Source organism: Colossoma macropomum, unplaced genomic scaffold (assembly GCF_904425465.1).
Source record: "Colossoma macropomum unplaced genomic scaffold, Colossoma_macropomum, whole genome shotgun sequence".
Lineage (NCBI taxonomy): Eukaryota > Metazoa > Chordata > Actinopteri > Characiformes > Serrasalmidae > Colossoma > Colossoma macropomum.
In genome coordinates, this window is record NW_023495818.1 from 1,042,411 (window position 1) to 1,114,499 (window position 72,089).

Consider the following 72,089-nt stretch of genomic DNA (forward strand, 5'->3'; position numbering starts at 1 on the left):
CCACAGCCGGCAAAAAAGCAAAAATAGAAAAGACGGTGGATGTAACAAGACAATGATCCACATTGCATCAAAATTAACATAGAACTACTTCAAAAAAAGAAAGATTAAGGTTTTTAATTCAACTTCATCATCCCAGGACTCGAATACTCTGCTTTGGTAAATCTCAAACATGATGCGCGTGCAGGATGGCCTATGAATATTTTTGAACTAGAAATGTTCTACATGGAAAAGTAGGGAAATAAATCTTAAATCAGGAATAAAAAGACTGAAAATAAATAATCATTTTGCATTAAAATGTGCATTAAAATATGATACAAAAGATTGTTTTATGCAGATAACTTTTTTAAAACAGCAAAATATGTAATTTTCCAGGGTAGGCAGTTTTTCCTTTTTGGTTCCACTCAGAGGTTCTTCCTCATGCTCTTAGGAAGTTTTTTCCTTTTGATTTTTGGTTCCTATCATTGTTTCCTCCTTAAGAGCTAATGAAGTTTTTCCTACTGAGTCTTGACTCTTCTACCTGTTTCGTCATGATGCCCTTAGGGAGTTTTTCCTATTGAGTCTTGATTCTTCTGAGTGGCTCTTCATTGATGCTCTTAAGGAATTTTGCTTAATAAGTCTTGGTTCCTCCGAGTAGTTCTTCATGATATTCTTTCCTTTGGAGTTTTGGTTCCTCCCAGTGTTTTGCCTTCATTTTCTCAAGGAGTTTTACTTTTTAACCCTTAGCTCTTCCCGGTGTTTTGTCCTCATGATCTCAGTGAGTTTTCCCTTTTGAATCTTTGTTTCTGTCAGTGTTTCGTCTTCATGTTCTAAGGGAGTTTTCCTTTGGGATTTGGTTCCTCTCAGTGTTCTGTCTTCTTATTCTCAACAGGTTTTATTTTTGAGTATTGGTTCTTCCCAGTGTTCTTTACTTGATTTTGGACAATATGCAGGGAGTATCTGCCTTTGTCACTGTTTAGCTTTGAAGTATTAACATGCTGGTGTCACGTATGAAGACACAGTGCTACAAAGACAGAACAGTTAATGCCGTCTGACAGAATGTCCTTCATGGCACTTGCAATTCCATGTCTGAAGCCCAGAGATAGGCAGTGTTCCTTCTGAAACATGTGTCTTTTCCCCCTCCCTTTGTTTCTTTCACAGCAGGGATGATCTGTTTTTGTTGTTTACAGGCTTTTTTTAATCACCTTGTGTGCTTGAAGTCTGTTTCTTGCATTTATATCTTTTACACACTACACACAAAGTGAAGCCAAAGTGACACCCCCTTATGCATACTGTACAATGAGAGCTCAAAAATGAAACTGAATGTGCACATGAACTAACATGCACTGACCAGCTCAATAAACCCACAGACAGACACACATCCAACACTAGAACCATTTTATAAACACGCTGCCCTATTTTTTGAAGAGTTCTGCTAAAATCTATACTTAAAGAAAGGCTGATTGAATATTCGCATACAGCCAAGCCTCCCTTATTCTTTCCTCCACAATGAGCTCTAATGATACGTTAAAACTCAATGCTGGTGAGGGAGTGCTATGACTTTTTTCAAAAACGTGAATCACTGTCATCTTTATCAGATGAGTTTTTTTTTCCTCACTGAACCATGGCTACACTCAGGCTTTGGCAGCATGTAAGAGGATAAGAAAAAGGCTTTTATGTTGGAAATCAGGTCATCCATACCAAGAGGCCGTGCGTGCTGTAAGAGTGCGAAGGGCTACATCCCCCCGTCCCCGATAAAATATAAAATCCGTACAGAAAATACTGACACTGAGGATGAATCGTGGCCTGCTGATTCTATCTGGGCTATCTGCAATTGGCCTCAAACAGATGTGGCTAGGGGATGTGACTCATGTCCCCCCTTTCCCTTCTCTTTACCACTCTTTTCTAAAACCTCTTCTGTATCCTGCTTTTATCCTCTGGCCCTATCTGTTTTCGCAGCAGCGAAAGCTGCCTCCCCGCTCGTCCTTGCCTCCTTTCTGTCCTATGAAGGTTTGGTAACTCACAGTTCACCTACTTCCTGCACTTCAGGCATCTTATTCAACACTGGTCTTACTATCAAAAAGAATTTTTTTGTATAACTTGCATACTTCTAAGGATTTAGAAGGCTGTGCAGTGAATTCATGGGTGTCCTCTCCCAGCTCTTTATCCCTTTTCTTACTGCTTTTCCAGTGCCTCTCGCTTTCTTGTGTGCTCTTCATTCCATCTGACTTGTCCACTCTACTTCTCTCTCGCTCTTGTTCACAGTCATCTCACCCCTCTTGGCATCCTCAGCTCTCCTAGATAAAGGAAGTTTGCTCTGTCAGAACTCTGCCCAGTAGACTACTGTCAATGGCATTCAGGTGGTTGAGGGGATGCAGTCTGGTTACATAAACGCTGCCCTTCCTGACCAATCAAAAAGCCCTAGTGCTGCATTTCATTACCCTTGCTGAGCCGAGGGTGGTCACGCAGGAGCTCAGTCGACTTCAGCAGTGTGGACACAGCCTATGGGCTGCCCTTGGGCAAATTTACTTCACCGGCCTTTCTCTGCTTGCCAGTAAACAAGAAACAGACACCTTGACCGCTAATTGCATGCACATTACTGGATCCTGCCTTCCGATGTAAAGCACTGATATGGGAAAGCTTTTTCCAGCATGGCAAGTTCAGTGAATAGGTACACTACCAGTCAAAAGTTTGGTGACTCCAAGCTCTTCATGCAAATGAGTACATCTTATTTGTAAGTTTACAATTATTGAACATACGCAAGTCTGAAAGTCAGGGTTATTTGGAGGAGAACTATGACGTGTGAAACTAAGATCTGTGGTAGTTTCTTGGGAATAATGCCATACATAACACATTTTATCCCCTTGTCAGCACTCATCACTTGAACCCAGACCCAGATCATCCCATGGGTTTTATGGGCACAAGCCACCAGGGGGCCCCTGTGAACAATTATGGCAAAATCGAAACAGTTTCCTGTTCAGCAAAGAACATGAACTCTCAATCAAAATCCTGAGATTCTCTACATCATTCCTCAATGTCCAGATCATTTTTCTCTTCAATCAATGCTTAGCAACCCACTATCCACCATAACTTCAAGCCTTCAGTTTTTTTAGCTGTAAGCCAGCAGTCCTGTGAATGTATTTTGAATTTGAAGCTTCAGATGTTCAGAAACTGGACGTCCATTCTTAAAAATGCCACAAAGGCTTCACTGTAGAAACATTTGAAATACAGATTTATAAAGGTAACACAGGTTCTTTGCCACTTCAATGGTGCTTCCTTCCTTTTGCATTATGTAGAGCTTCTTTAAGCTTTAAAAAGGTCTGTTACACATACGCACCTCATTTACAATACTAGTTCTCTAAAGGGGCATCCATTGAAACACTTACAGGGACCAAAAATTGGTTCTTCTGTGGCAGTGTTCCTAACCCTGGTCCTGGAGGTGCACTGTCCTGCACAATTTAGTGCTTTCCCTCCTTTAATACACCCATTTCGACACAGTAAGGGCTTGTTAATGAGCTGATTAGTTGGATCAGGTGTGTTGGGAGCAGGGAAAGCACTAAAATTAGCCATGCAATGTGCCTCCAGGACCAGGGTTGGGAAACACTGTTCTATGGCATCACACAAATGTGCTCGTCACGAGCAGACACATGCTTTACAGGCTTTATAGGTGCTGCAAAAAAGAGACAGTAGATAAAAAGCAGTGTTTTTATAGGTATTTAACTAAAAACAGCCCAAAAAGATATTTAACCCTAGTCAGTGATCAGTTTGTCGCTACATCTATTAATGCAAGACACTACTATGCAAAGCCACATTTAAACAGCATCCAGAAATGCTGCTGACTCCTCTTAGCTAGAGTTCATCTGAGATGGACTGATGCAAAGTGGAAACACATGCTGTGGTCTGACAAGTCCACTTATTAAATTGTTCTTGGAAATAATGGACGTTGTGTTCTCCAGGCTTAAGAGGAAAAAGAACATCCCGATTGTAACCAAGGCAAAGTTCAAAAACCAGCATCTGTCATGGTATAGGGGTGTATTAGCACCACAGGAATGAGTAACTTGCACCATTAATGCTGAGGGGTACATATACATTTTGGATCAACATATGCTGCCATATGTAGACAACATCTTTTTCAGGGGCGACCTTGCTTGTTCCAGCAAGACAATGCCCAGCCGCATTCTGCATGTATTACAACAGCTAGCCTGCCGTCCAGACCTGTCTCCCATTGAAAATGTGTGGCACTTTATGAAGCGCTATATATGACAAAGGAGACCCCGGACTGTTGAGCAGCAAAAGTGTTATATCAAGCAAGAATGGGAAAAAATTCCACTTTCACAACAACAATTGCTTTCATCAGTTCCCAAAAGATCACTGAACACTGTTAAAAGGAAAGGTGATGTAACACAGTGGTAAACATTCCCCTGTCCTAACTTTTTTGGAACATGTTGCAGGCACCAAATTTAGGTGTGTAAGACAGCATATCAAATGTTGAAACTGAGAAATTCTATTGTTTTTTGAAAAATATACGCCCATTTTGAATTTGATGCTGACAACACGTTCCAAAATAGTTGGGACAGGGGCATGTTTACCACTGTGTTTCATCAGCTGTTCTTTTAACAACACTCTGTAAGCGTTTTGGAACTAAAGAAGACCAACTGCTGTAGTTTTGAAAGTGAAATGCTTGCCCATTCTTGTTCGATATAGGCTTTCAGCTTCTCAACATTTCTGGATCTCCTTTGTCATAGTTTTCATTAGGTTTTCTGAGCCCATGCAGTGAATCATGTCTGTTTTTAATGCGGTGCCACCTGAGAGCCCAAAGATCATGGCCAGCAAATTCTAGTTTTTGGCCTTGTCCCTTGCATACAGAGATTTCTCCAGGTTCTCTGAATCCTTTTATTGTTATTATGTACTGCAGATGATGAAAAGAAAAAGTTCTTTGCTGTTTTACATTTTTTGTTTTACAATTTCTTGAATTGTTGCACTGTTTGATCATGCAGTCTTTCACAGAGTGGTGAACCCCTCCCCATCTTTACTGCTGAAAGGCTCAGCCTCTCTGGGATGCTTTTTTTATACCCAGACATGTTACTGACCTGTTGCCAATCAACCACCAGGTGTTTTTTCTTTTACACAATTACGCATTACACAACTTTACCAGCTTTTTGTTGCTCCTGTCCCAACTTTTTTGGAACGGGTTCTTGACAACAAATTCTAAATGGGCATATATTTTTTCAAAAAAAACAAATTTTCTCAGTTTCAACATTTGATATGTTGTCTTTGTACTATTTTCAATTAAATATAGGGTTTAAATGATTTACACATCATTGCATTTTGTTTTTATTTACCTTTTGCACAGCGTCCCAACTTTTTGAAAATGGGACTGTACATTTTCCCTACTGTCCTAACTGTTTTGGAAATGGGTTTGCACATAATCTTGCTATTGTTTTGTTTTATATGACTATAGAGTAGTGGAATACATAGGATAATGACTGTGCTGCTGTAAGCAATAGGCTATAACATCATAACATTGCAGGAGCAGGACATGGTGCATTTGGAAAATGTATTGTCTAGTAACTTGCTATTGTCTTTATGCAACCAGGGCAGGACAACACAGTCCTTTCTGGACTAATAACTGCATTAATAATGCCTTAACAGACTTCTTTTAAGCTGTTTAGAATGATTTTAATTTCTGTATTTATTAGCTAGTGTAGTTTAACACAGTTTAAACATTGTTTTAAATAGATGAACAATAATTTAATGTTACATTAGCCTGTCATTTTATTAAAGAGGCTTGTTCAGAACCATTTAGATTCTTCCTTGAATGAAAGACTCACAGAAAGACTGACTGACTAAATGTGCCATTATGATATCTTGCTGCAGTTGTGGTGCTCTTGTAACCTGCTGTGATATAAGAAAAAATACTGTTAGGGGTCCACCAAACACTTGTTCCCAGGAGCGTATAACTTGATGATTTAGGCCTTCTCAAACCATTCAGATGTTTAAAAAACGTTGGGCCCAAATGATTTTCAATACTTTTGACAACAGGTCAATAGCTCTATATAGCATTCATTATTTAGGCAAACCCTATTCTCCACACCAAAGAACATATCTGAACAACTTTTATATGCCAGAAAACTTCTACAAGTATTTTTATCTTACTTAAATAATAATTAAAATCAAACATTACTCAATTTTTAAAAGAAACAAAGCCATCCCCCAACATTTGATGGATGGTATGTAAAGACATTAAAGTCCAATAGTAGCTGTAACAATTTAAGTGAGATTTGGTCTCATAGTGAGGGGCGGCGGTGGTTAAACATGCTGTAGGTTAGTAGTGCCTCCACACATTGATGTGTGTGATTCATCAGTTATTCACATCATGGTGTTACTGCTGGTATTACTTTCGCTAAAATAGGTCAGTGATCAAAACAATGTGTCATTCACTTCGCACATTTACTCATCACATTTATGGATCGGGGTGGAAATAAACAAGGCGACAAGAATGTGCGATCATTTTGGCATTGTTCTAGGGCCTCACCCACGCTCTGGCTTAATTTGTCACACCACCTGCTAGGTCTCCTCCTCTCTTTGTTCCGTACAAGCATACAAACACATGTACATGCATGCCAGACATACATAAGTGGCTACTGATTATAACAAGTCTTCTTGTTCCTTTAGTGTGTTACATGTTTAATCCAAGTAACACATAAATTCACTTTATTGTTCAGCCACGTAATACTTGTTTATAAACACAGTTACAGCCAAGTGCTATTGTTCATTTCAAGTTCTTCAAATGGAGACAAGATATTATGTCCTCCATCCATATAAGCAAACATGTATAAACACACAAGCACACAAGACTCTCTCATGCTTTAAACCCCCGGCCTGATAGCCTTCCTGCGCTAAGCCTCTAAACGACATGTAAAAAGGCCCCAGGGTGGAAGTCATGTAGAAAAGAACAAGCCTTCCGGATTCCCTGCTCGTCTTTAAGGATGAAAGGTCCGCGGCCTACACGGAGAAGAGAGAAGAGGACGCCGGTGGAAATCTCTTTCATCCCTGAGGGGTTTTGCAGAAAGAAAAGAACTGGGGTTCGAGCTCTCTGCTGTGTCGGACGCCGCTGAAAGAAGACGCTAACCCTGGCATGGGGGAGGCGAACGCGGGTAAAATCTGAAAGACGCCTGGCCCCTCAGATCTCTTTTATTGGATTACGTCGCATGGAGCGGACTTAAAAACGTCTGGCATTTTAATAAACCTCTCTAGTGTTGCTACACTGCCATTTACACAAAAACAAACAGGAATTCAAAAATAAAAATCAACAAATACAAAGCCGTAAAAATGAAATGAAAAGCTTGATTGTGTGACAGCTGCCAGTAATCAGGAATTTACACAGGCCCTGAACAAAGCATCATCATCATCACCACCGTTAAATATAGAACTAATCAATTTACTGGCTCTAATTTGATGAAGGAAAAAAACACAAACATCAAAAACCATCAATAAGGCCTAATGGCTTGACTGGGTCTAATTGAGCAGAATAATCAAAATCAGTTTGGGTGCTGTTCAAGCCATCAACACTAAAAGTGTTTAACGAACGTGCTGAGATCCAGCGCCGCGATTGGCTCAATGAGCCGCACCAATGAGATTAAGCCTGAATGCAATTAAATGACCTGTAAAACCGTCAAAGCGTCAGACCTTCCAAACTTTGCATCTCATGAAAGAGTAAAAGCTTTTTTCTTCACCATAAGTCACTGATTATGTGATTGTGTGATCGTATGAATAAACTGGACTAAGTAACCTTAGTCATTCATTCCCTCCTTTTAAGACCTGCCATGTCAAATGGCATGTTTGACTGAGTACGTTAAGGAGCATTAGAGAGTCTCTAATTGTAGGCAGGCAGGCCGAAGAGCTCTGGCCTGAAGTCCTCCATGCTGTCCAGCAACAGCGTGGCCTCCAGGGTCAGGCTGCGATCCAGGTTCTGGTCAGGGATCATGACGACTTGCATGCCAGCTGCCAGGCCTGCCTTCACCCCATTGGGCGCGTCCTCAAACACCAGACACTGTGGAGGAAGAACCAAATATTCATCATTAACTGAACTGCTTTTATTTGAATGCATTGGGTTGGTATAAACAGAACTGAATTCAGTGCAGTGACTGTGGAGCAGAGATGGCCCGACACTAGAAGTGGGCAATGGAATGTTTAACATTTTTGTGACAACTTACACCACAGTGTGCTTTTCTAAGCATATCATAGATATCGTCAGTACTTAAAGAACTAGGTTGTTCTCATAAACATGGCAAATATTGGGACCCAATTTACAAAAATTAAAACCACTAAAATCTTTTTCTTGGAATATACAAACAATGATGCCTAGTTGAATAATAAAAAGTAAACTTCAATGATTAAAATGAATTTAAATAGATTTTTTTTTTAACATTTTCTAATTTAAGTCACTAAATTGATTAATCTGTAAATGTATATTTCACAACTTTTCATTTCACAATGTGTACACTATGTATTTTAAAGCTAATTATTAAATATATTATTAAATAAATTATATATTTTGCAATTATATAGTGTTCTGCAATTTTATCTCATAGCCATAACAGTAAAAAATACGAAGAAAAAAATATATAAAATATAATATAAAATATAACGTAAAAAATAAATATTGAAAAACAATAATGTGAAACATACACTGCGGTATTGAAAAAAATGGTAAAATAGAGAGGTCTTCTATTTTAGAGGGATCTTCTATTTTCTATTTTAAAGGGTCTTTAAAATAGAAAAATGAACTGCACAAACTTCTTCCTGTACCATAGAGAATCTGATCTACAAAATTATATGAATATTGTTTATGTGCATGATGCTTGTGACACTCATTTATGGACATATTTTGAGGTGGTGTCATGTGAACGACCCAAAGAGAGCTTATATAGTCCTGTTCAACGGGATTTAGTGCAGTGCAGTATGTGAAACACTGAATTATTGTACACTGCAGTTTTTGATAGTTCTTGAGAGCATGTGGCCTAAATATCATGACAGATATAGTGCATCACATACTCCAATCCAGTACTGCTTTTTTTTAAATTTCCGACACTGAAATTTTACGTTTTAAAATCTTTAATTGAAGCACTCAAGAGGGCTATGTAAGACTATGTAACACTTTACATTACAGTTTCGTGAACTGCCTACCTTAACAACAGCTGGCTGCTTTGCGTCTTTAGTTATCCAGTGAGTTCTAGGCTAGTTCTGAAAAAGGTCTAATATTCTTTTTAAAAATGTGAACTAGAGTAAAAATGTCTTTCTAAATTTTCCTCCATTTCAGTGTGTAGTCTGAATGTGGATATGACCCGTGATATATTGAACCATGGCACATTTTAAGTAGCTGATTGGCTTGTCATTTGCATGAAGTACATAAAATCTTTATATCGCTGTTTGCTTCACTCCACTGCAGTTTCCATAAAACCCTAACACACAACTGCCACCTGACTCCATACAAATAAATGAATTGTGTAATGAAAATTGCCTAAATTCACTGTAATGTAAAGACAGCTTGACAGTACCATGCTGAAACAAACACTCTACCAATCTACAGGAAGAAATACAGAAACAAGAGAAACATCAATGTGAAGATGTGCGCAACACACATTTGCAATACACATATACAATACATATTGTTTTTATATTAGCATTAAGCTACACGTGGTTGCTGTTATTTTGACCTACATTACTTTGTTTTACCTCATGTTGAGGTACAAGCTATTCTGAGACATTTTAGGCCAGATTTGTAACTGATCAGATCTTGTTTTTTACTTCTCATATCTGATACAGCATTTTCTGCTGCTCTGTTGGTTTTGGCATGATACCAATAATGTGTATCTGATCAATTCCATCTCTATAGTGGAGGAAATGGTTGCAACAGCTAGATGGATATCCCAACCGAGTCTACAGGGCCCCGTAGGCACCACACTTTTGCCCTCTTTCTGCTCTCAGCACACCTGTAGACTCAGGGAGAACGAACGTGGTGCCCAGGGGTCCCCAAGGACTGAGTTTGAAAATACTGTCCTAAGAATAAAATAAAAGGTTAGACAGAAGTCTGTAGGTGAAGGTGTACTATAGGGTGATAAAGAAGGTTATGGATTACGAGCGAATGGCATACACTTATAGAAAAAGGCCCTTCATTCATAATTTCCAAGTTGAAAAGAAGCAGCCTTCAAATGCCTCAGTAAAGCAGAATGTACATGGGAGCGCTGAGCAGCGCATCTGAATATAGCCCTACTTTCTGCCGTCTTATTCATCCACTACCACTTCCTGCTTTATCCCTCGCCTTCTTTACGTATGGAGGAATAAGAGACTTCCAGCTGTGTGCTTCGTACAGAGTTCCTCTTCAAGTCACCATAATGCAGTCTATGTTGCAGGAGCCCCACTGAGTGGGTTCAATATGTGCTGCAAGTTGTATCTTACTTAGCCTCCTGACAAGTGGTCCTGCTGTGAACTCTTCAGCTGACTCCATACAAAAAAAAAATCAGCCTTGAAGGACTATGTTAACTTAAACAGCATCTGCAAAACATTTGTTGGCACAAACACACACGAACTACAATTCTCTAAGCGTTTTTTGCAGTATTTTTGTTTAGTCGGACGACAGAAAGCAGCTTGTATGCAAAAACTAGTTGTAATCACACTGAGAAAGAAAGTCCTTGCATTCCTCCCCATTCTGCTTTCTGTACACAAAGAACAAAAAACGAACCCACTTGACTTCACCATGAATGGACCTAATTGACTTCTGTGATGTCACTAAGCCCCTCGCATGGCGGACTGGAAGCGTCACGCACAAAAGGCCGGCGGAAATACGGCGCACTTTGGAGAGGAAGGCTTAGCTAATTCCCTTGTGTCGAGGGCCGCAATTAAAACTCTTAATTACGCAAAAGAGCCCCGCAAATGACCCGTAATCAGAGACTCTTGCATTGTGAGAACGGAAGAAGGGGAGGGTGGATAGGGGGCCGGAACACAAAAGCATAGCGTCACATATTGTAGCGGCTAATATTGGCTTTGTCGCTGTCAGCCATTTGAAGTGGAGCGGCATCACTCTCGTCGGATTAGGGACGGTCTGGGACGCCTCATGCCAAAGAGAGTTGGTAATTAGTCATGGCTTCTGTACGAGGCAGCCGCCGAATGCATGTCAATCACCCTGGCAGCTGAGAAGGGAAGAGACAGGGACGTTCACACAAACACCGCTAATTAAGACAGTGAGTCTGTGATTTGAGAGATGCCTTAGACCAAGACAGTGAGTGAGTGCTTTTGGAGACAACAAGGTGCTTCTTTATAGCCTTAAGAAAAAAAAACTCTGATAGTGGTGATTTGATTAAATATTATACGTGAAATAATAATATATAGTCACATGGTTCCGCGCTCAGTTCTGGTCCTGGTGATTTCCCTGAACAGATATGCCTGATTCAACTTTTATCTGTGCACATTTAATATAACATTTTTGTGCCAAATTTCTCCCCTTTGCCAATTCCATCAGCTAGCTAGAGGCCATCTGTTTACACTGGAAAGATCCCACCCTTTAATAAAAAGAGCCAATCGGCTTGTTGGTTTAATCTGGAAGCAGAGATATGTGCATAAGCAGTACCCACAACAAGCTGAAATAAGCTGTTTTTTGTGTTATTCAGAAAATATGTGTCTTTTTGTCATAACAGTTTTATTGTGGTTGCTGAATAATTCTCCTAATGGATAGTAAGCCTTAAAAGGATGATCCAGTGTTTTTCAACCTAATCTCCATCTCCTGCATCTGTAACATACAGCCAATTACCACATTTTCAAGGTAGAAGAGAAAACCTGCTGACTCAAAACACACTTATAATAGAAGCCAGTGGGCAGGTGTGCCTGCCCATTGGTTTCTATTATAAGAGTTTCAAGTCAAAAGGTTTTCTGTTCTTTCACTAGTTAAAGAGAAACTTGTCAAAATTGTCTACATGCTGCAAATGCGTCAGACAAAAACTGAGCTGGAATATTCCTTTATGGTTAATAAGAGAATAATAAAACTGAGTTTAATGGGTTGTTTGTTTAAGCCTGATATAAACTGTAGCTGACCGGCAAAGCTTTTTGTGCCACTGTCGCCAACAGGCGCAGTTCCACAGTTCTTAGTTTCCACAATCCTATGTTTATACCACAACAAACCAAATGTGAACTGGATGTTTTTGTCCATTTAATAAAAGAATAAAAGAAAAAAAATTTCATGAAGGGTCTCACAAAAAAGTCCCACTTCTAGTTTTGTATTATAACACCTTCAGAGGTTAATAGCAAGTAATGTTTGTTTTTTTGAGCTTGAGACGTTCCTTTCGGAGCAACTAAGCAGGGACGCACTGATATGGGAATTGTCTGTTACTATATACCTGCTAAGTTTCAGCAGCTAAGGACTAGGATTGCTAATCAGCCAATCCGGCCACTTAGGCTCGTCCTTTTACAAAAAGACAAATTGTTTATAGTAATTATTTACATGGCAATCATCAGCTAAAATTTCATGACAGTGACAGGCCTAGTCAGTAGCCATCAGTTTTTGTTGCTATATGCCATGAGCTACAACTTTCCTCTCATCTGCCAGCGTTCCAAACCTTGGTGATGGAAAATTTCCTACCTCTGTCTCCACACACACATTCAAAAGCACAAGCGCGATTATTCCGTGACAATCACTGTGTAATGAGTGGGTAGACACAAGACACAACGGCTGAGTGAGCATAAACACATCTGAGTGCAGCCGCAGTAGAAAAGGAGAGTGAAGGAATATTTGTGTGTTTTTGTTTCTGCTCTGTGAGGCTACCTAAGGTCAAAGGGCCGCTCAGACCACCAAACAAGATGCACACCTAACAAATATCCCTACAATTTCTTTTCCAGTACAATTACAAAGACAGAGATGATTAACTCAAAGTCTAGAGTTATTATGGAGGTTTGGCTGTGCTATTTAAATGTGGTAATTACATAGTTACGTATTGTATTACATTATATTTAAGGTTTGAACATTCTTTTGTTCCTTTAACTTAAGTGTCAATATCATGGAAAAATATAGAATTTTGGTAACATTATAGTATAGTATAGCCTCTTACTATAGGATAGTATAGTATAGTATAGTACAGTAATGATTATCTAATAGTTTGTTAGCAACATTTAATAATTATACTATTGTTACTCATGCATTATGTACAAATAACTAATAATTGTGAAGTGCGGACATTTAATCATTAGTTGATTTACAATGATTCAGATATTTGATACTCAAAACTGACATAAGTTGAAATTAGAGCTGGGCGATATGGCCAAAATGTTATCACAGTAAACAAAATTCATATCGTTCGATATTGATACATACCGCGATAAATGTCAAATCATGATTTCTTTCAAGTTTGAAGGCTGATTTTTGGTCCTGGGTGGTTAATTGCTGTTTTAAACTATCCTTTATGGTCGGAACACGACAAACACTCGCCAAACAGTGGAACATTTCACAAATCTGTCATGGCAGAGTGGGAGAGAGTGTCTGCTGAGCTGTTTTAACCGCTGAAAAAGCATGGTTATTTTGTAATAGTCATAATTTAAGAAAGAAAACAGATTATTTTTAGCTGGTGAGGAGCGCTCGGCTACCCCGCTACAAATGACATCACAGTATTCAGACACCAGCCAGCGACGACTGGATTTCTCTATACTATCGTAGTCGTTTAAGTGGTGAACTACAAAATATCAACACCAGACAAACAGAGTCCTCCTTTTAGGTATGTTTAAACTGAAAGTGCTGCTTCAAGTTAGTCAGCTGCTAAAAACAGTTAGCCTGGTAAGACAGCGCTCTCCCGCTCTCCAGTGTCTCACAGCTTCCTCAGTTTACTTTCGTTTAAATCAGGGCTGTAATTTACATGAACCCCCTTCTTTCTTTCACTTTCGTTGCTTGGGAATGCACTAATACTAAATTATGACTGTCCGAGCACTGTTACAGCGCTGTAGTTGTGAGGATTGTGATTTAACGCTGCTAAAGCTTGTTAGGATGTACAGAAAGAGGTGAGTTCGCTGTAGGACAGTATAGTTACACTCATGCCTGGTCACAGGAGAGCAGATCGCCGGTCGCTCCACTCAAACAGGGAATGTATAACTCCACATTTCTGACGTTGCTAAAGACTCATCTTACTCGTGGCCCCCTCCCTCTCTAATCATGTAGAAAAACTCGGAAGTGCACCCTCTCCTGGTGACAGCGGAGTAGCGTCGCCTTCCTTGCAGTAGAAAACACCACCAAGGCTTTCGCTGAACATGGGAGTGTGAGAATGGTGTATTATATCGAACATTTATCAAATATGTTGTATCGCTCTATCGAGGAGAAGTTATATCGCGATATCATTATCGTTTTATCACCCAGCCCTAGTTGAAATATTAAGGAAATACTTAAAAACAGTTCATAATAATTCTGAACTCTCTACATTCAATAGTTTTTTACAATCATACAACTTTCTGATGCATAAACTGTTTCTTAATGCTAAGTTAACCATTATTATGTGATTAAAATATACTTCTTAAAACCATTAATAATCAGTAACTGGGTTTCTAATATAAAGTTGTGACTTCATAACGTATTTCTAAATATTACTGATCACACCTAAATATAATATATACAATATTTACAGTCCTTTACTTACTTGTATGTCACCAAATAAATGGTTTATAATGGTTTATAAATTAAATGGTAGCATTTATTGCTGCATAAGTAAAATGGACATAAATGTTAACTACAGTTAACAAATTACTGTTGCTAGACACTAAAACACAATGATGTTTCATCAAAAATTCACATCATCATAAAATATTTTCTGGTCTACTTAAAAACACAGTTTGAAAGTTCAGAATCCAATGAGTTCAATGAGAAACGAGTGAGAAATAATTATTTATCTTTTAAGTACTGAAAAATTCCTTGTCATTCAATACCATGGCCAGTTTTATCAGTATTCCTGAGCCAAAAAGCAGGCTTGTTCCAAAATCTAGAGTGGTGATTGTCTAAATTATATTCTGTATGCACGTTATTAATGTCAGCGATTCTTGATTAGTCTATACCTCATTGTGCTTTGTAAATACACCTGTTTTTACCTGCTATATTTATGGTTCCGTTTGAAATTTGAAAGAAGGTATTGTAATAGGTGATCATTCGAGAATCAGTATCAAAGTCAAGGTATCGCTTTCCTCACTGGTAGAGGAAGTTTTTGAACAATACTTTAATTGTCGACAAAAACTGCAAATTCTACAAGTTAAGAACAAACGCAATTTGTGCTTAAGGACAAATTTTTGGATGCAGCCAGAAACCGCAAATCATATTAGTCCTAGAAGTTAAACCTCATTACTATGTTGGCTATATCATGGGCTACTATCCAACCACACAAACTACAGGAGGTAAACAGTAGGAATGAGATAAACCAGTCTCAGTCAGTTAAAGACATTTGACAAGGACAAAGCTATAAAGGCAACACCACTGGGACAATTGTGTTTCCCTCAAAACCCCGCAGTGCAAGACTGAATAAAATCTCTCTCGATGGACTGTTGCTCTTGCCAAATGATGCATGGTGCTCACTTGTCATTTAAGCTCAGATTGAGAGCTTGGAAAACAAAGGTAGAGGATGACGATTACAATAAGCAGCTTGACACACATGAAAGCTGACATTTAGCACTTGATCTGTGCATATCCAAACCAGGCTGCGCACACACGAGCCCTTATCGCTTAAAGTGAACTGCTGACGACCCAACATGATACAGACGCGACCTGACACATCCGCGTCCATCTGTGGTCCAGCGCTCATGGAAAATGTCACGAGCCAGATGACCACTGCACATCCCAGTGACTCGCGGCTCCACCGCATACGGCTTACGCAAAAAGCTACATATACATACGAGTGCGTTTGCACCCTTTCTCGCATGCAGACGCACGATCACAAATGCCACACTCACATAGGAGAATGAAAATAGCCTGGAACAGTGAAGGAGTTCTGACAGGCAGAGGAAAAATCTCATTAAAATTACCTCTTCCTGTCAGAGCCGGCGAAGGAAGGCAGGCCTATGAAACATGGCACAAACCCTAATATAGAGCACTGTATAATGTAGCCCTGGGGGATGGATACATACATAGGCCCACACAAATACACACATTCTTTATGAAGGCATCAACAGTCTGGCGAGAAGTTAAAAAAATAATAATAATAAACCCATCAGTCAAACTGACTAATATAGTGTCTGACAGTGAAGACAATCATCGGGTTGCCTGTTTCTCCTCACATCTGTTAATTACTCCCTGTCTGGAATAGTATGCTCACTGTATAAAGCACTGGACGAGAAGGGTAAGAGAACAGCAGCTAGAACAACCTGTCAGGAAGCACTTGTACAAGACCTAGTCTGTGTCTTTTCACTCTTTAGTTGAAGTGCAAAGACCGCACAGCAGTGTTTAGATAGCTAAAGAAATGTTTGGATACGTCTGACAGTCATGCTCGAAACCACATGCTAAACCAAGAGCGACCGCAGGGACCCCCTTACCCCAAATTCACACTAGACACATCAGCAACACGATACGACAGCAGAAGTGAATCGCAAGGCTCCATTTGTAAGGCATGAAAAGCGACTCTTTTTCTTAAATAGGCCAACGACACTGTACTATATTATCATTTTAAACATGCACCGCTTAATAAGCTGTTTGTACTATGGATGCCAGCAAAACGTGTGCAGGGTACATTATCCTGCTGAAAGAGGCCACTGCCACAGGGGAATACCTTGGCAATGAAGAGGTGTACCTGGTCTGTATTGATGTCTAGGTAGGTGGCACGTGTCAAACTGATGCCCACAATGCCCAGACACAGGACTTACCAGAAGAACATTGCCAAGAGCATCACACTTCCTCCAACGGCTTGTATTCTAGTTTGTCTCTCCTCAGATTACTGTCAATAGGTACTCTCCACCGCCGACCAGGAGCACGCCACAAGCCTTTCCATTTCGGAGATGGTCCAACACAGTCGTCCAGCCATGACAATTTGGTCCTTTGGCTTCATGCTTGCCTATTTCATCCACATTCAACACATCGACAACAACTGACAGTCCATTTACCATCTAATATATCCCAAACCTTGACATGTGCCATTGTTACAAGATAAATCAATACTGTTCGCTTCATCAGTGAGTGGTCATACTGTTTTGTCTCATCAGCGTAGTTTACAACACTATAGAACAAAACATATCCCAATTTTTCCCCCATTAGGGTAAATAAGAACACTCTACATCACAAATATAAAAGTCATGATTCTCATTTAATTGCATCCATTAATGTGATTAATTGCAATTAATTAATTTTGCTATTTCCAGTCTCACCCCCATTCTTAACCCCCATGCTATTTCATGCCCCACAGTTTGAATACCTGTGCTATAGAAAGCGAGCATGTGTGATTGGAATGGATCTCATTATAAGTTTATGCGGAAAAAAAAACAGACTCAACACTAAAAGTAAGATTTCAGGGCTCACATTTTGACAGACATAAAAAAAACACACATCTAGCACAGCCGGGTGGACTAAAGCACTGGTTAAAATGAAGCTGTATCTGCCATCAGACAGAAAACAAAAAAGAAGTGCTTTTATGTTAACTGGCCTTTAGCAGCATTAGTAGTCATACACCACTGTGCAAAAGTCAGATACCAGCCTTTCATTTATTTTATGTCCAGTCAAAACAGCCATTAAGTGCAGGCTATTCATTTTTCAGCATCAAGAAAAAAGCAGAAAACATTTTAACAGGGAATTACACAAAAGCTTTAACAACTGAATATATTATTAATTTTTTTTCATTACTTAGTTTGTCCACCTTTTGCCTTTAGCTTAAGCTGCTATTTTTGGGAGACTTGCTTTCAGTGTTTCAAATAAATCTGCAGAGATATTTTTCCACACCTCCAAAGTTCAGTCTTTAAAGTTGAATGCTTTGCCTGCTTCTAATGATCCAAGAAACCCCAAAAACAAAAAACTTACCATGTTATATGTCTAGTTTCTTCCTATTTGTCTATTTTCTTTTCTCAGAAACTGCTTCTACACATCCTTTCAGACCCATAGTGTCGAGTGGAAGGATGGACAGAAACACCTGAGGGTTTTTACAGATATGAGGAATGTGTCTTGATTTTCTCTCAAAGAAGAACACCTTAGTGTACTGTTTCTCTGACAGTATGTCCTGTTTTTCACCTATTTTCTTTTGCGTTATTCAAGAGCAACGTCTCATAGCTCATAAATATCTCCTGATTAATGAATAACTTGTACATAATGGCTGTTTTAACCGTAAAGTAAATGAATGAAGGGTGGTCTGTGACTTTTGCGTGCTATATGTCTCTATCCTTCTGTATATGTCTGTGTATATATGAGTCTATAGAGAAGACTGCTGAAGCTACTCTCAGGCCTGAGGGAAAAAATACAAATGGAAAGTGGGTGAACAGTGGGTGTTTAACATAAGTGTATACATCGGCATATTTCTGTTAGTACGTGTGTGTGCCCGTAGAGAAAACTGTTGAAGCTATTCTCAGGACAAGGGAAAAATATATACATGAACATAAGTACACATTCTGCTGTATATGTTTTAGAAGTGAGTAAGTAAAAGTATGTGTGTGTAGAGCTCTGTTAGTGTATCTGTGTGTAGAAACGATTGTTGACGCTATTCTCAGGACAATGACAGATTGCAGGCTGCATCTTTCAAACGAGCAGTGAGCCTGGGGGGCAGTCCAGATAGGGGGCGATGTGGAATGGTTTATTATCTGTGCTACAGGAAAAAAAAAAAAAAAGAGAGAAAGAGAGCGAGCGAGCAGAACAAGCCCACTACTTCTCACACTTTATTAAAGCTGTGACATGTGAGTCGATGGCCATTGCATGGAAACGGCGTGTGCTCGGCCGCTAAATGTGGCCCAGACTAATCTCTGGTCATCATGGCTTCAATTTTATTCCTTAATAGCCAGCTACTGCAAACCTGGGGAAATCAGGAGCACTCTGGTCAATGGAAGACTGGCCTTTCAGACTGAAGAGGATAGGGAAGGCAGTCTGACAGGCCAAGGTGAAAAGGTCGATTTCCCCTGGTCTCACGCCCAGACGCAGATGCAATCTCATACGGATGGATCTAAAAGGAGTCTCAGAAGTGCCAACCTCGCCAGTGCATGACGACTGGCCAAAGAAATCATTTATCAAGTAGTACTGCAAATCAAATGTACTGTACCATAGCTTGTGGCTTGGCTGTGGCTGAGGAAGTCAATGTTTTAGCTACATAAGTTTGAAATTAAGCCAGTGTGTCTTCTTGAAGTTTCTAGAAACTTCCATGAAGCAAACTCCTTCCTAAGAATTCTCCCATTTCTGAGAACACTGTTCAGAGGAACTTGGTCAGCACATCTGTTGTCTTTATTGATGAAAGCATAAAACCACTTTCACTCCTCTGTGCCATTCTGTGCTAAATGATAACCTCCACTGAAAAGGATTAAATAACTCTTTTAAAATACATTTTGCCATTTCCAGAGACTCAAAAGAGCTTAAAAATAGAAAAGTGAGGGGAAAAAAGCATTGGTGTGCTTTTTTTCAACACCTGATAATAAATTTGACTTAAACTTTAATTTCATATCTCATTTCCCAGCACCTGCTTGACCTTTCACCCACATGGGGCCGAGAGAATGATCAATACTATAAAGCTCCTTAATAAACTAACACACACGCACACACAAACACACTTGAGTTCTGCTGCCCACACACTTTTCAAGAGGTTTTTGAACTTGAACAGCTCTTTCTGTAAATACTCCCCACTCAAAGCTGGAGGTTTGATAAAGTGCTCAATGGGGATTTGAGCAGTAAAGCCAGAATAAGAAAAAAATCCTCGTCTTGGGATTGGGCCACTGCAAAAATACATAAACACACTGAACACGCGCACAGACATATGCATATATTTGCACTTTTCACAAAATATTGTACCAGAAAGAAACAGACCATACAACATTGTAGAAGACATGCCATTGTGCATTGCACACTCAGAATTCCAGCCTCATTTTAATAGCTTAACTGAACATACAAATTGCTCACTAGGGTCACACTGACAAACGAGGTCCTTCCAGGCTATGCACTGAACACACTTCAAAGCTGAATTCATGGGTCAGCAATCTAACGGCTTCAATTTAATGTTCCTTGGGTCGAGGCCAAAGAAACTTCAGTCAATGCAATAAAGCAAGCTGAAAGCAAAGACTAATATCTGCAGGTTGCATTTCTCAAACAGCATTATTACGTCATTTAGTGCTGTTTACAATATTGCCCGCATCAAGTCAAACATTCAGAAAGGAATTCTTAGCAAAGGCGAAATCAAAGTTGTCAATCCTCACTGCAGGTCAGAGCTTTAAACGGGCCTGAAATTTGGTCCAAACTCGAATACAGCCAAGAACGTTCTGTCAGAGTCTGACCCTGGAGTCCAAACTGAGTCAAACCGAGTCTGACAATGTTTTTTCCAAACCAGGTCAGACCCAATCTACATCAAGTTTAAAGTCCAAAACTGACCCAACCCCATCAACATTCTGCCTAAAAGAGAAACCTGATATTTCTAATGAAAGTTAATAACCATCATTACGTCCTTAATAAACTACATAATCCAAAGTCAGGGAAATGCAGTTAAAAATCTGTTAAAGATAAGACATAGTTCTGAAAAACTGAACATGTAATGTGAATCCAACCCAAGCTGACACATATTTGGGATATGACACCCCCCCTGCTCTCCAAAGAACCCAACTTGAGCAGTGGGGTTCTACTTGGTTCAGACAAAGACTTCATGCTATCATGTATGTGCCAAACTGGCATATGATTTTGAGTCCTAACTAAAGGTTAAGTTGGACCAAATGTTAGATAACTAACGCATGAATTTGGATATGTGCCTCTGCTGAAGTTGCTCAAGTTTGCTGGATCCTTTCAACAGATTACTTGAAACATGGTCAGGTATACAGCAGGCTTGTCCGATTGCTTGAAACAGAATCAATTGACCATTCTCTGTAGCCATTGTCAACTGAGGACTGTACTGTATTGACCAAAAGCAAATATCTGTGTACACGCACCAACACCAGAGCATGTTTTAATCACAGCAAGTAATGTTCATGTGACAATAATAATAATATAGGCTATAGCTTAAGCACAGGGTTTTTTCACAATATGTAGACATTTAACCAAATGTTATTTCAAATATGACTAATAATTTGCAAAAATAGAACATCTCACTTAGGTTGACCCTTATTTTAGTCTGGTAAAATGCTAGCTGTGTTTCCATTGTCAGTGCAAGTCAACGTAAAATGTTTCTCTTTTCGTTCAAATGAAATTTATCCACTATGGATAAATGGTTACAAACAGGGTCTTTCAAAAGGAAAGATTCCGAGGCTGGACCACCTACAAGTGAAACAGCCAAGGTGCCTCAGACTGAGAAAAGCAAGAAAATTAAGTATAAACCAAAATGAAGACAAACACAGCAGTGTGCACTGAGCCTTTCTGCACTATGACCAAAACAAACAAATGGGCAGAATTTTGTAAAAGTAAAAAAAGCATGGAGAGTTTCACCACCTCTTTCAGGAGCTGGAAACTTTAAGCTTTCTGATAAATCTTGGATGTTCATAACTCAGTTTGAGCTTCATTTGAGCTGCTTTTGGAGATTCTTACACCATCTGACTGAATCTTGTTGCCAGTGAAAGTTCACAGATATCAGAGTGCAAACAAAATAATGTTGCATTTCCACCATGTGAAAAATCGTGTTTGGTGTGCATGATATTATCAGTTATACACATGATGAAATTAATTTACTGCTGTGAGAAAATACTGCATGAATATACTACGCTCTGTGTGTCTATTATGTCTGAGAACAGAAAACGAGGAACTACCGCTCAGTGCTGAACGCTCAGAGGTCTTTTTTTAAATAAAGCTTTACAGCCAAACAAATTATGCTGTGAACTGAAGGCTAAACAAATATGCATTTAAACCTATTGAACTGGGCCAGACCCCCTTTTACAGGTTTCATTTTTTCAGCATGTCATCCAGAAGCACTTGGTAGCTGCCAAAGATCATCATCAACCTCCGTAAGTGAGTCAAAAAACATTCTGGTATTTTTTAGTGTTCATTGTGTTGCATTTTGTTATAAAATCAAGCAGAATTGAAGGGCTATAATGATTCTATATGTTTGTTTGCACTTCAAGTGATCTGGCTGGTAAAATCTTGTGGGCTGCAGAAGCTTTTGTGGTCCCTTACGTGGGCTGTGAGTTAGAAAAAGTTGAGAACCTGTGAGTTGGACTACAGACTACAGTTACGGCAGCCTATTACTGTTATTAGACTACTAAGCCAGGCTATATTAAACTGTCTCTTTTGTATGTAATAACTCTAATGTAACCCCGGCAAAATCATTTAAGCCCACATTAATGTTAAGGGGAAATATGTTCTGTACTTAGAAGGCTCTGAAGGTCTGTTATCTGTTTCATAAGCCCAACAACAACTTATGTGATTACAGAAAATAGAAGAAAAAAAAAGATATTACAAGACAACTGTGACTTATTTTTGTGCACTTTAAAGCCACAGATGACATTTTGTGACATTTAAATTGTCCAGTGTGTACCATTGTCATGCAGCTTAAGTCTAGGATGTGGGTCAAATTCCCCTCATTTCTTCTGGCGATTGTTACTTTAGCTGTTCATGCAGTTTCCCACATGTGGTAACATGAGATAAGATTTCACCTGAAAGAAAGGCCACAACTCATTAACCATAAAAAAGGAGAGACGGGCTACTTTTACTTTCCATACATGACCCCCAACTCTCTGAGAACTGTTCCATATTACTGAACCGTCTTCATGATAGATGAAGATGGACTATGATTTGCCGTAGTTATGAGCGATAGTGGTAGAACATGGCTCTCCTCTATGTTCAAGTATGTTCGTGAACTCCTGCTCTTTTTCGTCTCATTAATCCAAGCCGTACGGCTGAACTCAAACCACCTTTTGTAAAGATCTGTTCCCTCCAGGGCTTTATGCCCCGACTGAGGAGTGAAAAATGCCCTTCTCTCTTTGAAGAAGGTGGTCCGTTCCCTAGCTTCTGGTCAGAATGGAGACAGATGAACAGGAGTCCATTCATTACTCACCTGTGAGGCGGTGCTTCCGCGCCTCAGGAAAGAAAGGCTGCTTGGTATTCTCCACGAGTAGCCCTACTTCACATCTTCCATGTATGGAGCAAAGGGAGACCAGAGATCCCAGTCCACACTCTTTGCAAATACTAATATTAATGTAACACATACACTGGCTGGTTCAGATGTTCGACAAAAGCAATTCGAAACTGACGAAACACAACTGGAAGGACTTTTTCAAGTGTGCAAGCCATGCACTGAGCATGTCCAGGATAATATGTTCCTATAATGTCTAAGAAGGTGAAATTTTAATCTGAGGCATGATTTGAAGATCCCGTATTACAGAACCCACGCAAGCAAGGGTCAGCTGTCATTCTTTTCAATAACTTGTTTTATCCAAAACTGTTATATAAACGGATGCACAGTACTTTGTAATGAAACTCTTCAATTACGACTGGCACGGTAAAGACAATTTTCTAAAACAAGAACTAAACCTTACAAGAACTTATTATTCTGATTCTACTTTATCTTCCCCCAGCTTAAGACAGCTGTAACCACCATAATAGCCACAATTAATGATTTCATTCACCTTTTTGGTCATTTTATGCCAGTCTAAAGAGTCTAACCGGCTAATTACATACCTTGCTTGCATGCTAGTTAGTTTACCTTATCAGCTGACATGAAATAATCTAGTGCACTTGTAGGCACTCAGACACTCACAAATGTCTATAATCACACAGAATCAGGCCAGTCCAGTAAAGCTTGTGTGAAAGCGTGAAAATATGACCACGAACATTTGTTCTGTGGAGGCTAGAGTACATGCAAATAGCGTTAGCATCCTAACGAGCTAATGACACCTCACTCAACTCTTTACAAAGTACTAATTCTAAAAATTGCAATGGTTATATCAACATATCATTCTAGTTTCCACTCTGAAGCGCTTATTGGTCATATAGTAGTGCTTGGTGACTTCACCTGGAAAAGTAAAGAACTCGCTAAATCAAAAAGACAGAAGGGACACTCTCGGGTACAATTAGGTTCTGTTGGTATCAATCTTGAGAAGGTACCAACAATCCTAAAACTGGAACATTCTGTAATTGACCGATGGCCAAAGGAAAAGTACAGTTTCAGTTTTCTGGTGCCAAAAGCTGAGATTATAGCTCATCTTTATCCATTTGTGATTTTTCTTAGTCGTTTTGTAGGTTTCACTGAAATATTAGAAATAAACTATATAGCCTCTCTCTATTTACTTTATTCTACTGTCTATTCATTTATAACAAAAGAGGATGGTTATATTAAATTAGTCAACATCCCATCATTTTTATACCACAGAGTGTTCAAGGACTGTAAGAAAACAGTCTAACGACAATTTTATATCCAGGTTCAAAACCAAAACAGGTGAAATCTAATTATGCCAGCCTCTTGACCATCTCTCCTTTGCAAAAGAGACTTACTTAGATAAAGTTAAATAAATACATTTATGTATGGACAGCAGGATCTAGATAATGACCCTCACTTCTCTGATCTGTTTGTAGGCCTTTAAACCCCTTTAAATAAGTATAAATAAAGATCACATAAATGTCAATATTGTCAAGGATATTTTATTCATTTTCTCATTTTTCAGGTGTTTTTCCATGACTGTAAAACTAGTCTCTAGTTGCAAGTTTTCCAGGACTTGTGGGAACGCTGCCTCTCTCCATCTGTTGCCAGCCTCTGACCAAAGGACCTCAGTTGGTTAGACATTTTCAGTGAGCAGACCATGCTTAAAACTTTAGGGACATTAAAGTATTTAAAAATCCCACAAACACTGCTGATAAAATGGCCAAAGAATGTAAGTACCTACCTAATAAACTGTCAACTTGACATATATTTATAAACCTTTCTACCTACTCTAAATGCACCCCCCTCTTTTGGATGTATAAACTACATTCATAGCCTTCAGTCATAATTTTGGTTAAGGCAGCCTCAGCTGGCCTTGTGTTAGTCTCTAGTATAAATAACTAAGCAGTCCTTCAAGCACCATAAATAGTGGTTTTCTTCAAGAAAAAAGAGAAAAAAAATAAAAGAAAGGAAACCCTTAACACTTGATCTCACACCTTCAGTAGGAAGCTCGCCTGTGTCTGTACTCAAAGGTAGGTAATAATTCAAAGCAGAGGAGTGAGCATAAATAATTAAATGGCTTTATGCCGGGCTTTAAGCCCTCAAAGAAGAGCTGGTATCAACACGTCATGCGCGCGCAGATAGCTTATACCACTGCTGTCAAACCTGCAATACATCAAAGTGTCAGCGTTTTGACACATAAATCAAGATTACCGTAAAAAAGAAAAGAACACACAAAATGAGCGCAAATCACAGCAAAAAGAAGAGCTTATTAATGGTAAGAATGGGGTGGCATTCCGTTGTTATCTATTCTTAACTGTACCCAGAGGATATGCCAACTGGTACAAAAATAAAAGAAGCACAAATTAATTAACTGCCTTATAATTTTATAATTCAGCAATGAGCTAATAGAAAGCGCTAAGTGTGGGCAGGGAGGAAAGAGAGAGAGAGAGAGAAACAGAGAGAGAGCAGGAACAACGAAGTCTTCCTGCATAGTGCCAGCAGTTTTCCCCGAGCCCTGATAAATAATGATAAAGAATTCATTGAGCAATAAGAATGCAGCAGAGCGGCACTGGCTTTAGCCAGCTAGCACAGGAATCATGCTAAGTGTTCCTGCATGCCTGCCTTCCCTGTCCCCTCTCCGTCTCCCTCCGTCTCTCTGTCACAATTGGCCCCCTTCTGTCATTGTCTGTCAGCTCTGAATGCGACCAACTTTCCCTCTCTTCCAGTCCTCTCTCTTGAGTGTTCCTCCGGACCTGCTGCAGCTCACCTGAATTCCCAAGCACTTTGCGCCTAGCGTTAAACGTAAGGGATCACATAATGCTTGAACAAATGTTGAGCAAACCAACAAAAAAAACAAATGCACAAATGTTCCAAGTAAGTTCTAGAATCAACAGGTTCTGGTTGGAGCTGTCACGATTAATCGATCAAACTTGCTTACTTGAATTTAAAAAATATGTGTGATAAATCATCAGTAATTTGAGGGCAGTTTCCACAAATGTAATGCATGTTTTAAATTCTCCTTCTAGTCTCTCTTACAGTAACAGAGTCTGCCTGACACACTACGCCCATCACATTTATTATGTAAGAATCTGACCGCAATTATTTTGTTAGTTAATCATGTTGTATTACAATAAGCAGAATATGAAAGGGATGTGTTTTCAATCAGTTAGGTTGTGACAAATAAATGTAAATAAAAGACATTCACTGGAAACACTTTAGTTGTGGGTGCTATGACATGTTTAGGGGAATGATTGGTTATTTCTTAGCTAGACAGCTAAAGCTAATTTTTTGCTGAGTTTTTGCTCATTTTTCAACTGTCTCAAGAAAGAAAAATGTTAGCTTGGTTGACTCTACATATGATTCTGAGTAACTGTGAACACAATTTGGACTAAACAGTGCAGGTTGTCATTTCATGTCAGTGCAAGTGTTAGTTTCAAAGTAAAGACAGTGAAAAAGCAAGACAGCTAAATGGCCAATATTGCTGCTTTATTCTCATACTTCAATAGACACATACAATGATTATATTGATAATATATAATAATATATTGATAATATATATTGACTGATAGGTATCAGCTAAAATTTCATGACTGTGACAGGCCTAGAACATTCCCATTTATCTGCATTTTTAATTTAATGAAGTCATTTTAAAAGCCTGGTGATTTATCTTTTTTTTCAATCAAGGTCCTGTTTCAGTACCTTTTTAACATGTCCTCACCAACTTTGACTCACCACTCCGATGTGTACCACACCTACGTTACACAAATGGCCACTTGCAGCAGAATGGGAGGAGAGGACAGAAGAGCAGATCAATTACAACGCACTCAGCTTTAGCAAGGTTATCTGACTGAAGCTCATAACACAGAATTTCCCAGGAAAAATCGAAGAAAATGACCTCTCACCTGGGAATTCCAACAAGAAAAGTCAGGATAATGTTCTCAACTCTAAGCGCAATGTGTGTCGTCAATGTGGTTAGCCATGCAAATAACAGACATTTTGTGAACAACTGCTTTGTCTGCCTATACATCTTTGTGTACTGCCGTTCTTTTTGTTGTTGTCAGTCATGTAGCCTGTAGTATGCTAACCAGTTGTATCAGCAGTTATGTATAACAGCTGGAATAATTTGCAAACTAAAGTCCAGCAACTTAAGTGTTATTGTTTAAGAATATTAAGAGTTTAAGTGTTTTTACTGTTATTTCTTATAAACAACTTTGTCTGTTGTTATTGTGGGGCTTGAAAAGGAAAACATGTCAAGTTGCAATGATTTCCTGGGCAAGTTCTGAGTGCTAAAGTCAACAAATTCACTTAATCCCCCAGCCCTTAAAATGCCGCCAGGGATTCCCCTGAGGGGATGTGGCGAGGGCAAGAGGATGAGGGCTTGTTAAAACAGGTACTGAAAAGGGTGGCAAATATTCTGAAATGTTTAAAAGGCATGATTTATAATGGTTTCATTATGTGCATTTGTTTTATCTGGGCTTTTTAAAAAACTCGAATTACCCTGATTACTAATATAATCGATAGTGACAGCTGCATTTGTTCTCAAATAAAAATGTCCCACAAGTCTGTGTTTATGTACATGCACAGGCTGCCGCAAACATTTAGACCGCATGGATCGCTAATGCAACTTATAATCAAACAGGAGAGGAGACAAAGAAAGAAGCTACACAGATGCCGCAGTGATGACGCAGGTCCTTTGTCGCTGTGGGGGACACATTAGGATGCTTTATCATTCACATTACAAATGTTATGCAGTCATATGCATTTCCAACCAAGGCTCATAACATGTCTCCGAGGAATGTGTACTTAGCGCCGTCCACTTACGACAGGATCAGGACGCAAGGTAAGCCCAAGTGTGAACAGGGCCAGAGTGCACTTAATCTTCTCATGTGTTCAACCCTCTCCTGACCCTCCTGAAACATTAGTTAAGCACAGAAGTGCTGGGATGCTAATAACTCGACGTACAGTATGTTTGAGCAGTTGCCGAAACATCAGTGAATTTAATGAGGAGATTCAGCATCTCTCCTCATTCATTTTCCCTTAGCTATCTCTTTCTTTCATTCTCTCTCTCACCTGCACGTACCCACTCTCGTCTTTCTGTCTCTTCCCCTCTCTCGGCTCTCGCTCTGTTTGAGCACTCGCATCACGTAAAGGCTCCAGCGAGTGGCACAGCGTCATCCGTTATTCCTCTGAATACCCTGTCGAGTCTCTCTCTCTCGCTGCACCGCTTTCATATCTCATCAGGAGAAACGCCGCTCCTAACCGCACTATTTAACACCTGGCTGACTGCCTTCCTTCTTAGACCTTTCCGGAAGCTTCAGTCACTTAACAGGCAGGGACAACTCACCAAAACATTTCATTCCCAAGGCAGCAGCAACCTAAATGGGCCACATCTATGAGAATACAGTCGGTGACAACATGGCCTAATGTCAAGTTGTGGAGAAGTTGAATGAAAGCAGTCTGTTAGACTGAATACTCTCGAGTTAGCCAATACTGTGGCTACATGATCTGATGGGTGCTATCAGAGTGAGCTAATGCAGTGGCCTGCCTCAGTATTATCACACAAGCATACACCAAAAGCACAATGATAGCAAACTAACCCCAGCCTGTTTGGCTATAGGTGCATCGTCTATTAGGCTGTCAAGCCTGGCATGTTAACTGTGGAGTTTTCAATGGTGAGTTACAGTTGTGTGCAAGAATTTGGGAACATCTGGCTGAACTTTGGACACTCCTCCAGTTTCAGTCTCAGAACTTAATTAACTTGCTAGGCCTTCATTAACGTCAGGACTGGATAGGCAGATTAAGATGACAAATTCTCATACCTTGTGCTAACACTCAACAACTATGGGCTCCTCCAAGCAAATGGTTGAGAATCTAAAAAATGAAGTTAACTGATACCAACAAAACAGATGAAAGCTGCAAAAAGATATCGAAGCACTTCCAGCTCGCAATTTCAGAAATGTCAATAAGTGCATTAAATTACAGTTAAGGCGAGCTTTGGAAGTCAAAGCAAGATGTGGAAGACCAAGAAAACTCAGACAGAACTGCTTGTATGTCAGCTAGAAAGGCAAAGCAAAACCCCCATATGACAGCAAAAGACCTGCAGGAAGGTTTAGCTGACACCTTAGAAGTGGTGTTTGGACAAACATGATCTGCACTGAAGAGCCATCAAAATGAAACCTCACCCGTGACTTCATCAAGGAAGTATGCAAAACATCTAGATTAAGTTGCTTAGCAAAACAAAATATGATCAACAAAATATGTATTAACAACATATGTAATATGTAACTTTTGTACACAACTGTATGTGTACATTTTGTGTGTAAGTCATTGGTAATTATTTCTCGATTTACCTCAGTTGGCAGCAAATTGGCTCACCATTCATCATTCCTAATTTTACCTCACTGGATTTTGTGCTGACATCATGGGTTTAATGCATGACACTAAATCTATCAATTTAACAATGAAGTACTTCTTGGCTAGCCACATTTAGCTAGCCAATTTAGCCACAGTAGTCTATCTCACGGTTTAAAACAGATCCTGTATCTTTCCTCCTGCGCCTCCAGTATCGTTCCTCCTGCGCCTCCAGTTTAGGAAAAAAGCCATTTGAGTATCTGGGGGATTCCCGACTCACGTTGTGGCACATTGTAAAACTCTGAAAATTTCTTAGAGGTGACACAGCCTTACAGTTGCCAATCTATGATTGGAGAATCAGCATTTAGGAAAGGGGCCTAGTTTTTTAAGCAGAAAAGACAGTACCTTATAGTCAATTCAAAAATTTCAGCCAACCAACAATGCACATATTATGATGTCATGTATTTTTTGTATCATTGGGAGAGTTAATTTAGTTATTTGTAATGGCAAAAGCAAACCTGGGCAAACACCCTACACTATACCAATAAGAGTCCTTGGGCAAGACTCCTAACACTGCCTTCACCTACCTGTGTAAAAATGATCACACTGTAAGTCGCTCTGGATAAGAGCGTCTGCCAAATGCCATAAATGTAAATGTAAATGCAAACTAAAATGTTCAAAACAGTTATGTCCTAAACTGAGAGGGCAGGACAATTTTTTTGCCCCTCATGGTGCCGGGCCTGTGTTGCTGGTAGATATTCAAGATGTAACAAACTACAGTGCAAAAATATGATAATTTGCTAGGGGTTGGCAGTGTGACAATATGTTACTGTTATTGTGACATATGAGGACATGCGATTTTCTATCACAGGTATCATCAGCATTTTCAGAACACTCAACAACTACAATTATCATAAAAATAAAGACATATTAAGAGCAATCATAGACAGTCTGTAAGCAGTAACAACAACGATAACCAATTTGTTGTAGCTGCATAAATACACACACAGTCATCATCCTTCATTCAAATAATGTTCACTGTATCATTACAGTCCTAGTAGATGTAGCCTATCTGAAGCAAAAGCTAGTCCCTTCTGTGTAGTACCTCAGTATTATCATCATAAAGACAAGATGAACACAACCCTCATTTCTTTCTGTCACTTCTCCCTCTTTAGCTTAATTTATAATGGTTCACAGCCCTGTAAGCTGAAACATCTGGTTAACCCATGACTGCAGGGGACTCTTTCCTTCAGAATTTCTTCGCATGTTTCATACAAGGCAATTAAACAGGAAAATGAGTGGCTTTGAGGGGAAACAGAGCAGTGGTCCTCCTGCAGTTCTCATCAACTCTCCATGCATCAGGCTGAGTTAAAGCTGTTAGCATTTTACCACTGCCATCCACAGGCAAAAGGAGAAACAGAACATGGAGGTGGAATATGTATCATTTCAGTTATTACGACACAGAAACATACTATTTCTGTTAGATTTAAGCAATCTATAATGAGCAATCATATAAAATGACACATTACAAAGTATAACAAAAATGACAATAACAACAAATATATTACAAAGCACAACAAACAATGATGAACAGTTATACCAGCTGGCCGTTAAATTTACTCCACTTACAGCAGGGGTCTCAAAGCAGAACAACAAAGCAGAAGGACACCTGATCCATGGTTTGGAGATCTGAAGACCAACTGATTAAAAAATGGTATCAGGTATGTTCCTGCTTGACTTGAATGAAAACATACAGCCACAACCGGCCCTTTGTGGATTGGATTGGACACCCCTCGCTTACTGATACATACAAGGCCTGACCTACTAAGCCTTTTACGCCAGTTTTGGGTGCAGTTCAGATACATTTTGAATGAGTGTTACGTACAAAACTGGCCCACACAGTTTATAGGCTCACTTTACATCCATGTAAAATGCAAAATGCACTTCTATTACTCACATGGCCAACTGCATTTTTTTGCATTTTTTTGTGCACAATTTATATTTATTTGCTGAGTTTAACATATTAGGGGGGAAAAATAAAACATAAAATACAAAATGTGCCATATTATTTGCACATGCCACATTGGAGGCTCCCCCCCGCAAGATTTTAAATTCAGCAAATAAACAGTAACTGTGCATTAAAATGTGCCAAAGTGTGTTCTCTGTAGTTGATGTGTTAACTTGTTTTCACTTGGGTGTACCCAAACGTTTTCATACGACTATACATTTGCATTTAAAGGAGGGGCCAACAAGTGGGCATTATCATTACAATATTACATGTGTGACTGACTGCATGTTCTACTCGATTTACTAAAGTTTGAGCAACTCACAGTGGACAGCTTTGTGTTGATTTTCCTCTGGCTTTTAAAACTAAGAGTAATTTTGCATTTAGCTCTCAAAAGGCATGCTGCTGAGAGACTTCCTTTAACAATGGCAGCAGACACAGCCTTTATACAGATGCACAAGCTGATCAACACATGCTGAAAAAATGGCATAAGAATAACTCTCGGGACCAGATGTACGAGTGTGAGAACACGCAGAGCAAAATATGCCATGATATGGACAATATACAAGCGCGTAGTCTGGGTATCATAATCATGACTAAGAACTTAATTTATTAGCACTGCTATGTCTTTGATATACATATGGCCCTCAGTGTACACTTTCTCAGAAACTCCTACCTTGTAGCTCCATCTTGCTAGTGTACAGTCAGAGACAGCAGCTGTTGATGCACAATCTGTGTTAGCCATCACCTAGCTTCTTCATCCAAGCTCAATTTCTGACAACTGAGCTGCTCTCGGTTGGATTTTTTTGGATGATGGGCCATTCTCAACCTAACAGTGACACCGACGTGTTTAAAAATCCCTGCAAACACTGCAGTGTCTGATACACTCATTATTGCACCATACACAGTATCACGTCTGTGCTGAGATTGGTCCACCAACCAAATAGTATCTCAGTATGGTCACAGGATAATGACAAATGGGCTGGCTGACACATTGTGGATCATGGTAGATGGGCTACAGTCTGTAACAGTGGCCAGTGATTGGAAGTACATGACAGTTGATTCTAATAAAAAGACTATAAGCGTTAATCTAGGCCTAAAATCATCCAAAGTCCTTATAAAAAACGCCACCAGGCAGTCATTTCCAGTCATACAAGACCAGGGGCTGTATTACAGTAACCTCCTAGCTTTTCATCTTAAGTTAAGATCGGACAGGTCAAGATAAGATTTTTCACAAATTTCTATTACAGAAGCAAATCTTACCTTAATTTAGGAATTTTTCAGCATTTTATCTCAAGTTAGGACATCTTAACCTACTCGATTGAAGCCAACAAACAACTATCATGTCTGATACCCACCGATCATACGAGCACAGCTGAAACATAAACACGTAATTAAAATAATCAAGTTAGTTAGCTAGACAGCTAGCTACCCTTACTGATGTAAAAAAAAAGGCCAAAAGAAAACAAAAGTGCGATAAACATGAAGTTAAGAATATTGTGTCAGCACCCCCTGTTTATCAGAGCACTTGCTGTTCCCCAGATTCAGTTTCTATTTCCCAAACGCTTTAGCCGAGCACACTAACGTTATTCCTCCTAATAAACAGACACATGTTCAGCTCTGTCTCGTCATTATTCACCATAATCACTGTAATGTTTTATCTGATTAGTTTTCATCAACATTAACACAAAAAGATAATAAGACGGGACGGTGGAGATCGTGTGTGCAGTGTCTGGGATTTTTAAAAAGCTGTTAGAAAAAACCCTCTTAAGTCAAAGCACCGTTTTCAGTGTAGATAAATGTACAGTCAATATGCTAGTTACAGTGAACTATACTGCCTGTCACTGCACAAAATGACAGAAACTGACAGTTAAAATAAGCTAAAACACCTCTGCGTTTGTCTTTACGTTAGGAAAGTATTTAGGAAATGTAGTCAGGTTAGGATGTTTCTGTAATACAGTTTTCTTACCTGGAGTTAGGATAAGATTATGAACTTAAGAACTGCTGTTCTGTAATAGCTTCTGTCCTAAATTCAGTCCTAAATGAAGTTGTCATGGTGACTAAACAGATAAGATTTCAAAGTTAAGAAGTTTCTGTGATACGACCCCACATTCTTATCTCTGTGAATGGGGAGAGACCTAAAAACGTGAAACTGAAGGCAAAATGATCGTTTCGAAAACACACTTGAAATCACTTGTAAAACAGTTTGTAGCGCTTGGCCCAATAATAAACAAAAAACACTTTTTGAGGTTGTTCTGACAAGCTTTCCCATCCATACTTTAACCAGTCTTATGAGCTTTCCCTTTCATATTTCATCCAATGACCTGTCTCCACCTTTATAACGTCTCTGTATCAGGAAGTATGTTTCTTGCTCCTAAACAGATGTCAATCCAAATCAGGCTTCCTTAACCATTAATATAGTGACAAAACTTGTAATCATATCGTACAAGTCTATCTGTCCTGAATAGAATAGAATAGAATAGAATAGAATAGAATAGAATAGATCTCTGGCCTCCCTGATGGTACTAATAACTTGTATACCTGTTCTGGAGAAGCTGGAGGATCGAATCTGCTGGCGCACACCTGGAAGGCGTCTGGCTGGGGCTTGCCATTCTTCACTTCTGGATCATCTCCGAGGACAATGTGTTTGAAGAGGCTGAAGAAGTCTTTATGGCGGCTTGTCTTCATCTCAAAGGTCAAGCCAGCTGAGCTGGTAGCCACAGCAATGGGGATGTTGTGTTTATGGAGATGAGTTACGAGTTTCTCAACACCTGAGAGCAGAAATGGAGATGCATGTGAGCGTCTCAGACTAGAATACAAACAAAACTGACTGAATCAGGACCGCCACTCTTAATGTGGTAAACGAATAAAAACTTTTGTGATTTTGCCTTTCAGTTTTACTATGGGCATTGCATCATGGGTACCTTTCTTCTTTTCTTTTTCTTGTTGGCATGCTCTTTTTTGTTTAATTAGAGAGCGATCTGCAAGTACTTCACTGACATTCCAGTTCAACTCATCTTTTTGGAACAGTACCTAAAAGTGTGTATTACCCAGAGTGGCAGAACTCTCTCTGGCCCTGGAGCTAGTTATGGGAAAAGCTCCCTTGAAACCTTCTGACAACGACCTGAAGGCAGAAGTCAGGAAAGGTAAACATCTCAAACATTTTTAGTTTTACATTATTAAAAAAAAATGTGAGTCTGAAGGACAGAATGCAGCACCACATGCAGTAAAAGCGTTTTAATTAGCAACAGCTAATTTATCCTTAGTTCTTAGTTATTCTAGGTAATGTTTTAGTAAGTTTAAGTAAGACATTCCTTTGAAACATACACCAATCAGGCATAACATTATGACCACCTCCTTGTTTCTACGCTCTTTGTCCATTTTATCAGCTCCACTTACTATATAGGTGCACTTTGTAGTTCTACAATTACAGACTGTAGTCCACCTGTTTCTCTGTATACTTTGTTAGCCCCCTTTTACCCTGTTCTTCAGTGGTCAGGACCCCCATGGACCCTCACAGAGCAGGCACTATTTGGGTGGTGGATCATTTACAGCACTGGAGTAACACTGACGTGGTGGTGTGTTGCGCTGGTCTGAGTGGATCAGACACAGCAGTGCTGCTGGAGAAACAGATGGACTACAGTCTGTAATTGTAGAACTACAAAGTTCACCTATATAGTAAGTGGAGCTGATAAAATGGACAATGAGCATAGAAACAAGGAGGTGGTCATAATGTTATGCCCAACTGGTGTACTAAAACTCCACTCGGACTCACAGCGCAAGGACTGACGGCTTGGACTCACTCCTAGGAGATTTGAGACTCAGACTCACGCCTCAAAGACTCAAGACTCACATCAAGTGATTCGGGAACATTACTGCTGGAGAACTCAAACCCAACATACATAGAATGGAGCCTGTTAATTTGAAGCCCATTACAACTGACCCAAGAGACCCAACAGATAGCATGCAACTGAATTTACAATCCAATTTTTGAAACTGTCACTAATTAAGGGAGCTCCTTGACCCAAGTCTTATTATACCGAGCTCTGGTCAAGATGGCTTTTAAAGAGTCACGATTTGACTCTCTTCCGCTTGCATATGCATGCAATACAAAGTCATTAACTAATTACAAACTGAGGGCCACAGCACTTATGCTGAGAAAGTCATGTCTGATGAATAAAGGTAAAATTATCCTGCTCAGGGTGCATGCCCAAATCACAGGAAAAGGTCACAATGATTGCTCATGCTCACAAACCTCATGGGGTCACCTGGCACCTCTTTACAAAGTTAGAGAAAAAGCTAATTATGAAAGCACGAGCAGCAAACCAAACAACCACTGTGACCTTTCCCATAATTTCAGCAACTACTCTGATCAGACTAATTTCACTTTCATTTAACTGCAAGCTTTTCCAAAACACTGGGCCAGTGGCCAAGAGACGTATGTGTAGATCAATACATTTTGAGAAATGTAGTAAAGCAAAATGCAATATCACAGTTTTTGGAGGGTATTTCATAGAAACACAATCGCAGGTGAAAATTCAGTTGGCATGAAGAAAGTTAATGAACCCATCGTTTCTAAGAACTTCTACTTATCCCTAAAAGAATGTCTTACAAAACCGTTTTCACTGAACTGTTTTGTTATCTTAATATTAAGTAGAGCATTGCAAATGTTAAACAGTTCGAAAGCACGTACCCAGAAAGGAAACATACAATTTAATTGGCTTTCATGTATTTTAGCATTTGATATTTTCATATATTTATGCGTTATGTGAAGAATCCAACCAGACTGCACTAAGAGCACTAAAATGCACAGAATCTGGGGCTGTTTTTTTCTTAAAATGGTGTCAGTGTACTTGTGTTTATTGATAGGATCATGAACTCAGAAGTGTACAAAGACATGTTAGATGTAAACCTGCAGAAATGTGCAAAGCAACTGCTCAAACAGTAACGATCTGAAAGAATACTGTGAAAGAATATTTTGCCAAAAGAAAATCAAACTTTGTTTAAAATGAATGCCACTTGGTTGGACATTCTGTTTCCCCAATACAATGAATTTAATACATTTTTAGGTAAGCCAAATGTCCAAATACTTCTTGGGCCCACTACATACTCCCTAATATGCCACTGATGTGTTCACTTTTATAAATTGTTGTTGCTGGTGTGGCTGCTGTAGACATTCTGACTATAAAATGTCTCTGGAAGACACTTCTACAGATCTTGGAGGCAAACAAGCCTGCACAGTTATTACCTGGCATTAGGGCAGCAGTGGGGAAGAGGCGCTCCTGTATTTTTCTGCTCTCCTCCAGCAGCTCCTCAGGGCTCATAGGGAGTTCCAGCGAGTCTCTGATGATCCTGGCTGCATCCAGAGCCTTCTTACCCATCACTGAAGACTTTACATCCCATGTGTATGTCTTTCCGAAGCGGTCACAGATCTCCTGGAAGGAGACAGTGTATAGCTTCTCTGTATCTGAAAGAAACAGCAAAACATTGTGGTTTGGAGGAGGAGCTGTGATTACAAGCTACAGTGAGCATCTGTCCAGCAAATGTCAAATGAAAGATGAACGGAGAGAGCTCCCTACGTTAGGCAGTGTTAAAAATGTCCCTTATGTAGTGTGCTATGTTAAGTCATGAAACTATAGCTTCTGCACCTAAGCAGTGCAGGAATTGTTAAAGGGGAATTCCACCAATATTTCAAAATTTATGCATAACTGAGATGTAAACAAAGTTATCCAGAGTAGCTTGATATGAAATGGTCCACTGTAGAGAAACATACTGAATCAGATTCCTTTACAGTAGTAATGATAGACAGCAGAAGTCACAATGTCTACAACACAACTGTAGACGTTTTGTTTACTAACTAAATCCACCAGTGAACCTTCACAAAAAAGGTTTTCTTTGAGGACCACTTTGCCTTATAACACCTTACATGTATCTCTCCAGCATTCATGGATTTTAAAAAGTACCTTGTAGCCCACATGTTTATCTCAAATCTATCACAGAACAATGTATTTGGCATCAGGGAGTCATTCCAAGTAATGTAATAACTTTCTGTGAGGGAGAAAGCTAGGCTAAACTCTGGAGACGTCTGGTTCCTACCACCACCACTGTGAACAATTCTGACTCAGCAAGTTTCTTGGAGAATGGAGCATTTCACATCAAACCACTCGGAATGGCTTTGTTTATAGCTTAACAAATGATTTATGGAGAAATTTGGAAAAATCGGTGGAACTCCCCTTTAAGCAGTCAGTTGTGCAGCTTACGGTTCAACGTCAAATGGCTTTCTATTAGACATAACGCACTTTGGGTCGGTATTTCATGCCCTACACAGTGCACTACACGGGGAGTAGGGTGCCGTTTGAGACTAGGACAATGTAAAAGAACCATACTTTTAAAAACGGCTCTGTTTGGTCTATAAGAACGACTGACAGTAAGATGTTCGACACCTGGACTCAAATGAATCGGAATAAGGTGAAGAGCAGATGTGCAGCTAACTAGCTAACTAACCTAGCCAGCAAAACACAAACCATAGTGTAAGAGCAAAAACTGAAGCTCCTCACCCACCTAACAACAACCCGTCCATGTCGAAAATCACATGAGTGACTGGTTTGTAGGTCATATTGTCACCAGAAGGCACTTCTTTAAGTTCAACTCGCGACTTTCTGCTCTTTCCGTTAGTCTGAGAGAAAAGAAACCGGCAGGACTTCAGACTGAGGATATGGTGGACAATCAAAATTCAACGTGAAACCTTCTCCGTTATGATCTAAGATGGGCTTTTGTGGTCGATGTGTTACTCCTTATACTTTATAAATGCAAAAAATCTAACACAGAGATACACAACGATTTTAACTGTTCTCATCGTGGTACTTGTTTTACACAAACTGTGACCTCCGAGTAGATTATTATTGTCCAACAATTTCCGCAGTGCTTCATGGGAAATGGAGTTTTCTCACGCAGCAGCACATGTTCATTGTACCGTTGCGGGCTCATGATGCTGTCAGTATTTTACTGACCAAATTGACCAAATGACCATTTACTAGCCAAATCTATCAGAAATATAAATACAGATTTTACTAACCGCGGAGTTAGTCTTATTTCCTTTAAGATATCCAGACAAGAGGCATTTTAAAAGTGTTTCCAGTTTTTTTATTATTTTTTTTATAATTTTTTTTTCACTTTCAATAACATTTGTGTTTCTGTAACACCGCTGACAAAAATATTGGGACACATTTAATTATTAAAATAAAATAATATTTATGTCTGTAAAATAGTTTTAACATAGGTCAGACTATATTTAGTGCATTTTTACTATTTATACTGAACAGGCATTAAATTTGTTTTTTGTTTTTTTTACATTAAATAATACTTCAACATCTCACTGCAGTCACGTGCTGTTTTTCATGCACAACATAAACAAAAATCACTGAAATAAAAATTCAAAAATAAGAATTTTCATAGTTTCTTGTTTGCTAATTTAGGAATAGAACAAAACATAAACAGAGATCAACATTTTGTGAAATGCTTATAAAAACAGAAAGCAGTGATTAGGAAATTCAGTTTGACCTGTGTTAATTTGAAAACAGCACCAAAACACAATATTTGATGTTTTACCTTGTGGGCTTTTTAAAATATACTACTTATTCCACATTTGATGCCTACAGCACAAAGTTGAAACAGGAGCATGTTTACCATTGTGTCACATCAATTTTCCTTTTAACAACTAGTCATTTGGGCACTAAAGACATAAACTCATCCAGTTTTCGAAAGCAGATGTGGTTTAGCGTTGTCATGTTGAAATAATCATGCTGCATAACCCAACTGCACTTGAGCTTTAGGTCACGATCTTAAGTCACAAGGGGTGAACATTCACCTTCAGGATTTTCAGATAGAGAGCAGAATTCATGGTTCCATCAATTATGACAAGTCATCCAGGTCCTGCAGAAGCAAAGCAGCCCCAGACCATCACTCTACCACCACCATGTTTTACTGTTGGTATGATATTCCTATGGTGGAATGTGGTGTTAGCTGTAGGCCAGATGTAACGGGACCAATGTCTTCCAAAAAGTTTCACCTTTGACACCTTTGTCCACAGAATATTATCAAAAAGTCTTGGGGGTCATCTAGATGTTTTTTGGCAAATGCGAAACAAGCCTTTGTGCTCTTTATTCAACAGTGGTTTGCGCCTTGCAACTCTCCCATGGATGCCGTTTTTGCATAGTATACATTGACCTTAACTGAGGCAAATAAGTCTCATGTGTTACATTACAAGCATGTGTAACAAGATTACTGTGAAGTTAGATTTTCTGAAGACAGGAAAAGACAGTCATTATTTATTTCTTACCAAAAATAATACATCTGGGGGCAGTAATAATTATATAATACTACAGCATATAAAAATAATGTAATGGCGAGCTACTGCACTCTTGCAATAGATTTTTAATTACACAAATAGACGTAGCACATAGCTGAAATGAGTAGGATTCAGCATCGTGCAGTGCATAATACTCAGGAATATTCAGATGAAAAATCTAATTTTTCTCTTAACCCAAATGTAGTTGATCAGCCAAGACATGTTTGGCGCACGTCAATGTGCTACTAGGCCATTGCTACGATATCCCACATGGTTGCTAAGATATTGCTAGGCCATTTCTATGTAATCCCATGTGGTTGCTGAGATGTTACTAGGCCCTTGCTATAGTATCCCAGGTGGTTGCTACGATGTTGCTAGGCTATTGCTATGGAATTCCAGGTGGTTGCTAATGTGTTCCTGGCCGATTGCCATGGTATAACAGGTGGCTGTTAAGGTGATCCTAGGCTATTGCCATGAAAACCCAGGTGGTTTTTAAGGGTTTGCTAGGCAGTTGCTATGGTATCTGGGGGATTGTTAAGGTGCTACTAGGCCATGTGATCCCAGGTGGTTGCTTAGGTGTTGCTAGGCCATTTCCATGTTATCCCATGCAGTTGCTGAGGAGTTACTAGGCCCTTGCTGTAGTATCCCAGGTGGTTGCTAAGGTTTTGCTACACCATTGCTATGATGTCTCAGGCAGTTTCTAAGGTGTTGCTAGGGCATTGCCATGGTATGCCTAATAACAGCACTAGCTCCTCAAAGTGTAGGCTATTACTGCTAAAGCAACATAACTACCACATTTGGCAAAGCTTGCTGGTTTTTCTTGGGTTGTTTTTTGATGTCAGTTCAATGTGCAGCAGTGTAACCTTGCATATAGCATTACTCTTTTTTCATCTACTTTACACAATTCGGAGGATCCAGTGATATCCAGGGGGAAATTGTATGTAGCCATGCTTAGAACTGGAATCCCTTATACTGACATGTCATGAACAACAAAATGACAGCACAGCTTCAGAGGTATAAGCTTAGACACTACCAATTACCATCATGCAAACTGCATGCCTAAATCATCAAACGCTTTTCTGAAACTGTGTCAAGCTGTTAAGCAATCTCAAATAGACTGTAGGCTGCTATTTATAAAATTGGACAAAAGTGCAGACAAACTTCAGGCTTGAAAAGAATGTGTCATACAGCGTCAGAAACCTCTTAAGCAGCAATACTTGGCTAATAGTCTACATTTCTGCACAGGAACTTGTGTACATTTGACAGTAATCATTTTCCATCATCTTTTAAATCATCATCAGCTACTCTGAAGCTGTTATGCTTATGTAGCTTCAGATGCAGCACATCAACAAACACTAGTTGTCCAATTTTATTGAAGAAACTGGATCTAAATGTGGCTGATTCACTCTCGCCAGAGAAAGAAGCTGATGATGTGGGTCTGTTTTCAGCTCTGACACCGAAAGTCGGTCAGCAGATGCTCTGATTGCGCCTCCCCAGCATCCCCCAGGATGCATCGCAGCCCACACAGGGCCAGGTGTTTGCAGCTCCGCCGCAGAGCCGTCAGGCCCGGCTTCGCTCCTCTATGGCACTTTGGCCGGGTAATTGGGAGCTCAATGTAAACGGAGTGTGTCTCGTTAAAAGGAAGGGGGGGGCAGTGTCTGGGGAATGGCGGGGTAGGAGGGATGGGGGTGGTGGATCTTCCGACATGGAGCAGCTAATGAGGCTATGGATTCCGGATCTAATTGGGTGAGGCAGAGACACAGAGGCTCGGACACGGCTCCGGTTTGGCTGATTTCCACCAGGCTGCCTGCCTATGGGGTAGGCAATTGGCTGGAAGTGTGCTTGGAGAACATGGGAATGTTAAGCCATTTTTTTTTTACATTTTCATTGTTTGCTGTTAAAAGTAGCTTAGGCAGATGTGTCCAGGTCGGTTCTGTAGATTCAGATTATGCCTAGCCTGCTGGAGAGTCTCTCTGTTACCCAAGCCAGATTCAATTAAAGGAACAGTTGCCTCAAACTGCTGTATGGCATACTGCTATAGGCCAAATCAGCGTTATGTCAGTGTTACGTCACAACAGCAAAGAGCTTATTTCCAGGTGGATAATGCAGGTAGTGCTGCACTGGCACAACAGAACTTTGTATTATCCTGAGAGTCATTGAACCAAGATAGTGAAAAAGCAAAAGGCTTTCTTTAAATTGAACTTCCTAGGTCAATATAACTTCATGACTCCATGTGGTAAATTTTTGTCATGTAATCATGAATTTGCACCACACATTTCACTGCAAGCATTTGCTTTATAAGGGTGTCTTCCCACCGCACATTCAAAAACAAAAACTGACCCTAGCATGAACCAACTGAACTTGATGTTCTAGTTCATTTCCCGCCTGCTCAAGAGACAGCTGGAGCTGTTACAATGACAACGATTAACAATTAAATGATCTTTTCGGTTATTTTATGTCACACTAAGATGTCTATTGGAGCCAATTAGCTACCTGGCTTGCTAGTTTGCTTATGTTATTGGCCAATATAAAGTTATATACAGCACTGTTCTGTGCAGTCAGCCATTTACGTATGATCTTGAAAAGTGAAGAATTAGCTAAATTGTCGTTGGCTTCAGCTGTGAGTGTTGTAAAAGACAGAAGGTTTAACAACTATTATAGTAGCTCTACCTGATTTTGAAAGCTGGAAAACAGGAAGTTTAAAAAAAAAGGTACATATGAAAACTTAGAAGACGTGTAGGTTCACTGTTGGTTTTGGATAATATATAAAATGGTTATATTTGTGTCCCTAGCAGTGGTGGTTCCTATCACCACCACTGCAAAGAAAATCCAAAGAGTCCATAAGTTTCTCTAGAAAGAGTGTTTATCATCAAATCACTCTGATCAACTTTTTTACATGTGGAATTCTTCTTGGAGTTGTAGGTGATATATTGCCATCATATTCAATCATATTAGGCACCATGGCAGTGTTCCTGACGAGGACACCTGCAAAGAGGTACAATAAGATTTTGAGCTTCAAAGTTACGTAGCTCACTGCGGATATTATATCATATTATTAGCTGCAAAATTATGGTTTCATAAAAGTTACAGTTTTAAGTGATGTTTAATCGGCCTACGGTGAATAAATGGTGATTCAAAAAGTTCTGAAAGCAGCCAGTAGATGCAGCAGGTTCTCGTCTTTTCCATAAAATAAATGTGATACAAAAGTGTTCTTTTTTTGCCACAGACGAACCACATTCAGTTCCCTAAAGAACCATATGAAAAAAGAGATTTATGAGTAAAGAAATTCTTAAAGGTTTAATGAACCTTCACATCTTAGTAGAACCTTTACATTCTGTGTAGATCCTTTAACCTTTTTTTTAAGGGCACCATTTTTGCACCTTTATTTTAAAGAGTGTATTATACAGCTATCACTCCACTGTAAATAAATAAATATTTACTGTATTTTTTGAAAAATCAGTGCACCATCACATCACATGTGTAAACTGTCATATTTGTGGAAAAATAGCTTTGGGCGTGAGCCGTAAACATTGCTAAGCACAAATGAATTCACCTTCACACTTGACGTGGATGTTTGTATGTACCCTTCTGCATTTCGGACACGCACACTCACAAAAAAAACACATTAAACATTACTAATGGCTTTTATAACACCCTTTATTTGTGTACACAGTGTACTGATACATTCACTCAATCCATTAAAAACCCCCATTTGATGGCTTTGATTAGATTAGATGAGCCAGTTTAAAAAGGGGGCTTTTAAATTGGCTCCAGGCAGCAAAGGGTTATCAAATGAATAATTGTGTGGAAGCATCAAGAATGGCAGCTAAATATAGACGTGAAATTAATGTAGCTCAATGAAAAGAGTAATGTGTCCTCACCTGAGGGAGTTAGGAAACGACGCAGGTGTGTTGTGTGTATGTGGGAGAGAGAGAGAGTGAGAGAGAGAGAGAGAGAGAGAGAGAGAGAGTAATGCCATCACATGTGAACCTGTCAAAAGCAGAAAACTGTGATTTATTCACTCCATAAATTACAGCTGATAACAGTGAAGGAAGTGGAGCTTAGGGAGCTCAAACCTGATTGGTGGGTTTTTAAGGTCACAGTTAATTTACTGGAAGAAAAAAAAACACACACTGGAGGCTTAGAATAGTGATAATATGTGTTAAACTGCATTATGTTAAGTAAACAAATACAGCCACCACTTCACTCATGAGGACATTTCAGGCTGTGTTACAAAGACATTTCAGTATCTGTCAGAAATGTGCCTTTTACCTTTGATTTCATTAAGAATGAGGAGTTGATGGAGAACAGACACCAGCGCATCGCAGGATATGAAAATTATGCTGAGGTGTCGTTTGAAAAAGGTAGACAGAGCTGACTTTTTGACGGACTGACATAACCATGCTTTGGGCAGTAAAAGTCAGTCGGGGTGGGGCTTCAGTCAGGCATGCCAACTTACCATTTGCAAACTGGCCAGATTTTTTTTGCATTGGGTGGGGAAAAAGTGTTTTGGCAGTGAACAAAATTTAGGCTAGCTTGTTCTAATTTTGATGGGTGTTTAAAAAGAATAAAAGAATGAATTGCACTGCTTACTAATGTAGCCGAATTTTGAATAGGCCTAACTTCTTCCCACATCCAATCAGTTATCAGTACTTTAATAGACATGCATTTTATTCATTCTTGTTGAGAGGAAGCCAGTGTCATGTCCATTAGCATCCTTCCCAATCTCACAGGCAAGACTTGGCATTACAGACAGTACAGTCTTTTGCAATTATTGTAAATGGCATTGACCTGCAAGCAAATTAAAAGAAAATGTGCCTGAGCAATAGTTAGGCTTCTTTCATCGCTTGCAATAAAGTTTTTTATTTATTTTTTTATTTTTTTTGCCTTGGGAACACGTCCTGTTTAGCATACACATTTAAATACGCAAAAACCTCTAAAAATATTGATAAGTTTGTGCAACAAAAGCAAACTTCTGTGAGTAATGGGAGTAAGGTGCACAAACTTATCATATAATTACAATGCCCTTTATTATTTTGTTGAAATTACTTTCAGTTTCTTTGTCCAGGCAGATAATGCTTCACCCAGAGTTTAAATAAATAAAGTTTTTTTGTTATTCTTACCAACAATGAAAAACACAAAGGACCAACGGTACCGTTTAGTATCAGTTTAACCCCATACCAAGCCACGGGCCTGTTTTAATACACACTTCTATAAACTAAGAAAAGCTCCATTAGTTTGCACTGAAGACCCTGTAGTTACTGAAGGATAAGTTTTAGTATGTAATAAGCCTGGAATGTTTAGGGGTTTACTATCTAGGAATTTTCAAATGAAAGACATCAGCAATTAACGTACCCAGCAGTTTATTATTGATGTCATGTTGGTTTTATTGCTGTAATATGGTTACAGTGTTCAAATGTGAGTGTTTTTGGAACTTCAATCATTTTAGCTTGTTTTCTATGCAGTTTTAAGGTTTTTTTGGGTGTTCAAATCGCTTCACAAGATGTTCAGTACAGACATGCATGTTTGAGAACTGACAAAACAAGAATGTGGCCCAATTTAAACAAAACAAAAACTCCAGGCAAACTGTTTAAATTGATGGGTTGTTTAGCCACTGGACGCTAATGCTAATACTAAAGCTAAAGCTAACATTGAAGCTTAGAAAACTCAGTTCAACACTGTTTTATAATTTTCTATGTTAGACATAAAATCCCTGTTAGCAAATATAGTAACTTAGATAAAGTTTAGCTAACATGTTCATAGCTGTGCCATTGAACTGTGAGTGTGTTCTTCCACATAGTTTAATCCCAACCCTTTTTGGCTTCAGCAATGACATAAAAACAGCTCCACCCTCCAGATGATCAGGACCAAATTGCACATTCCTCAGTAGAACCTTTTCACCTCTCTTAGCCTAATAATTCTGACTGATTTACTGCCACCTCTGTTCTCGCTGTGGGCTTGGAGGAGTTGGAGGAGAAACTAATTGCTGTTGTTAGCTCATATCCAGAGCTGTAAAGTCAAACTCTGTACAAACATGACATGCTACATGACTAGCTTAATTACAGCACTATAGTTAGCTCGGATGGTCTCAAAGAAATGCAGCACTACTTCACATGATAGGTTAGCAAAATTCTTAAATATTGTTTTCAGCAATTTATGTTTGCTTGAAAAGAAAATTAGAAAATAATAAATATAACTGTAAAAAAAATCACTTGTTTTCAGAATTAACCCAACATGCTAGCCAAGATGCTAGCAATACAATAACTCAGTGACACATCCCTGCTAGAAAAACCAGCATAGACCAGCATGCTTGGTCACTAGCAAAACTAGCACATGTTGTGCGTTGAATGCTGGTATGCTGGTCAACCAGCATGGCCATGTTGGGTGAGCAGCTAAAACATCACCAGCATAAACCAACTTAGACCATCATTGAAGGCATGCTGGTCCATTCTATTTTTTTCAGTGGGGATGCTGATGGATACCAAAATATCCTTGTGAGCGCTGAGTTTCCTACTTTAGAACATGTTATTAAAAAAGAGAAATAAAATGGTCTGAGCTTGGTTGAAACCGTTCGCATGATCCAATCAAACATTGCTGTATCTAAAATGTCTGAATCTTAGGGTGGTTTTCCAGACACTGCCTCACCTAATCCTGCTCTAGCTGCTCTTTTAAAGGTGAATGTGTCGTAGAAATCCCTCATCCAGAACTAGGCTTTGTGTGCACACTGAAAAGTCATACCTTACAGTTACATTGCTTCTGTCGGCTAATCTCTTTCCAACCTTCGCCTGTATGTGCCAGCGGCGTGAACGTGCTGATTTTTCAGTCAGTGAGAGAAAGATGTGATTTGTGTGTTTTGACATATGCAGCACAAATGCTGTCTATCAGTTTGGAGTATTTTGACATGGAGAGCACAAGTACTATTTCTGGAGTGCTCACTCTACAGCTTCTTTAGCCCCCAGCATCTCCATCTCGGGTTTCGTCCTCGGCCGCGTGTCGTGGTTTCTGCGCCTTTTTAACAACGACCCTGAGAACTCGCAGGTTGAAGGATGTTTCTTTGAAAGATGCTGGGTGAGCTTTCATGCTGATCTGAAACATGTTTAGCTGTTTTTCCTCACAGTGGTGAAAGAAATACTTCAACTTATTTGAAGCTTTGTCATTTGGAGCTGTTTGATTTTGATTTTTACTATGTCAGTATTTCATTATGCTTCTAAGTTTTAAATGTGTTTTGATTGTCTTATGTTGCCACTGTAACATGCATTAAAGGATGTTGCAATTTCTGTACATTTGGGTGTTTTCCCACCAAACTGGGCTGATTTTTGGGTTAAGTGCTGCTGCCATGTTAACACTGAATGGTGGTGCATGTGCAGTGACAAAAATCACATGAACTCTGATCTGAGCGTTCTCATTGACCCCTTAGCAAGCCATGGGCCCACCAGCAGGCCCAAATTTTAATACACACTTCTATAACCTAAGAAAAACTCCATTGGTTTGCATTGCAGTCCCTGTACTTACTGAATAATAAGCCTTAGTATGACATAAACCTGGAATGTTAAGGGTTAAGGTCACATGGGTACAAAGTGGATATGTATCAGATCCACGCCACATTTGAAAGTGGCTCAGATCTGATTTGCTTGTCCACACAGCTCTGAAAAAATCAGATCTGTGTCACATTAAGGCAAGAAAAATCAGATTTATGCCACTTAAGCCTGGCAATGTGAACATAGCCTAAAAGCTACATCACAGACGGTTATTACACAAAATGGTTATAAATTCATTACCTGATGCCTCAGACATTATTTCGCGATAGTTCTGTGATAAGATTTTGGCCTGTAATGTATTTTTTCAAATCTGTTCATGGCAGAGAGGTGCATGCAGGATGTTGCAAATGCATAATTACATGTTAAATGGCATGTTGTCATGTCAGTTATGTAAAAAAAATTCCATTTGCGAGACGTTTCCATTTGTTTAAAAGGCAAAAAATGGAATGACAAAAATGTTTTTTTTTCTTTTCACAAAACAAGACTCCACACACAATAACTTTTCATATAATCCAAATCGTAGTGAAATATCTCCTCTCCTACCTATAAACACACATATGGTATTGATTGAAAATTTAGAATCCACACTTTCAACAGAATTTCTCCTCTCGTTTCAATGAGAAATAATTAACAGTGAATTACACCCATTTACTTCTATTCATTTTAGCGACTTTAGCACATTTGGGGTGAGGTATACTTAAAGTATACTTTAGGAAAGGAGTCAAGGATGCCGCTCATTAGCCTAAAACTAGCATTTCTAGCCAAAGCTCTGGAAGAAACAGAGGTGGCTTTGTTTTCATACCCATTGTTAAGAGAAGTTTACATAAGAAGGAGGTGTGTTTGATATCTGTGCAAGGTTCAGGGCTTTGTTTGCTTACTTTAAATGTCAAAGTCAAATCATGTACACGGGTGCAGTCGCTCTTCGTGGGGATTAATTATAGGCTTTGTCCTATAACAAACAGATAAATCTCTCTATTCGCTCTGCTGGGCTGAATGAGAATTAGCATCGCCTCTGGCTAATTTACTCAGATTCCAAATCGCCTACTAATACTGACCTTGATCAGTGCACAAGTCATATTAAACACATCACGCTGTTTATTATTCCTTATTCATTAGCGCTGATGACTAAATTGTTACTGAAATTTCACAATCAATACAGTCAATAGGTGGTGTTAATTGATTGTTATCGAGCTAAGATGAGTCATTTGCATTGATCAAGTACCTCTGTTTTCCTTACTTTGCATGAATAAGTAAATGCATCAGGAAAAGATGGTTAAAGAAGTGAAGAAGTCTGCTGTTGCTTTTTATATTAAACCGAGCAGTTTAAAGAAAACTCCAGCATTTTTCAAGCTCATTTCTATCTGTTGTATCTGTAGCATATGGTTGATTACCACAGAGAACAACCGTGGACTCGAAACACGTTACTGAAGTACGTTCATATTGAGTTCTATTCAGTGCTGGGCAAAAGTCTGAGAAAATTCTACAGGAGCTTCAACGACAATGTAATATCAACATTTTCAGCAGTTTAGGGTGTCTAGTCTTTGCCTTTATTACAGCTTCCATTATTTTTTGAGCAGTTTTTTTAAAGAAATCTACAGGAATATTTTTCCACTCCTTCAAAGTTCAGTCTTAGAAGTTGGTTGCATTTTCTGCTTCACAATCCATGTAATCCCAAACACATTCAGTGATGTTGAGGTCTGGGCTCCAGGTCTCACAGTGGAAGGAAGGACAGATCCCAGTTTTGGAATCTCTTTTTTTTCACTTATTTTTCATTGACTCTCCTCTTCCTTATGCAAGTGTATTATCTTGAATCTTATAAATGTAGTGTGTTTTGAGTCAACATGCTCTCTGCTGTTTTACCAAGAAGATGGAAACATGTTGAAACTATCATGCACGGTAATCAACTGTAATCAACTGTATGCACATATACCACATATACATATACTACAGTCAACTGTATGCATGTACATATATTTGATTGGAAAGCAATGGAGTGTTCTTTTAAGCAGCTTTGAGCCAACTGTGAGTCTCCTGGCATTTTATAGTGCAGCTGACAGTGTACAGAGTCCTTTCACTGCTGCATGGGCCTACTCCAACAAAGCCTTGCTGTCGCAACTCAGTTCAGACTATTTTAGCTCTGTTACATCAATCACTGATGACTAATAGTTGATTTTGGGCGTTGAATGTACTTTGTTATCTGCATGTTATATATCCTGCCATGAAATATTCATAACGCATTTGTTATGGCTTCGTTTAAAACAAACTCTTTTCAGCAATGCCATTTGCCTTTTGCAAACGGAAGGCAATTAACATCTGAACTATTTACATTATGCAAATGAGCTCATTAATTTGAGTAGCTGATTGGTATCAGCGCTTGAGTAATTATTTTGAGGACTGAGAAAGGTATTGGCAATCACGCTCTCAAATGAGCAAAAGTGGAGAGAAATGCAAATTCAGCAGCGCGGGTCAATACGGCATGCCACGGGGAGAAAAGAGCGCTGCCAATGCGACCTTCATGAGACGTGAGAAAGAGAGAGAGAGACAGAGAGAGAGAGAGAGAGAGAGAGACCAACAGAGACTTACTTACACTCTTTAAAAAGAAGAAATGCACTTTTTGTTCAAGTCTACTTGGTTTTCACCAGATAATATCACAGTATGGGTTTTTGTTTTTGTTTGTAATTAGATATTTAATTAACTCAATATTATATGGCATCCAAGCTCTTTAGCTGAGGTGACATTTGTTTTTCACAATTGGTTTTAACCCTCAGAGCCCCACTCAGATGCACAGGTTGGATTTCAATGAACATGAAAGGTCAATTGTAGTGTCAAAGAGAGATTTGGTTAAAAGCATTAGATTCTTGAGACTTCAGTGGAAAAGATGAATGCTGTATGGTTTCCTGTGTTTCTTTTGTTGGTCAAAGAAAAAACATTATTTCCACTGTTTTTTTTTAGCTAATGAGGTACATAAACCTTAGTTAGCGGTGAGTGTTAGCAGTGAACGCCCCCTATAGGCCCCTGTAAAAAGTGCCTCTGAGGACCGTGCCTATATGTATACACTGACCTGCCACTTCATTAAGAACACCTCTTTATATTTACATTTATTCACTTGCCATATAGGTGCACTTTGTAGTTGTACAATTACAGACTGTAGTCCATTTGGTTTTTAAACACTATGTCAACTCACTGTCCACTCTATGAGACACACTTACTTTATTGGTCCACCTTGCAGATGTAAAGTCAGAGACAGTAGTTCATCTGTTGCTACACACTTTGCACAGTTCCTCTAGTCCTTCATCAGATGATCACAGGACGCTGTTGGCTGGATATTTTTGGTTGCTGGACTGTTCTTAGTCCAGCAGTGACACTGAGGTTTCAATGTTTCAAAAAGAATTGTACAAATTTGTCATGTGAAAATGAAAAATAAGTGTGTTTTTTTTTTCAGAAATAGAAATATTATAAAATCAAAAAAAAAAAATGTTGGATGTGGGTCTTTTAAGCAATCTCAAATGGATTTATGTCATTTCTGATACTGTATGACACACTGTTGTCTGTAAAACAAGCAAATCTGGGTAAAAAAAATAACAATTGTATTGGGTATCTTGAACCGTGAATTTCATCATTTTGTCCATTCTTACAGACAACATGCAGACAGACACCATATAAGCAAGTCTCTTTACAGATTAATCCACAACAAGCTTCCATTGTTTCTTAGTTACATTAGACTAAAGAGGCTGCCAGTTTCCCCAGTCAGTTTCCACTGCTCTTTCTCTCCATCCCATGCCTTGTCTCCTGTTCCCTCTAGCGCAATGGTGTCCAACTGTGGTTCTGGAGAGCCATCTTCCTGCAGAGCCTAGTTCCAACCACAATTTGCCACACCAGAAAATCAACCTCTTCCCAAGTCCCTGATGGGCTGGATCAGATGTTCATTTACAGGGTGAGGCAGCTTTTTGGATACAGGTTGGAGCTAAACATTGCAGGAAGGGGCTTTACAAGACCAGGGATGGAGACCACTACTCTAACTTCACCTCCTTGATATCTTGATCCTATGTGTTTTCTCCCAGTGTTTTGTTTGATTTAATCTATTAGCGTCCAAATTGGAAATCTGAGCTAATCTAAGCAACAATTCTGAAGAAATTCTTCAAAGTAATCAAACTATATGGCTAAAAAGTGACATTGTGATTGTGAATAAAAGTATGAAAATGAATATAATAATAAACAAATGAAGACATCCTCAACATCTTGTACCTGACGTAAGCAAACGTTCGGACACTAAACACGTTTTAGCTTCTCGACTGCGTTTGCAGTGAGGGAGGGGACAGAGCTGTAAATCAGATTTTCCCCAGAACTATTCCTTTAATGCTGCATCCTCAAATAACAAACTCACTTCTTGACATGTTCTTTATCTGACTGCCTCCACAAGTCCAGACCGACCACGCAGGCCCCAGAAACTGAGACTAGATGACAGGTAACTTTTCAGAGACTTGCCAAAACTTTCACTGTAACAGAACAGGCTTTCAGTTTGGATCCTTCACTGCGGCTATTTCTGTTATGTGCCGCCCTGATCCGAATTCAATATATCACCTCTCTTCGTCCACTTAACTACGGTACTATACAATCTCTCCAATAACGATCAAAACATTACACCTCTCCTTCTCTCTCGCTCTCTCGATGCCCTTTCAGCCTAAACACGCAAGGGCTGTGTGGGGCCCCAATTAAAAAGACCTGAGATTGTTAAGAAATGTTTTTCATTAAAAGCACCAAGCTCAAAAAAAAAAAAACACTCAATATTCAAATCCACAGCCTGTGCCAAACCTGAATCACTAAGCAGGATTTCGGACAGAAAAGCAGGAGGAGAGTTGAGTCACCGGAGATCGAGGGGAGGGGGGATTACATTTATCCTGATGACTTATGCCAACTTTTATTTAACTCCCTGGAAGCTATAGAGGGCTATAGGATCTGTAGCATCAATCATTTTGGTAGAGGTTTTGCTTTTGAAGAAGTCTTCTTTTGGGACAATAGAGTTCATATGACCTCAATTTCAAAGTTTAAGCATTGGCCATTTATGAGAAATTCAATCAAAAGTGGGATGAGTGCAAATGCTTACCCCACTGGCAGGGTTTACTGTAACAGACTGAGGGGCTAGTTGTAACATTTGCTAGAAGAGGAAGTTAAGTTGAAAGAAAAAAAAATAAATAAATCAATATAATTTTAGAATGTTTAAAATAAAGTTGAAGAGCTTTCCAGCCTACATGCATAAGAATATATGCATTAAAATCAACACGACTGGTGAAAAGTGTCCAACACAAAATTTATTTTTGACCACAAACTAGAACAGCAAATAACAGCATGGTATGAAATTTTACTTACTTGATGTTTTTGATGTGTTTGTAAATAAAAAATTTCAAGCACCATGATGATACTTACCCCGCTGTGTGGAGGCTGTGCTTGTGCTTGGTGTTCATAACATAGCTGCTTGAATTCGACTGCATACTAAATTTAATGAAAAAAAAAATTTATGGATTTACCTAAATGGCTTGTGCAGGCCTAACTCTTGTGTATATCAAGGAGTAATTTATCACATATTTGAAACAGCCTTGTGAAGTGTGGCATAAATACTTTTGGTCAAGTTTTTGGTCTTTGTTTAGATCAATACCTTTCTTATAATTACTGGATACCAAATTAATATTGTATTGAATTGACAGCAGGGTGGCACGGGTGGCGCTGTTGCCTCACTGTAAGAAGGGCCTGTGTTCAATGCCCCGGGTAGACGACCAGGGTCCTCTCTGTGTGGAATTTGCCTGTTCTCCCAGTGTGGGTTTCCTCCCGGTGCTCCGGTTTCTTTCCACAGTCCAAAGACATGCAGGCAGGCGAGTTGGGGATGCTAAATTGTCCTTCCGTGTGAATGTGTGTGTAAATGTATATGTCTGTGCGTCTGACCTGTGATGGACTGGCGACCTGTCCAGGGTGTTTCCTGTCTTCCGCTTGATGAACACTGGGATAGGCTCCAGCACCACCACCACGCCCCACCCCAAGCCCCCGGGACCCAGGAGGATAAGTGGCTTAGAAGATGGATGAATTAAAGTCAAGAGAATAGAGACAATTAGGATGACCATGATCTATTTGTTTTACGTGGGTTTGACATCCATAAGGTACTCAATTACAAGCAATTATGTACATTGAAAATGTCCATAACCAAATCAATAACAATTTAAATTTATTGAAATGAAAAAACATGATTGCACTGTGTTCTGAAAGCTCACTGTAGACACTTTATACAGTCATGCACAAGTCGAAACACCTTTGGTCAAGTAGATGTTTTGTTGATTTTCTAAGTGAAAATAAGTTAACAGGCATTTTTCTGTTTCAGTTTAACATATTGGAAAAAATAAAACATAAAAAAATAACATATGCTATAACTTTTGCACAGGCAGATGACTGTAAGTTGAGTTACGAGGTGTGCGCTGATGAACATATGTGGTTTAGGTGAGCTTATGGCCTTAGGAAGGCTATAGGACAAGCACTGACCCTTGTCCTAAACTTAATCCTGTACTAATCCTAAACCGAAGACATAAACCTAACCCTAGCCCTGGTCCTAAAACTAATCCTGGTGTTAAGCCTAACCCTAAAGCTGCTGATTCACCAGTTTCACCAGACAGATTATTAACCTGGTCTATTATAGATAATCTATTATCCAAATAAAGCGGGACAGAATGTTTTTGAAATCAACTGAAATTTGAAATTATTTAGTTAAAAGAAATAAAATGGCTTTAGGGAGAAATAAAATGGCTTTACTGCTACTACTACTACTGCTACTAATAAGAACAACAACAACAACAACAACAACAACAACAATAATAATAATAATAATAATAATAATAATAATTATTATTATTATTATTATTATTATTATGTATACCTTCATGTCCTGCTCAGGCCCACCTCTAGTGCATGTCATGAAGAAGTTAATTTGTCATTTAAAACTGAACTGTTGAATCAAAACTTGAATGTTTGCTTATGGCAAAGTCCTCTTTTGCCACAGTGGGTTTTTACAACCTAAAGCCAACTAACATTCTTTCCCACTGTGATCTATTTCTTCAGCTCAGGCTTGACATACACAACACAGCTACCTGAAATCAACTGCAGTATAAGCTGAACTGAATTCCACAAAAACAAAGATAAAGTGTTCTTCGATATTTTGCCGAGGCCTGACTGATGTCATGGGGGAATGATTCTACCACCCATTCAGAACATAGCAGCTTCACATTTCTCAGAGCGGCTTTAAAAACACTTCTTAAGCACTTCGCCATATTACTCAGCCAGGCGAGCTAAATGAGAATTTTAACAGGACGAGGACAGTGGCAGGCGCATGGGAAATCTCCGGCATGTCGGGTGCGGCCCACGCAGCTGTAAGATAAAAGAGGAGTCGTAAAGACGTGTGATGGGAGGCTTTAATATAGTACGAGGAGGCCGTGGAAGGAGCCGCCATGTGACCAGCACATATTAAAAGCTGACGGAGCGTACGACAGCCGTCTTTCACGCAGATCACAGAGGGGTGTAGAAGTGTGTGCATGTGTGTGTGTCTATTTGTTTGGGTTTGTTTGCACATTTTTGTCCTGCTATGATAGCAAACCTGCAGGTTACCAACAAACAATATGGGACATAATATTATGAAATTTGGACATTTACATACATATAATAAATATGTAAAATAATAATTATATATATATATATATATATATATATATATATATACACATAAGGGACATAATTTTATTACATCTAGATATATACGCACTAGATATATATGCACTAACCAGCCACTTTGTTAAATACACCCCCTTGTATCTACACTCTTAGTCTATTTTATCAGCTCCACTATCCACACAGGAGCATTTTGTAGCTCTATAATTACAGACTGTAGTCCATCTGTTTCTCTGCATAATTTGTTAGCCCCCTTTCACCCTGTTCTTCACAGGACCACCACAGAGCAGGTATCATTCGGGTGGTGGATCATTCTCAGCACTGCAGAGACACTGACGTGGTGGTGACGTTAACGGTGATGTTAGTGTGTGTTGTGCCTACTTACTGTCTACTGTCTATTAGGCACTCCTACCTCGTTGGTCCACCTTGTAGATGTAAAGTCAGAGACAGTAGCTCATCTGTTGCTGCACAGTTTGTGTTGGTCATCCATTAGTCCTTCATCTGTGGTCACAGGATGCTGTGGATATTTTTGGTTGGTGGACTATTTCCAGTCCAACAGTGACATTGAGGTGTTTTTAGTGCACAAACCAGCTGCCTTTCACAATTTGTGAAAATGTAATTATGAATGGACCAACAAATGAATCAAAGATACTTGGAAAATCTCCAAAAAGCAAACTTTACAGGAAAAGGAAAGAATGTTTTTAACTTGAAGGTTTATTTTTTGAACTTGAAGGTTTTTTTATTTTTTTTTATTTCATTATTATTATTTTTTTGTTATTAATATTGATCAATTTATCATGAAATGTTCAAAGAATTACATTTTTACATAATATGTTAAATTACATGTTAAATAAATAAAGATACAAAGTTTTGTTTCAACAGCAAAAAAAACTTTTCTAATTTTAGTGCATAATTTCTCTGTAGTTGCTGAGTTTAAAATATTGGAAAAAAAAATCATAAAATTTAGTACGAGCCACATTTCATGGTTTATTTTTTTTTCAATATTCAAAATTCAGCAACAGCAAGTAGAGGAAGTGTACATATTCTGTCACTGTCAAAACAAAAACCTGTATCGCCATTTTTGCCATCTTTTTTTTTTTAGAAAAATGTGTGTGTGTGTGGTACTTATATAAAACACATATGGGATGGATATGACTTGACATCCTGACACTGTAAAAACAATTCTATGGGTGCGTGTGCGTGTGTGCGTGTGTGTGTGTGTTTGGGTATGTGTGTTTATGGGCTGAGAAAGCATGATGATTCCAAAGCGTGATGCTCACAAACACACACACACACACACACACACACACACACACACACAAACACATACACACACACACACACACACACACACACAAACACATACACTCTCTCCTTCAGACTAATTAAACAGATGGAGGTCTGCGTGCTCCAAATTTAAGGGTGCTCTCGTCTACTCTAATGATAATAATTGTGATTACGCCACTTGATGCAGTGGCTTCTCCTGATTTTTAATTACAGCCTGGCTTCCCGGTTAAATGGAACGAAGGAAAACAGGGGGGTCCTCTGTGTTCAGTCTGGTGAAGAATGTGAGTTTTTATGAAATATATACTTTCAAAAATGATGTGTTGATTGAACAGCACACTTTGTGTTATCACTATTTTAACTGTTTGACATCTAGAGGTATTACTTTTGTTTTGTCTACGTATTCATATCTGATTGCCAGGCCTGACAAAGAATTAAAATGATCAATTGAGATCAGTCACATTCTTTTATGTAATCATAGTTAACCACATATGTCTTTTTTGCTCAAATTTGGCCCCAAGAAGAGATATTTAAATTCAAAAGCAATGCGTTTTATCATAGCAACATAACAAAATCAGCATCATTAGAATGTATTTATTGCTTTCAGTAGTCAATAACATTGTTTCCATTATGTGAACACAGGGCTCATATGAACTGGGGGGATGTAGTTTCTAATATTCATCACCAGTGTCCAGTGAGAGCAACAGTGGCTGCATGTTCCAACCAAAAGGTTTATGTATCATTGATCAGGTCTAGCGTAGCGTGTCGAATTACTGATCTTGCAGGCGTTAGCACTGTGTTTTGCAGTAGCTGGAAATAACTTTGGTTTTATCAAGACAGCCATCAATGTAAGCTGCCATTTAAAAGCTGTATGTATTTGAACAAGAGGGCTACAAACAAAGTCAGTCATTAACACAGTGCGCAAGCAGCTGGAATTTAGAATGGAACTACAGATAAGGTTTAAACTAGAAAAATGTATAAACAGTGTTAATAATTTATGATGTCAACTTGTTTTAACATGTTAACTTTGACACTACTTGCAAATGGCTTAAATAAATACATAGTAAGATAAGTAATGTATGACATTTACATTCAGTTTCCACTCTGTATTTACTTGTTTGAGGCTGCATGTCTGACTTTCATTATGTCAAGCAACGACCAAAACATGGCAAAATTTTAAAAGATGTTTTTTTTCGTTTCTGCAAAATAACAACAACTTGTCATCAAACTCAAATCATAACAAAATATCTTCTACTTACAGACACAAGTTGTCAAAAGTTGATCAAAAGTTTATTATACTCATTTTGAGAGAATTTCTTTGCTTGTTTCAGTGAGAAATACTTAATATATAAAAATATGATCATCAGTGCAGTTGTGCCTTACAGTTTACATATGTTTTGCAGTAACTGAGTTGATACATTTTATTAATGTATTGAATTACACATTTAAATCAAGTCATATCAATGCATCACTTTTTAATCGCATCCAACACACACACTGGGCTGGCTCTAGTCTTTTTGAGGCCCTAGGCTGGATTGCTAGCTGATGTGGTGTAAAATTAGAAGCTACTTAACAAAAATGACTACTGCAGGCTGTCTAAATTATATACATTCATAACTGGCTAATTATGTATTGCTGATAATTGCATGCTTGTTTGGAGCTCTAGTAAGTTACAATTTAAATCACAGAGAATCTCAGCATTCTCAATCCTGGGCTCTGTCTCATGACACAGTATTTCTTGCTTACCTGGCTAATTTAAGCTAAATACTAAATATTAAGTTTCTATGTTAAATACTGTGTTTCACAACTGTGACCAGTGGCAGTAGCAGCAGTGATTCTTTTTTTACAGTTATAAATGCTTTCCTTTCCATTTATTTAAGTAGTATGGCTTCATTTTCCTTCTTTGGCAACTCTTCCTTATGTTTTATGTCATTGGCTGTCCATCATAAACAAGGTTTAATACAGTGAAATAAAGCCTGAATATCTAAACCTTGATGAACAGATAAAGTTACTAACTGCTGTTGTAAAACAAGTTAACCACAGCTGTTACCTCAGAAATCCTGTCTAAGCCGAACCTGCTTTATTAGACAGACCCTGGACCCAATACGTCTTGTTGTCCTAATAAGAATGGCATAACATTAATGTTCTTTTTGAGATGCCATTAACCAGTTTCTTTTTCTCCTCACTTGAGCATCTCAGTCAACATAATGATACAGGAATAATTCAGAAGTTGTTTGGGGGCCCTCTGACGGCTATGGGGCCCTAAGCAGCTGCTTATGCTGTTTATTGTGAGAGCTGGCACTGCACACACACACATACACACACACACAAATAAAAACAAATAGTAACACTATACTTGAAGCCTGCTACATAACATTTTATGTTTATAGCACATAACCACGCTATAAACATGTTATGGCAGATGTCATTCTGTCATGACATGTTTTATTCAGTAATAAAACAGTGTCATGTTACCATTATTATGACAGAAGCCATAATGTTTGATGGCATGACTGCAGGCTCTGATCAAATTATAAGCCCCTGGTAACACAGGGTGTTGATGTTTTTTCTATTTATATCTTACCTCTGATGATAGATCACAGATCACTGCCAACGAACTCAGGTGGTTGAAATTTTATATTTGGCTTTCGGAACAGGCATCCTCTTTTCCGATGGGGTATCAGATCTCTATTTACAGATCATTCAGTCACATCTTTTAAACATCTGGTGCTTCAAATTTTACATACATTCACAAGAATGCTAGCTCACTGCTAAAAACCCTAACACTTGCCTGTTGGCAATGGCAGATAGTGAAATGGTTGCTAAGCAGTGATTGGAGGAGAAAATTGGGTGGACATTTAGGAAAAAGAATGTCAAGATTGTGACCTGACGTAAAACAATGACAAATTAGTTGATTTTTTTGCTGTGCTGGTAGTAAAGTTCGCACTACAAGTCAAAGCAGCTGTTCAGATTTTACTCGTAATTGCTCACAGGGGCCCCTTAGTGGCTCAGGCCCCTGGGCACGTGCTCAGAAACCCATTAGATGATCCAGGCCTGCAGGATGGCTTACTGGAGTACATTTATTAACAATTAGAATGTGGCATAAGCTGTGACGTTATGACATCTTACCATTACTGGTAAGTTGTATGATTAAGCAATAGAACACGAGAGGGAGTGTGTTATTGTGAAATTACATCACGGCTGTGATGTTATTCGCGATAACGCACGACCTCGAGTGTTCTATTGCTTTTATACAGCAGTTAAATAAATAAAGTAAGAAATTAATAAATTGGGCCGTGAACATATCATTTAATATGTTTTAATGTCAGCAGTTCCTTCCGCCAAATTATAGTTCCTTAACAAGCAGCTTGTTGCTACGTCAGAGTAACGACCTCCGCTCTTTCGCTGCACAGTGGGCAGTTCGTTCTCCAGCTCCACACAGACCAACTGACAGTTTGGGAATTTAGTGTAGTCTCATCTTCAGAGTCTGACCAAATCAGCTGTCGGTCAAAGGTGATCTTAAAAGTATCCATTCTCTGTTTGTTCGCAAAGTACGAAGTAAAAACGTTCAAATGGCTCCTACGGCTGTCAAAGTCGTTGCTTAGCAACGGCATCTCAGCGGAGTGATACAGTGTGAAAAACCTGTGATGTTATGGCGAAATAACAGCACGGTTAGAGCGCTTCTCAACCAATCAGCTTGCATGGCTGGAACTAACTGTTGTATGATACATGTTATATTACTGGACATTATCTGTCAGGACAGTTCATGACTGCATAGGACATCTGCAATGATATGTTTAAGTCATGATTATGTCAGTGTTATGTAGCAGAGTTCAAGTGAAGTGTTGCCACTCAAATTCACACCTATGAAGTCACCTCCTCCCTCACGCAATCAGCTCTCACACACTCACATATAAGCGTGCACGTCCGCAGAATTGCATTTCAGATCAAATTTCTGTAAAAGCTGTTCCACTTAGACTGAGAGAGAGAGGTGAAGAAATCTCACTCCAAAGAGTATTGAGTTTCCACGCTCTGGTTTTAAATAGGAAGCAGAGCCACAGTACAGTTTAGCGTAAGTGCACTCAGACCTCACAGGAGAATGGCCGTGTCATGAAGACGGAACCAGATGGGTTAGAAACTCCACACGCCCGTAACTCACATCCGCCTGAGCACTCACTCAAGGTCAGTGTTTGAGGACTGCTCCAAAGATTTCTGCATTGATTTGTTTTACAATTGAAGTGCACATATCCTACATTTTTTCATGAATATTTGCATAAACATGTGGCTATTCTAGATTACACACAGATGTTTGAAGATTCTAAAAGATAGTCCATGATTTACGTGAAGCTTGTGACAGATGTATTAGCATATATTTTATCTTGTAGCTGTTTTACAGTGACTCTTTCAGTAGCGAGGCCTGGTGTAGAGCTGCCGCCACTGTTTTTTCTTTCTGACAGCCCCCTGATTAGTAATGTACTCAGAACTTCCAGAAGGCTTACAGTGACATTTGTTCTCATGAAATTGGTCCCACCAATGAAAATCAATGCATGATATGCTGATAATTAATCTACTATTTTAAGACTTCTTTTCAGCTCTTGAAGTCCTAACCGATAAGAGAGCTAGCTTAGCTACATGTACCTAGAAACTGTGGAGAAAAACTATTCCTGACTGGCCAATTTTCCAATGTTTTTACTTTGCAATTCTTTGAAAGTAGTGCGAGTTTGTTTTTCTCTAAAGGTCTAGAAGGTCCTGAGGGCTCCCCTCTGATAGAGACCTCATTGCAGTGGATTGAATGTCTGGTCTCAACCACAAATGAGTGTCACAAATCCTCCAGAGGTCAAGTGTCTTCAAGTCTATCATGAGGCCATTAGAATGTTATGCTAGCTGGTTATGTTGGCTAGCAGTCCTACTATGAATTTTTTCTATAGTCTGAAAGCAGACATGTCACGCCCATGATTTAACATACATTAAACATGCATAGACCATAAGTTGGGTTTGCTACATACGTAATAATGTCTTTATTATTTGGCTGAAATTGACTGACACAAGTTTTGGCTTTTGGTATAAGAGTTTCTGTTAACTTATCTAGCTAGTGTGAATGGATTAACTACTAATGTCGTTTAAACATGTGTCTTTGACATCTTGCCATTAGCCGAAATAGCCAAGACACACTCAAGCATAGGTCAGTTATGTAGCTAATTGTCAGCACAGTGCCTGCCAGAAATGTTTACAGAAATAAACATCTGTTTTGTGATTTGTGTTCCAATTTTAAAGTGAAAACAAAAACAGACAGCACAACAGTGTGCTTATTAGTAAAGACAACTGATTAAATACATTTAACTCATAGTAACTATTAAAATAATAACTTTTATATAACACATAGATTACAAGATGTGTTAATGGGAGTGAAGATCCTCTTTAAAGTTTGTAGAACCTCCACATAATGTAAAAAGGTTCTGCCTAGCCAATAACTATTCATTTATTCAACTGATACATAAATTCACCATCATACAATGAATAAGCACCTCAAAAAACTAAGTTTGATAGCATAGGGAGACAGTAAGCATGATAGTCAGATAACAGAGTATAAATAAAAAATAGTGTTTTGCATTTCTTTGAGAAGAGTGTTTGTTTTTCACTGATATTCTATTTGCACATTTTGCTATTAAGGGAACCTGCAAATAGATCATTAATATAAAAAAGAAATCCAAATGGAACAGCAGCAGCCACAATCACAGACGCCTCATCCTCCTGTCTAGCAGGTACACTGCTGTGCATTATTAGGGTACAAAGATATTAAATTGTACACAGTTATACACATAATACACAACAGAGTAATGCTTTAAACTGTACATGTTACAACAACAACCATGGTCAGCTAATGAGTCTTGCAGTGTGGGTAGACATCAGCCTGTTCAAATCTGAAGCAGTGCTATGAATCTAGTGTTGGTTGATACAACAGGTTGTGTCCTATAGAGTCCATTACTTTTCACATTGCTTTCCTAAGTAGCCGTTTTCATATGTGAATCATATGAAGATGGGCAGCAGTAGCAAAAAGTGAAAAATAAGGTGCTGCCAAGAGGCAAACAGCGCTTGAAGTTTATGAAGTGAACATTTTAAAATTTAGAGTCAGGAATTATGTGCTGGAAAGCCTGCAAATGTGTGGGCCATATCTCCAAATGGGGGAACTATAGCTACAAAATGGGAGGGCATAATCTAGAGTGCTTTGCTATTTGTTGAGAAGTCCGGGTGGGTTTTCTTTGATGCTGGGTTTGGTTTTCCTGCTGGCTGGCTGTAAAACAGGACTGTCCTGGTGATATAATTATGATAATAATTGTGTTTATTTTTGATCTTGCATGCATTCAATACATGGACAGATTGCGGTGTCTGTTCGATTAGAACCTGTCTGGTCTGATCCACATCTTAGTCTAATGCAATTCCTTCGTCTTAAGATTTAACGTTAACTGCCAAATGGATATACATTTGTGAATATTAAACTCTTATAGACGAGTTTCCTGTTTACTAATATTACTGGATGCACATGCAGCCAGGGGGCAAAACCGCTTTGGTAACTTACAAGATTGTAACGTTAGTCAACTACTGTAATCAACATAGATTTTTCATTGTTTGTAAATTCTCGTTGATTCAATGATAAAACGCTGTTTCAGAGTTGGATCTGTTTGTCTTTCATTTGCATATTAATGTAACATCATCAACATAGTTAGCAATAGTTGAATATCAGTATCAGTTGGTCATCAGGTCTCTATGAATGTCCCTCTAAGTTTGCTGTTCACTAAATGCTTAGCTAAGCTATCCAAATCACAAAAACCTTTATAGCTTGCTGAGATGTCCTATGAATTTCGCCCCAGCTTAGCTTGTTTAGTTGTTTATTGAGCCTGTCTATCCTCTATATATTTGACAATATCAGGAGCATGGTGGTGTCACGACTGTCACTAAGCTAAGTAAACAGACAGTTTATTGACCGGTTAGTTAGCTAGGCTAGGACCAACGGAACAAAACCAATTTTATTTAGTTTAGCTATCATTAACATTAATCACACACAGTTCTGACTTACTCATTACCTAACTAGCAAAAGTTAGCGAACAGAAACATACCGGTGTGACGAATTGTGCCTTGTCGAAATGTCCTACTGTAGCGTATATTTATAAGTAGAGCTGTAGGCAGGATATTTTGACAGCCTAAACCACACAAAGCTGAAGTCAGCTTCTTATTCTCCAGCTTCTCATTTGAAGAGTGCTGCTTTCTGTTGCTTTCTGCCCCCTAGTTGGGTGTGCATCTCTGTGATGCCGTTGCATAGAAACCCATCTGTTCTGCCTATTTACATATATCTGCCAACCTTTTTGCTTTAATCAGTGAACGTCTACGATAACTGAACCTAAAAGTGATCTGTGCAGATTCTGTTCAGATTTTCAAATAGATTTATAGTGCAGTAAATTCATTATATATTGACTGTGCTCAGTGAAGTTGATATTTGCTTCTATTCTCATGCATTCGTCAGAAACAAACAACTGTTTTCATATTCTTTAACTAAATTATATTGGTTAAATAAATGATTTAGTCTCTGTCAGCAAAGGCATTACGGTAATTCATGATTTGTCTGTACGATTACAGATGGGCTCCAACCCTGGACTTGGAAAGCTGCCTTCTTGCAGAACTTTCCTCCAACCTGTATCCACTAAGCTGCCCCGCTCCTTATTTAACTGTAATACATCTGATCCAGCCAATCAGGGACTTGGGAAGAGGATGATTAGTTGGAGCAGGTCTGGAGAACTATGGCTGGAGTTCACTGGTTTAGACTAAAAGGCCACAGCATTGAGATAACAGGTAAAGTAATGAGATTTCAACAAGTTAAGCAGAAAATGTTGTAAAGCGTTCCCGCAAGAAGAAAGCCTGTTTACATACATTTGTATCAGACCAATAACAAAGTATTTAACAGAACGCAAACCCATTTGGAGTTAAGACTGACCTGTTCGGAGTCATGATGTCATATGCTGTCATGAGTTGTCATGACAGATTTTGTTCAATAATATAGTATATTATTATATTCATAATATGTATATATATATATATATATATATATATATATATATATATATATATATATATATAATGAATATAATAATATTCGTCACCATTACCATTATTTGTCATGAGGGACGTAATAAAGTTTGATGTCGTAACTAGATAGCTAACTAGAGTATGCTTAGCACAAATTTGCATGTGACATAAGACAAATAACGGTAACGGTAACATGACATTGTTACATTTATGGACACAATATGTCATAACAACTCATGACACCATATGACATCTTCCATGACATGTTTGTGTCATGCAGCAGAGTTCAAGTTAAGTGTTACCAGTCTGAACACACTAACTGTCGTGATTAGATCACATTTAAGTATGAAGCTTCCTCCAGCTTTTATTTTATAACTTGCTGATTTTGGTGACCTCATTATAGCAAATATATAAGAGCAGGAGATGAAGATGAAACTTGCTAGATTTTAGCTGATCATAGATAGTTGCCTTTTTGCTATGTTAGCTGTTAACTAGTTAAAAGTAGCCACAGAAACATCTCATGACAGAGGGTCCAATATAACTCAGCCCAAATTAGATTCCATTACATTCACATACAAACAGTCGTACGCAAAAGTTCCTCAAATTATTATGTTTTAATTATTACGTAATTAATAGTAATTTAATTTAAGTGTTTTGATGATTTTCTAAGTGAAAATGACTGGGATGGTCAAACTTTTGCACACAACTTTATGCTAAACTTAGAAAGATTCCTCCTCATTCTATAAAGTTACCTTTGCAGGTTTTCTTCCAGCAGTAACGGTATACAAATATACTGTATTCTATAGTCATGCATTATCATATTTTTCTTTGATTGATATTAATGAAAACACCCTCTTTCCCACTTCTCGATTGATATCAGATGTTTAAACGCGACTGATTTATAACTTGTTGGCGGTCCCGACATTGATATTCCTCGCCCTCTCGAGGCAGAGAATGATTTGCATTTTTTTAAGTGTTTTTTTCGGAGACAGCTCGATTTAAATGCAAAGGAATTCCACGGCACATAATGACAACGCACTGAGGAGCACCTCTGGCCCCCACGCACCTTCAGCCTAACACGCAAGACAAAAGGTTTGACAGGCCTCGAAAGCACGGCAGGAGCGTGGGTAATTGGTCTCTGTTGCTTTTGCCTCTATCCAATTAAGCCCTCTCTATTTTCTCTCTCTCTCTCTGTCTCTCTCTCTCTCTCTCTCTTCTCTCTCACACACACATGCCTCTAAAAAAGATCTTAGAACTGCATGCAGAGGAAGCTGGATGCTATTGCTGTGAAGTTCTCTGACATCCCCCATATGGTCAGTGGCACCACAGAGCATGAAACTGACCCATCTTTGAGCAGCAGTGGACAGGGTGAGGTCAGGTCATACTATTAATGAAGCTTCAAAGAGCCAAGCAGTGAATGATTTCATTCCAGTAGGGTTTTGTCTCAGACCAGCTTCATGTACATGTAAATTTTGTCATGTAATATCTTTACTGATGCATTTTCAGTAGATATGATAAATATATTGTCACTGTCAGAACAAAATCTTGGAGAAGGAAAAAGCATCTTTAGCTTTTAACGACTAAAGATCTTACTCTAAGTTACTTGTATTTGTATTGGTTCATTCATCATGAAGTGATGGCACAACATAAAGTCTAAAGTCTGTGTTTTTAAATGAAAACAAAAAGAAAAATGACACCGTATATTTTTACAGTGCTGTGCAAAAGTCAGAGACCACCCTTCATTTATTTATTTCCTGACAGAACAGCTACTAAGTATTATTAAGCTATTCATTTTTCACTGTGAGAAAAAAACAGAAAATATATTTAACAGAAAATTACGCAGAGGCATTAACAACTAAATATCAAAATGTTAAGTATTTAGTGTGTCCACTCTTTACCCTTATTACAGCTTCTACTCTTTTCAGAAGGCTTTTTAAAGTTTTTCAGATAAATCCGCAGGGATATGTTTCACACCTCCAAAGTTCAGTCTTAGAAGTATGTTGCATTTTCTGCTTCTCACAATCCAAAAAATCCCAAACACATTTAGTGATGTTGAGTCTGGACTCTGGGGTGGTCACTCCATTGTTCTGAGAACTTTTTGTTTGTTTGATTTGTAAATGTTCTTCTTTTTTGGCTATTTCCTTGTCTCAGAAAAGGCTTCTTGTTAGCTACACATCCTTTCAGACTCATAGTGTTGTGTTGTCTTCTCACAGTGGAAGGATGGACAGAAACACCTGTTGGATGTTTTCAGATCTGTAAGAGTGGAGCTTGATTTTCTCCTCTCTCTCAAAGATAAAGGAAGAAAGTACTGTTTATCTGATCTTATCTGGGATTTGTGTTGGTGGTCTACCAGGTCAAATATCTTTTAATAATTTTTGGAACTCCAATTGTAGAAAGTTGTTTTTACACTTATTTTCCTTTGACTTTCTTGTTCCTTATACAAGTGCATTATCATACATACATTTGACTGGGAATAGATAGATAGATAGATAGATCTGTTATTAAAGTTAGTGCTGACAGAATGGAATATTCTCTATTCCGCATCTTTCATCGATTAACAATTTTGAATATTTCAAACAAGTTTCTTTGCCTCTTCATCTTCATTTTAACAGCATTTCAGCCAGTAAAGGGGTGTGCCCTCTCAGAAATGGGTGGAGCAGCCTGTGGATCCAATTGTCAGTAGTTTATTTGGGATGTCTTTGTATCATTTAGCTTACATTATAATCTATTTCAATCATTCTGATTATGACAGCTGAGCAGCAGAGGAGACCTACCTATGAAATGATTTCCCTTTATGTAACATTGAAATATGCCCCTCCCTGCTGCCATATACATATATACTGCATATGTTTTAATATTGAGCCCAAAGGCACCTTCTTTAAAGGTTTCGCATGCTTCCCTTTAGTAGCTCAGTTTTAGTAGCTCAGCTTTACTGTTTTTAGGAATAATGGTGTAAAATGCATTCTTGCATACATGTATATACACTTGTGCAGACGTTTGTGCGCCCCTGGTCAAGAGACATGTTTATTAATGTTCTGAGTGACAACATGTTAACACATCCTCCACAGAGAACACATTTCTGGACATTTTAATGCAGTTACAATTACTGTTTATTTGGCTCAATATATATATTAAACTAAAAAAACGACAGGGGTGTTCTGGTACTCTGCTTATTCATTAATTTTATTTTATTCATTGCTAAGTTTGGACAAGAACCTGGGATCGTTCATCAACAGAAAAGCTATGTCAAAAAAATGTAGTTTACTGTCAAATACGCTCTGCACCCCACAGCTCTTTATGAAGCCCGAAAGTGCTTTCTTTAAATTAATTTACTCATTAATTTATTTGACATTTATTGAAAGATATCACACTGCAAGGCTAATGCGGAATGACTTAATACAATGGCACATACTCCAGCCCAGCCTAAACATATTCCTCCACATTACAACATATTAGCTCATATCTACGGCCGACCACCGCCCACTCTTGCCCTGACATGTGTACATCAAAGCAGAAAGCAAACGGCATCCGAGACCACCTAATGGCAGCTACCGATCATCGTTTAACTGGGCCAGCCATCAAGGGAGCTATAACTTTAATTGACTCGCATTCCGTTCGGTCTTGAAGCGCAATCCATTTACGTGGCTTTTGGATATGCCATAATGCGGATCAATGCATTTTAGCCCTTTACTCACCGAAATTTGATTGATTGTGTTTGCATTGACTTTGGATATGGCTCCTCTGTCAAAGACTCGGAGGGGGTGCTGGTATTGGAGACATGTTGGGATCGAGGGCATGTAATATTATTGGCCCTGGTGACATGAGAAGACGGTGACAGCTTGTGAATAAGTGTACTATGAATAAAAGATTTGACGTTTAGGGCCAACCCTGTCTCACCAAGCCATCTTTTAAGTTCAGTGACTCTGAGAGGCCACAATTTCTGCTACGATCGCTCCAAAACCCTCTGATATGGTGACAGTTTTGGGGAAAAAAGGCACAATTCTCCTCTCACCTAAGGCATGTTTAAACATGTTTAAAGTCTGAGGTTTGTTTTTTAATCTGAAGTCTGCTTCTTTAGTTTCATAGTGGAGCTAGAAGACTAATGTGGCTAACAGCATGTAGCTTGTAGCTAACATGCTGGTCATTAGTGGCAATGAGACAATTAGCATTACTTAAATGCCTGTATTGTCACACTTTCTGCAAACTATGTTGAGTTGTTAAGTAATCTCAATTACACTTGCTTACGGTTGGCTGACTATAAAAAAAATCTATAAAACTGGACACGTACGGACAAAATTCAGGCTTCAAGATTGCTGCTGCTACTGTTTTTAGCTAAACAAAGCTAAAGTTTGTCATGGCAAATAAGCCTACATAAACATTTAAATGGCTTATTACAAAAGCCATCATCTATCATTAAGGCTGCTTTTCAGATGACATTGATTTTTTCTTAGATTGGGTTGTGTCATAACAATTTTTGTGGGTGAAATATCATAGCACATCTCTGCTAGAAAAAAAGTATAGACCAGTATGACTGGTTACCAGCAAAACCAGCATATGTTGTGTTTTGAATACTGGTATGCTGGTCAACCAGAACAACCATGCTGGGTGACAGCACAAACAAGCACCAGACCAGCATAAATCCTTTTATACCAGCATGGTATAAGAGGAAATCATGCTGATCTAAGCTGTTTTTTCAGCAGGGATTATCACAGTGACGTAAGGCTGACGATGTGACGTAAATCATATAAATTTACTTAACCTAATAGCCACAGAAAATGCTTATATTTGTTCATACAGCCAAAATTAGCAAGCTATTTCATATTATCAGTATTATGTCACTGTGATATACCTTATGTACACTGAACTACAGTAAAGATACTAATGTATGTATGACAAACAGTGTTAGAAATCATATAAGCTGTCTATATTGTGGTTAGCTGGTGCTGGCTTCTGGACACTCATGAGGCGTAGCCATGCTGATGGCTACATTGGGAGGCTCATGGGAGGCGCATGCACTCTGAGAAAGGGACTGTTGTATGTGCCTTTCTGCTCTGGTGTTTAATAAAGAAAAAAGAACAGTTCTTATGGTTCTTATGAATCATGGCCTTCCCTTTATCTTACTCTATGCCAACGCTATAATATTACTTAACAACTCAACAATGTTTGAGGCAAGTGTGTGATAATTTAGGCATTTTGCTTGATGCTAATTGGGCTGTGCAGTCTTTCAATTATTGTTAGCTACATTAGCCCTGTAGCTCCAGTGCAAAACTAAAGACAAACATTTCAGACACAAAACATTTGGTGTGTCTCAATTAAAGGATCATTGTTATGCAGAGTGTATCCTTTGCAGCGTCCTTAGCAGCAGCAGTCTGCAGAAGAGCATTCTGCTGCACCTAGCCAAAGTCTAGGAAAGTCTGTCCACACAACGGCCATCTTCGCAATGCCCCCAGGCAGGTATTTCCAGTTATGCAAGACCAGACTCCTGTCTTTTTGCATGGAGAGAGACTTATCAATCCAAAACAAAAAGATACTAACGTTTCAAAAATGTATTTGAAATTATTGGTCAGGGAGGTGGATGTGGTGGTGTTGGGGGGATTTCTAGACTGCAACAGCTAATAATAATAATAATAATAATAATAATAATAATAATAACCCTATATTTAATTGAAAATATTACAAAGATTACAAATGTTGAAACTGAGAAATTTTATTGTTTTTTGAAAAATATATGACCATTTTGGATTTGATGCCAACAACGCATTGCAAAAAAGTTGGGACGGGGAAACAAAAGTTGGGTAATGCTAAAAAAAACAGCTGGTGGTTGATTGGCAACAGGTCAGTAACATGAGTGAGTATAAAAAGAGCATCACAGGGAGTCTTTCAGAAGCAAAGATGAGGAGGGGTTCAGGACTCTGTAAAAGATTGCATGATCAAATAGTGCAACAAATCAAGAATAACGTTTCTCAACATAAAATAGCGAAGAACTTTTGCTTTTCATCATCTACAGTACATAATAACATTAAAAGATTCAGAGAATCTGGAGAAAACTCTGTATTCAAGGAACAAGGCCAAAACCCAGTATTCGCTGGCCATGATCTTTGGGCGGCACTGCATTAAAAACAGACACGATTCTGTAGTGGAAATCACTGCATGCGCTCAGAAATACTTCTGAAAAACATACATACATACATCATCTAAACCGCTTATTCTTCTGGGTCACGGTGGGGTGCTGGAACCTATCCCAGCTGTCATTGGGCGGAAGGCAGGATACACCCTGGACAGGTCGCCAGTCCATCGCAGGGCAGACAGACAGACATACACAGTGACACACACACTCACACCTAGGGGCAATCTCTCACGTCCAATTAGCCTGACTGCATGTTTTTGGACTGTGGGAGGAAACCAGAGTACCCGGAGGAAACCCACGCAGACACGGGGAGAACAGGCAAACTCCACACAGAAATGACCCTAGTTGCCTGGCCGGGAATCAAACCCAGGCCATTCTGAAAAACACTGTCTGTGAAAACAGTTCATTGCTGCATCCACAAATGCAAGTTAAAATTCTAAAACGCAACAAAGAAACAATATATAAACAGGATCCAGAAACACTGCTGCATTCTCTGGGCCGTTTAAATTGGCAAGTTTCTTGGCCAGCTTGGGGGTGGGTCGCTAAACCACAAACAGGTTAAGGTGCAAAGCGGGTTAAAACAAAGTCTGAACACCAACGTAGTCTAATATTGTTTTTAAACATAAATCATTAACATAATCATAATGTTTTAACTCTAAAATCTTCTGCTCAGTGTGTGTGTGTGTGTGTTCCAGTGTTAAAAATCTCTCCCTGGCTGTGGGTGTGACACAATCCTTTACCATGCCACAGATCAACTCTCATCTCATTTGTCGCTGCTCAACAGTTTTACATAAGTTTGTCCAGCATGAGAAAGCAGAGAGATGATGTGCATCAGTGGTTTGATGTGCCAATTATATGCATGTATTGTTGTCTTCCACCTAATTATAGCATGTTATGACACACTCTGTATTATGCAAATTGTCAAAAAACTAATAAAAGAATAATTTTGCCGACATCATTGTTCATGTCACTCATATGCTGCTTAAAATTTCAGCATCCCCAACTTAAAACACCTTCCTGTGTCCCTGTCATTGGGAAAATCTGACAAAAACAGCTGAAATAGTTTGGCTCAAATAATGCATTTTTTTCTCAGTGTGTTCTGGCTCCTGTGCATGCACATATATTTTTTTTTCCACTTGTGGCTTTACCAGCAAGCTGACTGGCTCTTTGTATTGAAGGGTGGGACTTTCTCCATAAGCAGATGCCATGTTGAGCTTTCACCAGAGAATGTGTAGAGGTGTTACAGGTTTGTCAGACGCTAGAGGGCGCTTCAAAGTGAGTCCAAAGTAAATGGGCTCCTATGGAGCTTTATAGCAAAATCCTAGTATGTAAATGCCTAAGTTATAGGTTGTTATAACAGTGCCTCATGTGCATTCATGACATCAGTGAGAGTGAACTGCTTTACTCAGCCATGAGCTGATCAGCTCACCAATCTTTCCAAACC

The 72,089-nt window shown here is 38.9% G+C and overlaps 1 protein-coding gene across 1 annotated transcript; it reads right to left on the reverse strand.

Moving 5' to 3' along the window:
- Window positions 1-6,636: 6,636 nt before the first annotated feature.
- LOC118803062 (pseudouridine 5'-phosphatase) lies at window positions 6,637-38,304 on the reverse strand. The gene is made up of 4 exons (XM_036563568.1): window positions 38,131-38,304; window positions 36,818-37,036; window positions 34,111-34,340; window positions 6,637-8,029 (listed from the first exon to the last, which is right to left on the reverse strand). The coding sequence occupies exons 1-4, from the start codon at window positions 38,183-38,185 to the stop codon at window positions 7,853-7,855; spliced, it is 681 nt and encodes a 226-aa protein (XP_036419461.1). The 5' UTR covers window positions 38,186-38,304; the 3' UTR covers window positions 6,637-7,852.
- Window positions 38,305-72,089: the final 33,785 nt, after the last annotated feature.

Bases quoted from the DNA above. Each gene is read 5' to 3' on its own strand.
- LOC118803062 (XM_036563568.1), bottom strand. From the start codon at position 38,185: ATGACCTACAAACCAGTCACTCATGTGATTTTCGACATGGACGGGTTG. The intron at 37,037-38,130 runs GTGGGTGAGGAG...TGTTTCTTTCAG, and splicing joins CATGGACGGGTTGTTGTTAG to ATACAGAGAAGCTATACACT. The intron at 34,341-36,817 runs GTAATAACTGTG...TTCTGCTCTCAG, and splicing joins CACTGCTGCCCTAATGCCAG to GTGTTGAGAAACTCGTAACT.